The sequence below is a fragment of the Lissotriton vulgaris genome, chromosome 1_1 (assembly GCF_964263255.1).
Source record: "Lissotriton vulgaris chromosome 1_1, aLisVul1.2, whole genome shotgun sequence".
NCBI classification, from domain to species: domain Eukaryota; kingdom Metazoa; phylum Chordata; class Amphibia; order Caudata; family Salamandridae; genus Lissotriton; species Lissotriton vulgaris.
Genome location: NC_141685.1, coordinates 242213508 through 242285596, shown reverse-complemented (window position 1 = coordinate 242285596; position 72089 = coordinate 242213508). Strand labels below are relative to the sequence as shown.

Here is a 72089-nt window from a genome sequence, read left to right as displayed (position 1 = left end):
TGGAAGGATATGGCTTATAATTGCTTACAGGAATACAGGGAAGGGATGGGAATTAAAGGAAGGATTATACGTATCACAGCTTAACACAAATTGTTAAAATAAGCTACCTAATAATGTGGAACTATGAATGTAGGTGAGACATGGCTTGCAGACCATGATCTGCTGTGGTTGACGGGACACTGATGTTGTATGATGTGGTTTGGGTTGAAGGTTGGGACAGTTGAGGGAGTAAAAGTTGAACCCTGGGAGAATTATTGATAGGGAAGTAATGAAACCGACATATTGAAAGTAAGGCTTAATATATATGTAAGAATCAATAAAATAATGTTTAAAAAACAAAATCCCTAAGCTGGGTCATCCTGACCAGTTGGGCCTCATAGGAGAACTACGCTGAATATCAGATGCCTCTACTGCTGCCAGTGTAGACTGAGAGATCATACGGTTCTACTATCCCTCGACTCCACAAAAGCTTCCACCACTCTAAGGTGCTCAGCAAAACAGAAAGGGGCGAGATGGGGCGGAAGTTCTTGAGGTCCGTGGGGTCCGCGGTGGGTTTCTTCAGGAGGGCGCTGAGCTCGGCATGTTTCCAGCTCTCCGGGAAGGTGGTGGATGTGAAGGAGCTGTTAATGATGTCCCGGAGATGGGGTGCGATGATGGAGTCGGCTTTGTTGAAGATGTGGTGTGGATAAGGGTCAGTTGAGGAGCCGGAGTGGCTGGTGTTCATCATGCGGGTGGTGTCTTCGGTGCTGACCGGGGTCCAGGTGCAGGGGGTGGTGGTGGGGGGCACTGGTTCGGTGGTTGGGTGCGTGGTCTGTGCGCCAAAGCTGTTGTGTATGTCGGCGATCTTGCGGTGGAAGAACGAGGCGAGTGAGTTGCAGAGGTCTTGCGAGGGTTTGATGTCGTTGTGGCAGGCGCTGGGTTTGGAGAGCTCTTTGACGATGCTGAAGAGTTCCTTGCTGTTGTGGGTGTTGTTGTCTAGTCATTCTCTGAATGTTGTCCTTTTGGTGGTTTGGATCAGCTGGTGGTGTTTGCGGATTGCGTTCTTGAGGGCTGTCATGTTTTCTGTTGACTGGTCGTTGCGCCAGGATTTCTCGAGGGTACGGCAGGATTGCTTGGAGTTTGTGAGGTCGTTGGTGAACCATGAGGCTTTCTTGCTGGTGGGTCAGCTGGGAGGATTCTTCAGCGGTGCAAGGTCATTGGCGCAGTTGATGAGCCACTGTGTGAGGTTGCGGGCTGCTTTGTTGGTTTCCGTCGTGTTGGTGGGAGGGTTCTGGCTAAGGGAGGTGGTGAGCTGGTCTGTGGTTATCTTGCTCCACCTTCTTCGGGGAGCCTGTTGCCGGTGGTGGTGAGACGTGGTACTTCTGAAGTTGAAATGGACGCAGCTGTGATCTGTCCAGTGTAGTCAAGTGGAGTGGCAGAAGGAGATGTGCTTGCTGGAGGAGAAGACAGGGTCAAGCGTGTGGCCGGCGTAGTGGGTGGGGTGTTCACCAGTTGCTTAAGTCCGAGGTTGGCGAGGTTGTCCAGCAGGGTGGTGGTGTTGTTGTCGTTGTTGTTTTCCAGGTGGAATTTGAGGTCCCCAAGGAGGATGTAGTCTGAGGAGGTGAGGGCGTGCGGGCTCATGAAGTCTGCGATGGCTTCACTGAATTGTGTGCGTAGTCCCGGGGGTCTGTAGATGAGAGTGCCTCTGAGGGTAGTCTTGGGGTTGGTGTGTATCTGGAAGAGAAGGTGCTCGGCGGCTGTGAGGGTGTCTTCGGAGTTGGTCGTGATGAGGATAGTGTTTCTGTGGACGATGGCGATGCCTCCCCCGGTTTGGTTGATGCGGTCCCTCCGGGTGATCTTGTAGCCATCCAGGATGAATATGGCGATGTCGGGGGCTGGGGAGGCATTCATCCATGTTTCTGTGAGGAAGGCGACGTCTGGTGATGTTGTGTCGAGGAGGTTCCAGAGTTTGACGGCGTGCCTGTAGACGGAGCGGGTGTTGAGCAGGATGCACTTGAGGTGATTGTTGCTGGTGCCTGGCCTGGCGGGTGCCGTGCAGGTAGGGAGGCAGGTGAATTTGCAGAATTGGCAGGTGAAGGGTCCGTGGGTGTGTTCCGGGGTGGCTCAGTGGCAGGTGGGGTTCTGGCCGGTGTTGAGTGTGTGGAGGGTGGCAGCGTCGTAAGTCAGTCGGGTGGGCTGGTATCGTTCAGGGCCAGGGGTCCTGGCACTGGGCGCAGTCCAGGCGCGAGTGGGCGTAGTTGGGCTTGCCTTTGGCGCGCCTTCAGCAAGATATCGACGCGCTCGCTGCGCGCGGATGCTGCGCGTACGCGTGGACTCCGCCATAAATGGTGAAGTGGGAGGGAGGAGCAGCTGGGAGGCGGGAGCGGGGCGGCGAATGGGAAGGGGGTACAGAAGAAAATGGGGCAGGGACTCAGGGGTGCAGCGGCAGGGAGCGGGGGGGAGAACAGAGCGGGAAACGGAGGCGAGGGGGCAAGTTATGAATACAGAAAATACAGCGAAAAATACAGGCACAGAGAAACCAAAAACACAAGGGGGCAAGTCACGAATACAGTAAATGCAGCGACAAATACAGGCACAGAGAAACCAAAAACAAAGCCCAGAATACTCTGCTGCACGGCAGCGGCGAACTCGCGGCAGTAGGGGGAAGCCTGGGCACACTCACGGGGAGTCGCGTAGTGAGAGGAGCGACCAGCCCTGAAGCAGGGTCAAGGGTCACAGCTCAGCACTGCGTGGACTCCGCCATAAATGGCCAAGTGGGAGGGAGGGGCAGCTGGGAGGCGGGAGCGGGCCCTGAAGCAGGGTCAAGGGACACAGCTCAGCACTGCGTGGACTCCGCCATAAATGGCCAAGTGGGAGGGAGGGGCAGCTGGGAGGCGGGAGCGGGGCGGCGAATGGAAAGGGGGTACAGAAGAAAAAGGGGCGGGGCCACAGGGGAGCAGTGGCGGGGAGCGGGGGGAGAACAGAGGGGGAAACGGAGGTGAGGGGGCAAGTCATGAATACAGAAAATACAGTGACAAATACAGGCACAGAGAAACCAAAAACACGAGGGGGCAATTCACGAATATAGTAAATGCAGCGAAAAATACAGGCACAGAGAAACCAAAAACCAAGCCAAGAATACTGAGCTGCAGGGCAGCGGCGAACTCGTGGCAGTAGGGGGAAGCCTGGGCACACTCACGGGGAGTCACGCAGTGCGAGGAGCAACCGGCCCTGAGGCAGGGTCAAGGGTCACCACACCAATATAGAAAAATATCCAATATTTTTATAAATCCAAAACCAAGAACCAAGACAATAAAAATACACCATAGGCTTGATATTTAGTTCTTTAAAGTCAATAGCTCAGTCTGGGGCTATCATGGCGTCATGAACAACAAAAACAAACAGTTCTGGCTGATTGCGGCATCGCAGGCCAGCTACGGTGTCGGGAAGACCTGCAAAACAGTACCTCTAGAAATGTACGGCGTCAGCAACCGCTCGATGAGCCCCGAAAGGCCGGTGTCCGCAGGCATCGGTTCCAGAGGTTGGTGCAAGAGTCGTCGGGCCCTTGAAGTCACACATGTTGCAGATCAAACTCCTCGCAGTGGAAGTCGGGAGGGCCGGTGTCGGCAGGCGTCGGGCTGCAGTGTGAAGTGCAGCGGTGCGGTGTGCGGTGCCCTCAGGTTGCTGTGCAGGAAGTGGCTCGGTGCCGGTCATCCAGCGGCGTTGGTGAGACCAGGGCTGTGGTGCGAAGTAATACGGTGCTCGCTGCAGTGCTGGCAGGTCACATTGCAAGCAGTGGCGTCATTGCTGAAGCCCAGTCGTCAGCTGGCGAACTGGATTCGATGGTGCCGGCGTTGGTAGGCAGAGGCTGCGGTGCAGGATGAGGACGGTGCGTCATGTAATTTATGAGTGGTGCCCTCGAACCACAGTGCAAGTAGCGGCATCAATGTTAACGTGGAACAGCAGCATCGAGGACACCAAGGCAACGGCATGAAGTGAGGTGGTGCGAGTGTGGTGCCCACCGGTCATGGTGCAAGCAGCGGCCCGGTGGCGGCATCAGGGGGCGTCATCGGTGAGTTCAGGGTTGCCCTGCGGTGTAGCGGCAGTGCCCTCTGCAGTGCCGCCAGGAAACTAAGTCGGCAGCGTAGACAGAATCATGTTGCTTTTCTTCTGATGCATCACAAAACACACAGTCCCCAGTGCTGATGGCAGAAGAACTTGAAGGCTTTGCTGTTCCTGAGCCTTCTTGTTCAGGGGGCAAGCTCTACCTCAAGCCCTTGGTGAAACTCATAAAAAGGAATTTGAAGAAAGTTCAGTCCAGACCTTTCATTGCCCAAGACAGAAGCAGCCACTTTAGGCCAGCACAGCAAAGTGGTAGTCCCTTTTCACAGCTTCTCCGGGTCTTCTTGTTGCCAGTCTTCTTGGTTCCAAAAGAGTTCTAAAGTTTAGGAGTTTGGGCCCCACTGCTTATAGCCCAAAATTCTTTGTTCTCTGGAGGCAGAGATTGTCTGTACCCAGCCAGAACAAGTCTTATCCTTACTGGTGCAGCTTTCTGGCAGGAGGTTGAGAAAGCATTGTCAGAGGCAGACCAGGCCCATTCAGGTGAAAGTAAATCTCCTCCCCCTACTCTAAATGCAGCCCAGGTCTATTCAGCCCAGCCCTGACCCATCTGGATTCTCTGGAGCCATGGCACCCCCCCAGCCCCTGTCACTCCAGAGCTAGGCAGTCAATCCACAAACCAAGGAGAGGCACACTGGATGGCTAAGCAGGAAAACACCTACTTTCTAAAAGTGGTATTTTCAAACACAGAATGTAAAAATCACTCTCACTTAAAGATGCATTTTAACATTCTTAGTCCAGGCATACTAAACTTTATTTTCCTACCTTGTTCCCAGGGGTAGTTATGTTTATAAAATGTTATAAGCAAACTCTCCATTCTATCCTATGGGAACAGGTAGCCTTGCAATAGTGAAAAACGAATTGGCAGTATTTCACTATCAGGACATGCCACTCACATCAGGGCATGTCCTACCTTTCACATACACTGCACCCTGCCCACAGGGGTACCTTGTGCTTACCATTAGGGATGACTCCTGTGTAAGGAAAGGGAAGGTTAGGGCCTGGCAACTGGGTGCACTAGCCAAGTCAACATGGCAGTACTAGACTCCCCACAGATACTGCGGTGGCAGATCTGAGTTACCTTTGAAGGGCTGCTTGGGCGGGTGGCACAACCAGTGCTGCAAACCCACTAGCAGCACTTGATTTACCGGCCCTTGGGCACCGACAGTGCACTGTACTAGGGACTGAATAGTAAATCAAATACCCAATCAGGAACTCACCAATTCATAACAACAATTTACTACAGGAGCATTTGCACTTTAACACTAAACAGCAGTGAGAAAGTGCGCAGAGACACTAAACCAACAAAAACAGAGTCAAAACCGGGAGGTCAAAAAGCAAAAAGACTGGGGAAACATGGCAAAAGATGTCAAGTCTAACATATGTCCCCGCCAACTGAAAGTAGGGAGACCTACCCAACCTCCTGGGAGTTCTCTTCACTAAGGCAGAAGAACCTGGACAGACCATCTGCATTGGCGTGTTCTGTACCAGGGCGATGTTCCACTGTAAAGTCCATTCAGGGAGGGAGATGGAGCACCTCAACAGTTTTGGATTCTCACCCCTCATGTGCGTCAAACATCACAGGGGCCTGTGGTCTGTCTGAACTCAGAAGTGAGTCCAAAACTGGTAGGGTCTTAGCGTCTTCAATGCCCAGACCACAGCAAAAGCTTCTCTTTCGATAGCACTCCACCTCTGTTCCATGGTGAGTATTCTCCTGCTAATCAAGACAACAGGCTGGTCTAGCCCTCTTCATTCAGTTGTGAGAGTACCACTCCCACACCATGCTCTGAAGCGTCAGCCTGCACGAAACATTAATTGGAGAAGTCGGGTACCTTTAGCACATGGCTGCCTTCAAGGCATCAAAGCTTTCTGGGAGGACCTAGTTCAGATTACCTTCTTGGACTGCTTACTGGAAGTCAGCTCTGTTAAGGGAGCAACACTGGTGCCATAGCCCTTAACAAATCTCCTGAAGTAACCGGTGAGACCTAAAAAGGCTCTCACCTCTGTCTCGGTCTTGGGGGTTCCCAAGCCAGAATGGTGTCAATCTTGGGCTGTGGGTGCGTCACCTGGCCACTTCCTACCTGGTGTCCCAAATACACCACAGAACCCTGCCCGATCTGGCACTTACTGGCCTTGATCATGAGGCCTGCCCTCTGCAGAGCCTTCAACGCTTCCCAGAGGTGCTGCAAGTGTTCTTCCCAGCTGGAACTGAACACTGCAATGTCATCCAGGTATGCAGCACAGAAATCCTCCAGTCCAGCCAACACCTGGTTGACCACCCTCTGAAAGGTAGCAGGGGCATTCTTCAATCCAAAGGTCTTCCCCCGGAACTGGTAATATCCTTCTGGGTTTGAGAATGCTGACCTCTTCTTGAGTCTCATCAGTTAAGGCAATCTGCCAGTATACAGACATCAAATCAAACTTGCTGAGGAACTTGGCAGCCACCAACCGATAAATGAGCTCATCTGCTCTGGGGATGGGGTGTGCGTCAGTCCTGGTGATGGAATTGAGCACACGGTAGTCCACACAAAACCGCAGTTCGGGAGTGGCAATGACTGCAGCAGCCTTTGGGACCAAGATCACTGGGCTGGCCCAAGGACTGTTGGAGGGCTCTATCACCCCTAATGCCAACATCTTAGAGACCTTCTCTTTGATGCTGGCTCTGACCCGGTCAGTCAACTTGTAAATCTTGTGTTTTACAGGAGGGCTGTCACCAGTGTCCACATCATGGATACACCAGTGAGTAACACCTGTGTCAGAGAGAACAGTGTGGCAAACAATTCCAACAACTGGTGACAGTCACCCTGCTGCTCAAGGATCGGTGTAGGAGAGAGTATCACACCTTCCACTGACCCATCATGCTCCTTGGTGGACAGGAGGTCAGGGAGAGGTTCACTCTCCTCTTCCAGGCCATCATCTGTCACCAAGGGATGTATGACGTTAGCACGCATACTTTTACCACGCATACCATTACCACGCAATTTTTACAACGCAGGACCCTTTACAACGAATGCCTTTACAACGCATTACACTACAACGCAGATACTATTACAACGCGTACCATTACAACGTAAGTATAGGTAAGTATATAATATTTTAAAATAATGTAACTAAAAATTATTTAAATATTTTAATTAATTATATTAATTTTTAAATAAGAATTTGTAAATATATGTTAAAAATACACCTATACCCCAAAACCCAATCCCAGCCCTGAAACCTAAAAATACCCCTGTACCCCAAAACCCAAACCCAACCCTGAACCCTAAAAATACCCCTGTACCCCAAAACCCAAACCCAGCCCTGAAACCTAAAAATACCCCTGTACCCCAAAACCCAAACCCAGCCCTGAAACCTAAAAATACCCCTGTACCCCAAAACCCAAACCCAACCCTGAAACCTAAAAATTCCCCTGTACCCCAAAACCCAAACCCAGCCCTGAAACCTAAAAATACCCCTGTACCCCAAAACCCAAACCCAGCCTTGAAACCTAAAAATACCCCTGTACCCCAAAACCCAAACCCAACCCTGAAACCTAAAAATACCCTTGTACCCCAAAACCCAAACCCAACCATGAAACCTAAAAATACCCCTGTACCCCAAACCCCAAACCCAATACCCCTAATAAATGTTTTTTTAAAAAGATAAACTTACCTATACTTACGTTGTAATGGTATGCGTTGTAATAGTATCTGCGTTGTAGTGTACTGCGTTGTAAAGGTATTCGTTGTAAAGGGTCCTGCGTTGTAATAGTTTCGTTGTAACAGTATTTCGTGCTAAAAGATGTGTGGTAACAGTTACATACCGCCACCAAGAGCATGCTCTCTTCAGACCTCTCAAAGTGTGAAATCTATGAAAACCTTTAAAACCGTAACTAAATAACCAAAACGCTTTTACTTACCTGTTTACAGGAAATGTCCCAGGTATACTGCACTGGCTAAGAAAAGTAATCTGTAAAGCAATCTACTTGACATTCTACTAAAAAGCTTTTACAAAGAATATGTACAGTATATCAAAAGCATTGCATTACCAGTAACTCAACTGTAATCAAATCAAAGTGCCCATACAAATGCAATACAAACTGTTGACAAACTGCATTACTACTGTAAAGTATTTATTGCTTACTTGTGCCAGGCTTGCTTGGTTCTAGAAAAATAAAATAACTAAAAGAAAATGTTTATACAAAACCCATTGGTCTGAATTCAGTCTTTGAGTGTGTCATATTATTTGCTGATTGAGTGTGTACTAAGCATGGGCGGAAAATCCGTTCCGCTTGCGGATTTTCGGTAAATTCGCAATCCGCAAACGCTCGCGAATTTACCGAGCGGATTTTTTTTCTTGGTGATACAATTTTGCGGCGTGCGGTGTAAGTTCACAATTGCGAACATGTAGGTGCGGCGGGCAGCAACAATCTCGCACTCGCGAAATTACAAAAATTGCAATTCTGCACAAGAAATCTACTAGCAAGCAGCATAGACCTTCTGAAAATGATGATTTTTATTAGAATAACTCCTCAGGTTGACATTTGCCTGCACTTTTTTGGATTTGAGGCCTTTTGATTTTCTTTGGATAATTTTTGGATTAGAAATCAACTTTCTCATATAAGCTTGTTTGGGGCATTACAGTTGCTGTAATGCTGTTCTGCAGAAAAACGAGTTTTGCAAAAGTGAAAGCATTCAGCAGGTTCAAAAGTTCAAACTCATCATTAGTAACCATTCCCTGTAGTGCTTCCTGACAAGGGCCCCTCCAGAGTTCAGTTGCTAGTTGCAACAATTGTATGACCCTGCTCTGACCCTCACAGCAGGCTCATAGAATAGCTACAAGTAGGCCACAAAGGTCCTCGAAAAAAAAATTGCACTGCAACAGAAAGCAAATTACAGATAAGGAAGCAGGTGCCAGACTGGAATTTTAAAACAGTGACACATTAATAAATCAACCCCAAATTAATTCATGTCAGTTGAAGCAGGCAGGTGTGCTTGCTTTTCCCCCCCATAATCTACAGTGATGATGAACCAGAGGGTGGCATTGATGTACCAGAGGGTGGCATGGGTGAAACAGAGGGTGGCAGGGGTGAAAGAGAGGGTGCTGGGAACCTGTGATGATGAACCAGACGTAGAAACAACATAATCGTGACCGTTTCGAGCCGACATGTAAGTTTGCAATTGCGAACTGGTACAAAACCCTCGCGAACTGGCAGAAATCCTTGCGAACTGGCAGAAATCCTTGCAAACACAAAAAAAAAATCTGCACATTCGCGAGAATTCGCGGATTTGCGGATTGCGAGTTCGCAAATTCGCAAAATTCGCGAATGCCAGATTCGCAAAATTCGCCCATGCTTAGTGTGTACAACAAATGCTTAGCAATACCCTCAGATACAGCCTTACAGCTCGACCACACTACCACAAATAGTAAGGTGCTATCTATTTTTACCTCTGCCTACCTTTTGGGTTCCACTGGACTCTGTACACACTATACCTCACTTTGGTATAGTATATACAGAGCCAGCTTCCTACAGGCATTCTCTGAGGAAATCCTCAGGGAAATAGTGGATTACTTTTCACACAATGAGGGCTTGGTCTGGTCAGCCTCCATGCTCTGGGAGGCTTTCAAGGTAGCTTTAAGCAGGGTGTGTTACAAAGCAATCGGGTGTGCTTAAAGCAATCCAAGGGAGGCAGTCACAGCTTGAAAGCGACATTCTAGCTCTGGAAACCGTACACTTCCACTCTCATGATGAGGCCTTGTTGGTCTCCATTCACAGCACAGTAACCGATTTATGAGAAGGCTAATAGGGAAAGCTCCTTCTGTCATATGGTTATTACGTTTCCATAGATTGTGTTAAGTTAGCATGTGCTTATTAAATGTTTAAACGCCATATTTTCTTTCTGCTTCGGTTTGCACACGACACCTAATTGTTATTACAGCTTTTAACCTAGACGAAAGATGTGATTTATTTCAGAATAATATATTATTGTACTGGTATCAGTCGTGCCTGGAACACTTGGTACAACTGTCTGCACACTGAGAACTGCACACTCTAACACAAGGTTGCTGTAGGCCTGATCCTCGCACTACGTTAGTCATAACACAAATAATGTTTGTGCCAACTTTGGGCTTTACGTGAGTTCAAGATACAGTTACAGGGAATGAGAAAACACACTTGATGCTGGACATGCTGAGAGCTGGTAGCTGTTGATGTGATCTCCTCCTACTGAGAATTTGAGGTATGGTTTCGCCCAGCTAAAGCCCAGATGAGACCTTCTTAGATATAATATAATATGCTAATTAGGGTGCGCGAAATATAGGTGATACAGAATTCTATAGATTTTTGCATCATATTATGTTATCACAATTTGCTTACTATGGATTAGTGACTATGCTGCTGACTCTGGTTTTTATAATATGTATGTTGGTATTATACAAGATACTGCGTTTGAGAATGCTGCATTGAAAAAATAAACATTTCAAACTAGCACGTGTTTTCATTGCCTCCCAGTTTCGGTTTGTAATGATAATATAACGATAGAGTGTTCATGTGTTCCACGATACCTGAGGTATTCTAAGTTCATGTTCTGGATTGTCTAAGACATCGGGAAGTATTCACTGCCGATGAGATACTGTAGCTAGCCTGGTAAGGGGATTTCTGAAACTTAGGTGAGTTGTGGGTCACCCTGACTCACCCAGGTTCTAGGTCTCTGTGCACAGTTCTGTGAGAGAACGGAAACCCTGCGACACTTCCTCCCTGTGACGTGCAGGCCCGTGACTGTGGTAAGGGTTATCACCGGGGCAGGAAGCTTACGGGCCTGCTCCGCTCGCCGCAGGCGTCATCGTACGTGACGGAAGGTCTGGATAAAGAGTACAACCTTTTGTTCTCCCCCCTCCCCCTGCAAACTTTTCATGTGATTTCCTCTTTCTATTCCAAATTATGCTTCGCCACCCCTGTCCTAGGCCTGTCCGACCAGGCCGTTCAAAGTCCCACAACCTCCACACCATCTTTGGGGACATGCACCACCTTGAACCCCAAGTTACCACATTAGCTGCCCTGCTTGATGCCACTGAGACATTCGATACCCTGGAGCATTCACACCTTGGACTCAGTTAGCGTTTCATTTGCCACATTTAGCTCCTCTACACACTTTTGACCGAGTGAATTCGTCGGAACTGGCTGCTGTCAGTCCCTTTTCTGATCTCATGAGGTACACAACAGGTTGCCTGTCATTGACCGGCTTTTTAGGTCTTGTGACGTTAACCGCACGAAAGCGCGGTCTTGCTAGAGACCTATTGTCAATGACTCAGCTTCCCATGAGACAAGAGATGACCACGCGCATAATCGGATCGGAGCGGGCCGTGCGCACGTGTGCACATCTCGTGTCTCCTGGGAAGCTCTAAAATACACAGCCACACCTCCCCCTGCTTATGCATGCACACACACAGAGACACACACACAAGCGCACATACACGCACGCACATACAGAGACACCCCCCCGCCGCCGCACACATACACTCACGCTCACACACTCACACAAGCGCAAATTTTGATAGGAATCTGTCCCCTCTAATGTCTTACACAACCCCCTTCTAAAACCTCTGTCCCCTTCCTAGCGCCTCTAGGCTCTATACGAAGCCGCTCACCTGGGAATACCAGTGCCCGCCCGCTTCCCCTCGGAGATCTTCCTGCCCCCGGTGCCCCGTTCCAGTACCCGGCCCCAGCGTTCGAGGGGACGGGCTTTGCCGGAGCCGCGCGCACTCGCACTCCATCCAGTGCCTCATGCCCCCTTTGTTGTTCTGGAATCAGCATGGAGGGTGGGGCGCGCGGGTTCCTCGAGCAACACAAAGCGAACGCATGCAAGGCCGACCATGCCCACACCAGGGACCGTTGTCCGCCATTGGCTGGCGCTCCGCCCGTCTGCCAAGCGAAGCGCGCGGAGAACTGAGGCGGTTACCTTGGATTCAAACGGAGGAGTGCGCGCGCCTGGGGCATGTACAAAAATAAACGTATATGATTTATAACAGGGGCAGATATGGGGGCTGGAGGGTAAAGAGATAAATAGGTCGATCGGTACACCACAAAGTATTTGAGATGGCGAGACGCCGTACCTCGAGCAAATAACGATCCCATTCCCTTATCTACCTACCAAAAATGTAATTTAACACAAAAGCAACGACTATCCTTGCTGGAGGCCTTTCGGAGGATTAACACAGCAAAGGGATCCAAGTCAACCAACGGCAGTTCTTGCACATTTGCACAAGATGCCATTACAGGTACTAGAATCATACACACTTTCACAAAATAGTGGCTACCTCATTGTGGTCCCTTGCTGCCCTCTAATGGTTATCCCCACATTTACCTATTTTCTGTTACCGCCCCATAATCCACTCACACGATTAACCAGGGATCCACAATCCCTGCTGCTCCGCTCTGTCAGACTCGCCCTAGCTGCCCGGACCCAATAAGCGACAGACACCGGCACGTGTCAGCCCATTGTCCACCTCCATTGGCTAAAAGGAGCAGCGCGTGCCTCCTCGAGGGGGGCTCGAAACTGGGTGGAGCCAGCCGCCCCATCAACAAGTGACGCCTCAGTAGAATTTTGGGAAATGTAGTGCCCAACATGTGCAGCCAGGCCACAGCATTTCATGCAGAAGTTACTGTAACTGCTTTCTCCCGGGTGGGAGACTGCTTTCTGCTTTCTCATTGAGATCGTTTTGGGTTGATTATTACTTAAATCACAGTTGTGTCACTATTGATAGCCGAGTATCTGTTGGATAATGTTTATCATAAATATACGGGGGCTTCTTGCCTTACATGTATCCAGGTATTGCAGTTTATGCTGGCATATATTTATTTTTTGTGTTTTAAGGACTGTGAATTGTTAGATCTGTTTCTTCTCGGTGCATGTATGACGACTACAGTGCTAGTAAAATGTTGCATTGAACACAATATGAAGTGCGATTTGCTTTACATTACATTGAAACTGACGATTCAGTGAAAGGTGGGGTTGAAACATTTCTTTGAAAGCTTGTATTCGGTCATGCCCACGAAAATACTTCAGTTTTATCAATCAACATTGTTTCTTAGAAATAACGTGAAAAACTTAACCCTCCTCTAAACCCCACGCTTTGAGCATGGCCCTAATATTTAATCTTGCATAATTGCAAATTTAAAAATTTTTTTTACAATGCCAGTAACTCAAACTTTAATGCTGCGAGACCTATTGCATTGTAAATGCTTGTTTCCGATTGCAATGGAGCCTCTGGCGGTGAGACTTGGGCAACATCCCACAAATCGGGGTATTGACTTTACAGCTGGAGGCCTGGTAGTCTCGTTGTATGAGAATGATATCATTCTGTATGTCTGCGACTCCCAGAAAAACCTTGACTCCCTAACGTGTGAGGTGGTGCCTTTTGCCTGTTATCCTGGTATACAGATTAATTGGTCCAAATCTGTCACATTTCCTCTTATGGAAGCCACACCACAATTTCGCTCGAATTCCCTCTCAAATGGGTGACTGACATGGTGAGGTACCAGGGCATTTAACCCAGCTGGGATCCTGAAGAACTCTGACATGCCTACTACGACCGGACAGTTGCATAGTTTAAAGATAGACTTACGGTGTGGACCAAGTGGCCCCTGTCCCTAGCGGGATGCATAGCTATAGTGAAGATCTTCTTTCTCAACATACCTATTCCTCTCACGGTGCTGTTTGTCAGATGCTTCAAGACTGCCCTGGTTGTCCTAGTTTGGGCAGGTGAACAACCATGGGTGTCATGGGATCTCCTCACCTTACTGCTTGCCCAGGGGTTTTGGGGCTCCTGATATGCCAGTAAATGCCCTGTGTGCTCAAGCCCAATTTCTACACTATTGGATCAACCCCACTTCTTTCCAGCCCCACATCGCTGTAGAAATTGACCGGGCGGCTCTCTCGCCACTGACCACGGCACTCTATGTGCCTACATGGCTCCAAGGGCGGACATATAGAGAGTTGGGAGAGTATGATGGGCTTTGGAGGGACTGAGAAGGAGGCCAAAATTGTCCAGACGGCAATAACCCTAAAAAAACACTGTTGCTGGATACCGGTGCCAGGGAGAAGGCACGTGTCTGTAACCTCATAACCTAGTCTGACACTTTATCCCACCTTTTGAGTCCAGGACATCTCTGGTTCCCACCATGCTTGGCACTGTACTGTACTATCAACTCAGAGCCACCTGGCCCGTGTCCATGGCACAGGGGAGAGCCCAACATAGCAGAGCAACAGGGCCAGTGTCCATGGCACAGGTAAGACAGCAAGTACATGAGAGGCTACACAGGGTAGAGTACATCACAGCAAAGCAACAGGGCCAGTGTCCATGGCACAGGTGAGACAGCAAGCATGCACAATGTTTTTGTAAAGCACGCATAATGAACTCAGGTTTTAAAGGACACTATCATATGCGACAAAGAAGAGAAGAAAAGGGTCAGTGAAATAGAATATTTGCCTAGAATCACACAATTTGGTCAAGCAAGAGCATTGGGATGGGTCCCAGGTTTTCTGGTTTCACATCCAAGATGAATGCTTTGTGTTTAATAAGCAAATCTGGTGCGAGCTTTCAGTGGCACAGCATGAGAAGCTGACACAGACTCCCCCATAACTGATACTCAAAGGTCGTTGTCTGCAGTCAGCTGCAGTCACTCTCTCCAAACTACAGACTACATTTTATTAATTTTAACTTTTACACCACCTCTACTGCACTCCCTTACAGCTTGCCAAAATGGGTCTTAGTGCCGACTCCAGATGCTTTCGGTACTCCGCACCCCAGGCGTCCTTCATTCATCTTGCGTAGCATTGTCCCAAAATGGCAGCTTTTTGGACAAAAGTGTCCTCGACTTTCCGCACAGTCATGGGGCACTCAAACCCTGACATCCCCTTGGTGGCCTGCTGGTGTACGCCACCTCACCGCGGTGCTGCTCCTCCTGGCCAAGCAAAGGGTGACCAAACACTTGGGTTGTAAGCCAGCTCCCACTATAGAAATATGGCTCACGACATGGCGTATTGTCAGGAGCAGCTGTCTAATTTTTGGGAGTTGATGTCTTCCCGCTCCCGTCCCAAGGATATATGGGAACCTTTTCTCTTCTGCACGCGACAAAGGACCCCTTTCAATTCAGCCTCAGGAGACAACCAATCAGGAGTTAATCCTGACCATGAGGGTTTGCCAAGGTTCACCCCCTTTGCATGTACTGGTCTCTGCTGTGCCAGGCTGTGTCTTCAGCTATAAGCACTTCTAGTCACGTGGACCTGTCTGTCTATTGCTCCTATGTTAGGTCCTAGGTTGATATCCTCACTGGGGTTCAGGTAACACCTGGTGGCTTTGTATGTTTTTTGGGGTCTTCTATTCTGGTTTCCTATGTGGCGAATGTGGGATGTATGACGTTACAACGCATACTTTTACTCCGCATACCATTACAACGCGGTATTCACAACGCATACCATTACAACGCATAGCGCTTTGGGGTGCTGGATAGTGGTAAGTATAATTTACTATTCTAACTCCAGTCCCCGTGGACCCTAGGGAAGGTGTTGGATAGTAAATTAAACTTACCTCTTATCCTAGAGCGCCCCCCAGCGCAATGCGTTGTAATGGTATGCGTTGTAATGCCTGCGTTGTAGTGGTAGTGCGTTGTAAAAAATGCGTTGTAACAGGTGCATACCGCGAATGTGACATGCATATGCCTATTGTCATTCTCATGTTATGATTCATGTTATGATTAATCCTATGGCCTTCCCCTTTCATTCCCCACCCTTGCCCTGCTCCTCTCCAGCTTTTATATTCCTCCTTCCTGGTACTGTTATTGTTGGTTGTCTTAACTTACATATCTAAATGCCAATAAAAAAGATAATAAAAAAATAAATAAAGAACACACCCATAAACAGCTGGAGGAGCTTGAAGAGTTTGCACTGACAGGCTTGGAGAGTTGCAGAGTAATGTCAAAGAGCTGTTCTTACAATGCTTTGTGAAGGAGATATGATTCAAAGAAGAAGTATCAAAGTTAGAAAGACATTGAGGAACACAGCACATGCAGTAAGGCCTGTTCATTCCACATCTCCAGCTCGCAGCATCATGTCTGCGACACAACATGGCGGTGAAGAATTAGAGTAGAGTGTTCGATGTATTCACTAGATATATATGCAGCAGCCCTACAGCCACATTCGAAGGAAAGAAACTATGAAATGGACTCTCCTGGACTTCGATGGGGCGTGGCTAAGCGTGCAATGCAGCAAGACGTGTACGGGTAGAGCTCCGGCGTGAGCTCCCCTTCCCGGGGCATTTGTCCGACATTTGCCCCACACCAGCAGGCCACAGGCTCGGGGGCAGACACATGAACTTACGGACTCTCTCCCAGCCAAGAATCGAGCCGCTGAGAGTCACTGCACCGTAGCCGGAAATCTAGCTGGGGGCTGGCCGCGAACCAGTGCACCGGGCCGGCGAGGGAACCATACGTAAGGCCGAGGCCTGCGGCGGAAGTGCAGGCCCTGCGAAGGACAGCGACAGAGGGAGGAGACGGCGGACCCTGGACACAGTGCCGGTTCCTGGCGGATGGCCCGTGGATAGGGGTTCGCGCCAGACCAAGAGGACCACATCTGCCTGTTATGGGGTGTTCTGGGCGTTGGTCCCGTGCACCGCGGCTCACGCGGCGCTCGGCTGCAGGGGCGCCTGGTGCTCGCGTGCTCAGCACGTAGCACCTGGGGAGGCCAGTGTGCATCGGTGGAGGAGGAGCCCTAGCCTGTGAAAGTCATTTCCCAACCTGAGGCCGCAGCCACCAAGAGAACGACGCGGGCGCTGCAGGCCGCAGCCCTGACATCGGAGTACCACGAGGCCGGAGGCTCACTGGGGCGCCATCTTGGATTGGGCTGTGAGCGGGGAGCTGCGAGCCCCGCCGGCAGATGAGATTGTCCGCTGCGACCCTCGGGACTCAGACCTTGTGCACAACTGACTGACCGCCGAGGGCCCCTTCTGGGCGTGCCACAGTAGAGACCTCTGGGGCGCGGTCGCGGACCGACACAACGGACCCAGAGAGCGATTCGCAGCGGACAGAGCGGAGCACTGTGACGATGGTGCGGACAACGGGGCTCACGCCGCAACCGATACACAGACCTCCCTGGAGTGTGCCTAACACTGAGAGCGACGAACTGCCCAAGGTCACAGAGGCGCAGCCCAAAGCCCCGCGTGGCTAGCGACGTGGAGTCCACTTCCAGAGCCCCACCAGTGCTGCTGCCAATGAGGGACTTTTGGATGTTTGGTGTCTGAAGGAGGCGAGGGGAGCAGCCCTAACTGGACATATCGCTGGGCATTGGCCCTATAATTGCACTCAGCTGCCCATGTCTGGAGGAATCAAAATGCGCACAGGCGGGACGGGCGGGACGCAACCTCGAGACAGGATGAGCAAGCTCTTGAAGCAGGGGGAAGCTGACCTCGTGCCGGCCAAGCTGGACACCGTACTGGCGGCGATGGAAAGGATGGAGGAATCAATATTGTCCACACGCACATCCCTAGAAGCGAAAATAGACGGAGTCGCTATTGACCTCAAGCGTCTCAGAGCCGACCACAGGAAGCTTGCAGACCGCACCACCACCTTGGAGACCTCGATGTTGGACCTGGAGCCCTGAGTCACCCAATCTGAAAAACACGCGAAAGACCTCCTCAATAGGGTCGAGTTCCTGGAGGACCGGGCGGAGGAAGCGGAAGGACGGCCGAGGCGGAACAACATACGGATAGTGGGAGTGCCGGAGAGATGGGAGGGGAGAGACCCCACGATGCACATGGAAGACTGGCTGCGGACACTACTACCGGAGGGAGCGCTGTCACCCCACTTCGTAGTAGAGCGGGCACACCGCGTTCCAACACGGCCTCTCCCGACAGGCTCCAACCCCCGCCCGTTACTGCTCCGTATTTTGAACTATAGAGATCGTGACTCCATACTGAGGGAAACACGCAAGCTCCAAAATATTCAAATTGAAAACATCCAAGTCATCTTCTTCCCGGACTACACGGTCCAGGTACAGCGCCAGAGACACTCCTTTCTGGCGGTGAAGCGGCGCCTACGCCAACTTGGGCTTAAATACTCCCTTCTGTTCCCGGCAAAACTCCGTGTGGTGGCTCAGGACAAAACACATTTTTTTTCCAATACCGAAGAAGTAGAGTACTGGCTAGATAACGGCATGGATAAAGCCCCACCGAGACACACAGACGCCTCCCACAAGAAGCGTAACAGAGGCTCAAGACGGAGACGTAGAAACAAATCGCCACCGACTCCTGAGAACCGCCAACAGCCGGGCGCTGGCCCACCTGAGGAGGAAATGTATCGGGAGCAGCGTGACGCACTACAAGTGGTTGCAGAACTTACCAACTCGCCGGCCGCACGGTCTCCCCCGGCAGCGGGCCCCAGCGCCCTACAGAGTGACGACGAGGCAATTTATGGGATACCGGACTCGCAGCAATCCTCTGACCTTCCTGATATCACACCACAGACGGTAGACCTGTTTGGCCGAGGCTCTGATGCACTTCCACCTTCCTTCTACCTACTCCTGTCCCCCCCTCCTCCCCGTTGCTGGACCAGACACTGAACACTGAGAGCACGATGCTTGGTCTACCCGGGGCTGTGGACACTGGGGCTCCATGCCGCGGCTTGTCTGCTGGGGGGGACGGCTGCCAGCTGAGAGACACAGTGAGTATCATCCCCGATAATTGCAGGCAACTGGGCTGGCGGCTGGTTGCCGTGACAATGGTAAACGGCGAGGCCTGCCCTGCTGCCCCTCTTAGACTAAGAAGTGCCACACAAATACACATCCTTCACATGGCGGGCTGGCATGCACCGGTGGCGGGGTGCGCGGAGCAGACACATCCCTCTAACACCTAACTGGCCTACCATACAGCCTGCTGTGACTGGCAATTGCTTCCCCGGGTGGGAGACTGTATTTTCACGTTTGCTAACTGATGTTGATATTCTTGATTCACTAAGCAAAAAGCAACCCCCCTAGACTTGAATGTTGATTATCTCACTAGAGTGTTTGGACAGCTGCACGTTTGGCGGCCGCCCTTTTGGTATTCTACCCTATATTTGTTCCCCAAGTTCCACTGATATGGATACGCTCTTTACAGACATGTTGTGCCTTTATTCACTTAAAACAGGTGATTGTGTTTGTGTTTCAGAGGTGGGAGGCGGAGTGCTCCGGAGGCAGGTTTGGCGCTTTCGTTTAGCGGGTACAGCAGGGGACACTTAAGCTAATCTAATGACAGAGACCAAGATATTCATGTGGAACATGCGTGGCATGCACACACCCTCTCGACGATATCAGATTAACGCATATTTGAAAAGACACAAAGTCCAAATAGCGCTCCTGCAGGAGACCCACTTAAATGACACTCAGACACGCATGTTGAGGCGCAGATGGCGAGGGCAACTTTACGCCACAGGTTACTCATCATATGCCCAAGGTGCGCTCATATGGGTCCGACCAGGGACCCCCCTCGAAGTAGATCACTCCCATATTGATCGAGAAGGGCGACTGGTGATGATACAGGGTAGGCTGGATGGGCGCCCGCTTGTGTTGGCATCGATATATGCCCCTAATGTGGACCAGCAGAGGTTTCTCACAGAGCTCTCTGAGGTCCTGTCCCCTTGGCATGGCCTCCCCTGGGTCTTGGGCGGAGATTATAACTGCATCTTGGACGCCACGCTAGACCGCTCCTTCCCGCCTCTCCCGGGGGCACCTATACTAGGGGCCATGAAGGCATTTAAGTCCTGGGCAACCCAATGGGATCAACACAACGCTTGGCGCAGTCGGAACCCTGATACCGGCATATATTCCTTTTACTCGAGCGCACACGACCTACATGTACGATTGGACAGGTTCATGCTCACGACTGATTTGCTCCCTCAGGTGACAGACACACACTACATGGGTCGCACTCACTCAGACCACAACCCACACATCCTAAGTTTTGCGGGGGGAAACGCACACATCCACCCATCCCCACCTGGAGATTACAGCTAGACGCCCCGTTCCGAGACTCCCTGTTCACTCAGATAGGTCATTACTTCGAAGACAATACGGGCACGGCATCCACCCCCCAGGTGGAGTGGGATGTGTTCAAGGTAGTGATTCGGGGACACTGCCTGGGCACAGAGGTAAACCTACGGAGGCAGCTGTAGAGGGATTTAACGAGGATTGAGACAGAACTACTACGAAAGGAGCAAGCCGCGATTGAGGGTGGAGAGGGCGATGCACTAGAGTCCCGGGCAGCACATGAGCAGCTACTGGAGAGGTTACAATGGGTATGCACCTGTTACAACGCATTTTTTACAACGCACTACCACTACAACGCAGGCATTACAACGCATACCATTACAACGCATAGGATAAGAGGTAAGTTTAATTTACTATCCAACACCTTCCCTAGGGTCCATGGGGACTGGAGTTAGAATAGTAAATTATACTTACCACTATCCAGCACCCCAAAGCGCTATGCGTTGTAATGGTATGCGTTGTGAATACCGCGTTGTAATGGTATGCGGAGTAAAAGTATGCGTTGTAACGTCATACATCCGTTACAATGCCTTAATTATGCAGCTCATTCGGCGCGAACACACCACAGGGGTGACAAGCCAGGCAAGCTGTTAACCTGGTTGATTGGCAGGGAAGATCGGACACACCCGGTAACGGCAATACAGACTGACAGGGGCGACATGCATTACACACAACAGGAAATTCACAACGCCTTTACCGCCCACTATGGCGCGTTATATCATTCTTACCTGCAGGCCCCCACACAAGACATTGTCGATTACTTAGTGGCCATACAATTGCCGACACTGAGTGATGCACAACGCGAGGAATTGGCGGCACCAATCACGCGGAAGAGCTCCGAGAGATTATAGGCGCACTCTCCAATGGCAAATCCCCTGGCCCAGACGGCCTACCAGCGGATTTTTATAAGGCATTCTCGGCTCTGCTAATTCCAGAATTTATCCAGATGTACGAAACAGCAATAGAAGATTCAACACTCCCACCCACTCTCAATGAGGCTATCCTGATCTCCCTCCTAAATCCTGGCAGAGATGGAAAGAAGTTAGGGTTGTATCGGCCTCTAGCCCTCCTTAATACAGATTACAAAATCTTAGCGTCTACCCTGGCACAGAGACTGGCCCCTTTCACACCGGCCCTGGTGCACGCAGACCAAAACGGTTTTGTGCCCACACGCAGCACCTCTCATAACATCCGCCGGTTGTTTAGAGTACAGGAATACGCCACGACTCGCTGGCCGAGATCGGGGTGCTTGGTGCTTGACCTGGAGAAGGCCTTTGATTCCGTGGAATGGCCCTATCTCAGGGAGGCAATGCTGAAGTTCGGATTGGGAGAAGACTTCACGGACATGGTCAGTCTATTATACCAAGCGCCGACGGTTCGTGTCCGCACCGGGAGTTTGTTGTCCACGGCCATAAGAGTACGGAGGGGCACGTGACAGGGTTGCCCACTATCGCCGCTGCTTTTCTCCCTGGCAATAGAACCACTGGCGTAACTGCTGAGGAGTCAGGGTGAAGCATGAGGTATTCCATTGGCGGATGGGACCCATACGATTTCGCTATACGCGGATGACCTGCTACTATATATAAACGATCTCACACAGATACCGCCGGGACTCTCAGACATGCTACATGGCTTTGCAGCCCTCTCGGGACTTAAAGTCAACTGGGGCAAGTCCGGTGTGTACCCCTTCAGCCCTGACACGCGGGAATGTGAGGTACGGCTCGGTGGAGAGCGATTGGCTTGGCACGCCATTACCTTTCGCTACCTAGGGATACACATTTACCGAACCCCGGAAGATATACTGGAGGGCAACCTGGTCAGGGCCATCTCTTCCCTGCGGGCACAGATGGCTTTCTGGAGAAAACTCCCCCTGAATGTCCCGAGTCGGGTAACTCTGACAAAGATGATTGTGTTACCTCGATTCCTATACTACTATTCCTACATGCTGGTCTATGTTCCCAATCGCATTTTCCAGGAGCTGGAAACTATGGTTAGGGCACTCATCTGGAACACAGGACGGCCCAGAGTGGCATTGCGGAAGCTCTATGCCCCTACAAGGGCAGGGGGTTTGGCGGTCCCTGGCCAGGAGCTCTACTACCTAGCCGCACAGCTGCAGTGGGTGGTCGGTTGGCTAGCCGGAAGACACCTGGGGGATACGTCCTCAAATGCCCCAGCCCTGACACATACCCAAGCTCTCACATTGTTCCACCCCCTGACCAGGGCGCCTCGCCCGGCACAGCTGAATTTAGCAGTGGCGTATCGATGTTATAAGCGATGCTTGTGGCTCACGCGAGCGGTGACACCCTATGCTCCTGCCCTTCCACTGCTGGGAACCGCCAGTAATAGAAGGATCATCTCGGCATCTACGATAGAACACTGGGAACAGGATGGATAGTAAAGATGGCTGATCTATACGCAGATGATGCCCTGCTTCCGATTGATAGGCTACGGGCGGACACAGGCGTACCAGCAGGGCAGTTCTTGTTACACGCATCCATAGTACACACATACACGGCAGCTTGGGGAGACATGTCTGAAGAACGGCAGACACACCTCCTAATACAATACTTGCACATCATGGGAGGTGGAACACATGTGGTACACTGGCTAACTCAGGCATTGTTAACGTACACTGTTTGTACCCTCCAATCATTAAGAGATAAATGGGTGGCAGATAGAGGCAGGGACTGGTCAGATAAAGAATTGGAGAGAATCTTGGAGGGACCTAGCAACATCCCGCGTAACTCTCGCTTTAAGATCATTCAGCTCTACATTCCGCATAGAGAATATCTGTCGCCGGACAGAATAAACCAATATTTTGGCATCGGCACATCGGAGTGTCCACACTGCTCCCTGGTGGGTGCGGATATACTCCATATGCTCTGGGCCTATCCCAGGCTACACACTTATTGGACAGCAGTGGCGACACTACTGGCGAAGGGGGCCGGGGCGGAACTGCCACACATGTGGGAGGCCTGCCTGCTTGGGTTGTTCAGGAGGACAAAACACACCAAGGTCCACTCCAGGTTCTGGGATCTAGGCCTTATCACCGCCAAGCGACTAATCACCAAACGCTGGAAAAACAAAGATCCACCACAACTCCGACACTGGTACACCTCTTTTAACAACTGGGCGGTAGCGGAGGAGGTGACCCTGAGCAGGGAGGAAACAGCAGGCATGAGGGCCATACCAATAGCACAACTATGGGGGGATGTCTTGCAGACTTTCCGCCAGGCATACACCGACCAGGACACCACTCAGACACCGCCCTCACCTAGTGACATTAATATGACAGCATCACCATAAAGACGGACGCCTAGAGGGTATGACAGGACAAAGGGAGACACTGCCATTCCGCACACGCGATGCGACCAACGACCATCTTCCACTGCCCTCCTGAGTTGAAGCACCCCCCCCCCACACAAGCGCATAGCCAAGTAACGCTACCATACCATGCCCCGGCCCCGGAAAAGGCATTGACATGCAGCTGATATACATATGAGCTGGTGGGTCTACCTTTTATGTTTATTTTTCACGTCACCCGCTCGTTTTTGTTATGCACATCAATGCATCTAACTTAGCAGCACTCCCGCACTAACAGTTATCCTGATAAAACTGTTGAGGGTAAGAATTAGACAGCCACCTATCTCACTATAAAGAAAGTTAAAGGTTTCTGTTGCTTGCAATTTTGTTGTTTTCAATGTAATTTAAGGTTTGTTAAACTGTAGGACAGAGGGTCACACTCTTCGAGTCTCCCATTGTAACACTTGATATTGGATGAACAACGCCGGCCTTTTAGAATGCTTTCAAGCTACAAACCTCTTTTTTATGTAAGTTTGTTGTGTGGTTTTTCCACCAGCTGCCTCAGTAACACTAGAGTATCACTTTACAGCAGGAAACCAGAATCGACAAATCAGGAGGTGACCCTGCGCTCATAAAGATGTCTTTAAAAAAAGTGACATACAGGTTTCCTCCCAGTGCTGGGTGAACGTACAGGGGACTTGATTTGGTCACAAAACGTACAAGACAGTCCATGCCCACAAACAACGAATCTCAGGGCTAACATGCTAGTGAACCCGACATTTAAACTTTTCACCCCTTCCATTTCAGTTGCGGTCAATTCAACAACAGCACACCAAACACAAGTTCTATCGGAGCTTTATTTCAAGCTACCAACATTTACAAACTACTCTGTTTGAAATGCTTCATTAAAACGGCATGTCCCTTTGCAGCGCATAGAGCTAGCTAACCGGCATCTAGGCGCCCCAATGATTGGTACATATGGATCAAAAAACAAGAAGTCATTTGTTCAGGGTCACACGGAGTTGTCAAGTGAGGGAGTAAGAGTTGAACCCATGTGTTTCGGTTCTGCAATTTAGAAACGAAAACACACTCGAGACAGAGATATATGCACAATATTGGAGCCTGTTTGCTCTGATATATTTAAATTGCATTTATACAGCGCTTCCTATTTGACAGCATTTTTAAACTCTTGTTCAAGCTGATTCAAATGCCTTCGAGTGCCTTAAAACACTGCTAGCTGACAAGGCGCCATGCTACAATAGGTACGCTCAGTCAGACCTAAGGTACCTGTTACGCAGTTTATGTCTCTGATATATTTCGAAAAGGATGCTCGTTTCCTTGGAAACTTTGCTAGTTGGAACTAATAGAACCATGCATTCAGAACTGTGTAGGCAGCTCAGGAGAATAGTGTACCTGCTGCAGAATTCCGTTTGAAGACCCAAGCCTTCATGCTTCTGAGGTTGAAAAAAATGAGTGCCTCTGATTTTTAAAACGGAACTTCTCCCTTGGACAGCGGGCGCTGGAAGTCACAAGGCTAAGAGAACCGATGAATAAACGAACATGGCTATTTATTGTTAATCGCTGACGAATACCCCTTCGTGCATGAGTGTGTGTTAAAGGTGTGCACATTGTATGCCATAGTAAGACTCTGCGTTGGGAGGGGTTCCCTTCTGAGACCATCGTCAGCTTATCGTGATAAATTCGAGGCTTTGCCGTTATTGTGATCTATTTGAGGCTTTACGCCCTGGCTGAGAAGTGTTGTGTTTATATAAACTAGTATACTATTATGAAAGGATGGCTTTGGACTTGCTCGCTTCAACTTAAGGAGAGTAGGAGACATTTAGTAATGTAGCGGAAAGCACATATTTTGAAGGAAAATCCTCACAAACCTATAGGGCACCTCATTATGAACCCAGGCGCAAACTGAATAAGAGCTTCAAAAGGAGGAACCCCCAGCCACCAACCTTCCCACCCAAATTAGGGGTCACACATAAAAACACACAGTGGGAACAAATAACTTGTCACCATTTCTTTGTTTCTTTCTCTTAAATAATGTGTTTGTAACAGCATCAAGTGCAAGTACATACGAGTTCTGCTCATGTTGCCAGTGACTTATGATGTCATAAAATGGGCACGGTCAGTGCCTCGTTCCCCCACCACCACCAGGGCAATCCAAGCCTGTGCAGAAAATAGAGTTATGTATATATGTATTGAGAAGGACGCCTTTTAGACGAAGGCAACACCACCCTCTCTACACCCCTCTCTCTACACCCCTCTCTCTCTCTCTCTACACCCCTCTCTCTCTACACCCCTATCTCTCTTCACCCCTCTCTCTACACCCCCTCTCTCTACACCCCCTCTCTACTCCCCTCTGTCTACTCCCCTGTCTCTACTCCCCTCTCTCTACACCCCTCTCTCTCTACACCCCTCTCTCTGTACACCCCTCTCTCTGTACACCCCTCTCTCTGTACACCCCTCTCTCTACACCCCTCTCTCTACACCCCTCTCTCTCTACACCCCTTTCTCTCTACACCCCTTTCTCTCTACACCCCTCGCTCTACACCCCTCTCTCTACACCCCTCTCTCTCTCTACACACCCCTCTCTCTCTACACCTCTATCAATCGCCCTCACTTTATCTATCTATCTATCTATCTATCTATCTATCTATCTATCTATCTATCTATCTATCTATCTATCTATCTATCTATCTATCTATCTATCTATCTATCTATCTATCTATCTATCTATCTATCTATCTATCTATCTATCTATCTATCTATCTATCTATCTATCTATCTATCTATCCATCCATCCATCCATCCATCCATCCATCCATCCATCCATCTATCTATCTATCTATCTATCTATCTATCTATCTATCTATCTATCTATCTATCTATCTATCTATCTATCTATCTATCTATCTATCTATCTATCTATCTATCTATCTATCGCCCTCTATCTATCTATCGCCCTCTATCTATCTATCTATCTATCTATCTATCTATCTATCTATCTATCTATCTATCTATCTATCTATCTATCTCTCGCCCTCACTCTATCTATCTATCTATCTATCTATCTATCTATCTATCTATCTATCTATCTATCTATCTATCTATCTATCTATCTATCTATCTATCTATCTATCTATCTATCTATCTATCTATCTATCTATCTATCTATCTATCGCCCTCACTCTATCTATCTATCTATCTATCTATCTATCTATCTATCTATCTATCTATCTATCTATCTATCTATCTATCTATCTATCTATCTATCTATCTATCTATCTATCTATCTATCTATCTATCTATCTATCTATCTATCTATCTATCTATCTATCACCCTCACTCTATCTATCTGTCTATCGCCCTCACTCTATCTATCTATCTATCTATCTCCCTCACTCTATCTATCTATCTATCTATCTATCTATCGCATCACCACAGCATCACTCAAGGGCACCACAACATCACTATGCGCTACCACAGCATCACTGAACGCCACAGCATCCCTCGTCGCCACCACAACATCACTCGTCGCCACCACAATATCACTCGTCGCCACCACAACTTCACTCGTCGCCACCACAACATCACTCATCGCCATCACAACATCACTTGTCGCCACCACAACATCAATCGCCGCCACCACAACATCACTCAGTGCCACCACAACATCACTCAGCGCCACCACAGCATCACTCAGTGCCACCACAGCATCAATCTGTGCAACCATTCAACAACAACAGGTTCAAATATGTTCTCTTAATGTTTCAAGCTTTATTGCAAATGTCACAAAAAGATGTTCATATTTCACTTCTGTTCTTGGATTTTCGTCACAATAAAATACACTGAGCATAATCTTCACAAAAGTTATTTACAAAAGTTTAAGCTATTGCCATTATAAATTACAAGAACTTTTTTTTAAAGTAATAATAATTAAAAAAAATAAAAGCCATTGTTATTTGTAATATCAATACATCTAAGTCACGTAAATACAACACATATTGCATTACAAATGCTATAGGTGTCACATTGGTCAAAGTTAAAACTATTGGCATTGTAAATGACAAAGCTATTCATTTAGCTATTTTCAAAGCCAACACATAAATACAAAATTTGTCATTTACTATACCAATAGCTCAAACTTTCCTAATGCGAGACCTATTGCATTGCAAATGCTTGTTTCCCCTTTTGACTCGCTCGTTCCTAAACATGGCAGGGAGCCTTATCCCGGGTTTACTCCTATGTAATATTTCCCCCTCCCCCCCCCCATTTGTTCAGTTCTTAATCCTGATCCCCCTTTCCCGTTACCCTAGTTGGACGTTAAGTAGAGAATTGATATCGGGACACCTTAGCTACTCTGGTGACCAATGACTAAGACAAAGACACATGATGGCATTGTCAGTGACTGATAGCACACGCGCCAGAGACCGCGGGGGCACCCCATGCGCAGAATTCACTGGAACCATCTACAGAGATGATGTGAAGCGCGGCCTGCATGGCACGAGAAGCCTGCCTATATACGTAACCACATCGTGCCACGTTCCCGTTGTAGCTGGGAATGTATTTACTGCTCTTCTGTACCGCCAGATACGCCCAATCACCACACAATGGGGCATAGCTATGCAATAACTGTAATGAATCAGATAAGATGGAGGTATCAACCTCATTAAAACTGACACATCACTCAGTGGAGATAACAAGCATGAGCTCATATTGCAAAAATGAGGAATTACTGTGTGATTCTTGTGACCCCTTCCTTCCAGCACTGATACCCAGGGCATGAGACTAATACACTGTGTAATATTACTGTTATATGCGTTTAATGCAATGCCTTGAATGATGCTATCTCCAACTGTCTCGCTTGAATGGTTACTATGTGTGATATTTCACTGCTATATTCGCAATAAAACATATTCAAACAAAAAATGAAAAGAAAATAAAGACTCTCCTGGACTTCTTTAATGTTTCTTTTGTCCTGGCCGCCATTTTGCTGCTGCTCTCGGCCGCTTTTCTCTGGACCCTGACCCGCCATCATGCCCATTCCCTCGTTCTTTAACCCTTTTCCCTTGTTTCCCCCTTGACGATCCTCAAATGTTTCTTCCCTTTTCTAATTTGCCTTTTCTCCATACCCGTGTATCCCTCCCACCCTCCTTGGTGCTGTGACTGCATCCCCCTCCGAACCCACTTAATGGAACTCTGCTTTTCTGTATATAGAGATAACTCTAATCACTAGTATATGCAGTAGACCTTTGTACTCTCTACCATTCCTGTGCGTCTTTTAGAGTATATCCATTCGTATCCCTTCCCTATGTATATAGAGATAACTCTAATCACTACTATATGCAGTAGACCTTTGTACTCTCTACCATTCCTATGTAACTTTTAGAGTATATCCATTCGTATCTCTTCCTTGAGTGACTTTACTATTTGTACATTTCCAATTCTTCTTTCGGTGTGTATCTCTTCCTTGTGTGACTTTATATCTTGTTCATTTGCAATTTTTTCTGTTTGTATCTTTTATGTAACGCATGTAATCCTTAGTCCTTATGTTGTGCAACTGGTTCTTATGTAAAGCGCTCTGACAACTTCGGGTAAAGTTCGCGCTATAAAAAATCGCATTAAATAAAATAAATAAAAATTAATAAATGTGTATTTAATGAAAAACAAACCGTGACTAAGTTCCAGTTTACACTTTTCTGTTAATATACGTCAGTGTTCGGAAGATGCTCGTATGAAGTGAAGATGAAATCACAGCAGCAACCACAGGGAGGGCAGGACATGAAGAATGGAAATCCTCAAAGCTGCAAAATGTGCCTTGATGAGCAGTTTAGGATTCTATGTCAATCTTTACTAGAAGCTCACAGCAGCCAATGAAAATGCTTGCTTTTCATTCAAGTATAACGTTAAACTGCATATCCCATCATGCTTTACATATAACCACGCCCCCTTAGTCCATAAGAGGCCTCAGCCTGCCGCCATCTTCCTCTTTCTTTGCTGCTCACAGAGCTAAGTGCACCTTGTTTACTCCCTCTGTGATTGTTTGTGCTAAATTGTACATGTTATTGTGGAGTTATTCAAACTAAAAGGCACTGTATTACTTGTTGTATGCATTGAGTAGAACTGGTTACCTCTTTCGAGGGGAGTAGCGGTGCTTCGACGTGGCGCCTCTGCGCCTGTCGTCTTCAGTCATTGATTCCTCATTTGTGGCAGGAACGCGCTTCACTGGCGCGAGGGTAGCGTAACGGTCGTTGACCAGAGGCAGACGGACGCCTTTGTTTGCAGATTGAGCCTAGTTTTGAGTCCCGGTGTTTCTCCATAGTGTTCGCGCGTCTAGCACATGCGCAGCCGGCTTCCCTCATCGCCGCTGACGCCAGTACAGGCCGGGTGGCTCTCGGTCGCGACGTGCGCCCGAAACGCGCTGAATTGGGCTAGTTTTTGGTAGGATTCAGTAGCGTTTGGGCTGCACGTCGCGACGCGACCCGCGTTAACAGTTTCACTTGCGCTTTGGCAGTTGGAGTGTTAGGAAGGGTCCCTCTGCCTTAGTGATCGCCTGGTGAGGTTGAAAAATACTAAAAAAGGCCGTTTTAGAGCGCGCACACGCTCGAGGAATTGCAGTGGCCTGGGTCTCTGACCCACTTTGACTACAGCTTTGCTGAGGGGGTTGAAGGTTGAAAGTTGGTGTGCTGAGTGGGCTGACCCCCCCTGAACCTCCTTGTACCTGGTTTTGAGTAACCACAGCCTATAGGGTGGTTAGTTCCCAGTACAGCAGTATGTCTGAAGAGCAATATAATGAGGGGTACTATGAGGAGGAGGAATTTGAGACTAGGCAGACGGCTGCCTTGGAGGACAACCTTGTTAGTGCTTTGGACGCTTCGGTCCAGTCCTCCGTAAACAGGGCGATGGAGACTACTGTCCCACAGACAGTGCAACAGGCACTGGCTACGGCCCTTCGTCCCATACGACGACAACTAGAAGGTTTCGCCAAAAGACATGGCTTCACCAAACCTCAAAAGAAGAAGAGCGAGGCGTCCACCTCGGGTCCTCCTTCGGGGGACACTGCCACCTGGCCTCACACACAGGCCTTAGCTACCTTGCCGGACATGGCGGACCACTCTTACGCAGGGGGCAAAGCCACAGCTAAGCGTAGGGTCCACGATACGGACACGGACACGGATACCGGTACTAACACTGATACAGATACGGATACTTCCGAAGATCACAACCCTCCGAAGAGGGCAAAGGTGGCGCAGCCCAAGAGCCTCGCGCCGGCGCATACACCTTTCACCTTTGACCCATCGGATATAGTTCACCCCAGATCTCAAGACTGGGTGCCGCCGGCGGCGGTCACTGCTTATATTCACGAAAATCTACGTAAGGGCTTCCCTAGGGAGGTAAGAAACCATTTGCGCTCTGAGTGCCCTAGACCAGAAATCCCGAATCAGGTGGCGGAAATGCCGGAGATAGACCCCAACCTCCTCACCTTTCTGAAGAAATTCACTAAGGATCCGAAGAGGGGATTAGACAGAGCATGGAAGGGGTGTCAGGACAAGATGCTGGATGCCATCGGTCCCTTGGCAAAGATATTAGAGATGGCCTTTGTAGCCAAGGAGACCTCGGTCATTATGGATCCTGACGTGCTGGCTGGATGGGCCCAGAGGGCCATATGTTTTTTGGGCAACGCGAATTGTGCCGTCTCGGCAGAGAGAAGAACATCTTTGCTCATGAAGATGGACTCGAATCTAACGGAGCTAGCTGACGCGGAGCCGGGACCCCTTGCTGAGGGTCTTCTATTTGGTGACAAGTTCGTCAGGGACGTCTCCAAGTATGTCGGGACCTTTACGGCGTTGGACAAGGCCCAGTCGGGCATCAAACGCGCTCTCAGCCAGGGTGTTTTTCACAGGGCCGGACGAGGCGGGGGTCGCTCGTCAGGCCGAGGAGGTCCTCCTGGCCCCCACAGAGGCGACTTCGGAAGGGGCAGGAACGACTTTGACTCCACCAGGGGAGGGACCTTCTATCCCTCCCGTAAGAGGTTCAACAGAAACAGATACCAAGCTGGAAATAACAGGGGAAACTTCAAGCATCAACAGAGCTCAGGTGAGACTTTCAGATATTTCCCTTCTTCCGCTGGGGGGTCGCACACAACACTGCCTGGGGCGGTGGAAAAACCTTACGCAAGACGCTTGGGTCTTACAGACAGTTCAGGGCTTTCACTTGGAATTTTACTCTCGTCCTGTTCAGTCAAGAGTACCCCCTATTCTCCATTTTTCCCAACTAGAGGCCAGTTTTATAGACGAAGAGATTGCGGCCTTGCTGCAGAAACACGCGATAGCACCAAGTACTCGCAGCCCTCACGGTTTCTGCAGCAACATCTTTGTGATTCAGAAAAAAGGGGGTGGAAACAGACTAGTTTTAAATCTCAGAGACTTCAATCAATTCCTGACATACAACCATTTCAAGATGGAGGGTATCCATCTTTTAACGGATCTGTTGCAGGTGGGAGATTGGATGGTCCGGTTGGACCTCAAGGACGCGTATCTCTCTATTCCAATTTTTCCCCCGCATCGCCGGTTTCTTCAGTTCCAGTGGAGAGACCAATGGTACGAATATTTGGTTCTGCCTTTCGGGCTCTCCTCGGCTCCTTGGTGCTTCACCAAGGTGATAAAGCCGGTAATAGCGTATCTCCGAGAACGGGGTATTCGTCTGATCATATACCTCGACGATATACTGATAGTGGACGAGTGCCAGCAGCCCCTTTTGCGGCATCTCCAGCTGACCATGACTATTTTGCAGGATCTGGGTTTTGTTATAAACACCAAGAAGTCGGTCATGGTTCCCACACAGGTTATAGATTTTCTGGGTTTCACGGTGAATTCGGTGATAGCCCAGTTAAGCCTTCCGAAGGACAAGCTTCGGGATCTGAAAAAAGAGATCAGGAAACTGATAGGCAGCCAGTCGGTCTCCCTAAGAGCGCTGGCGAGAATGGTAGGTATCCTAGCCTCTTCGGTCCAAGCGATTTTCCCGGGCCCGCTTCACTACAGGGCCCTGCAACAGTTGAAGATCAGACATCTTCGGAAGGGTCTGTCGTATTCGGACAACATTCCCCTCACGCAGGAGGTGAGGACAGAGTTGCAATGGTGGTTGGTGTAGGAGAGTAGGGTCTGCAATCCTATGATCACCCAGATTTTTTGCTTTTGTTTCACTGGTTTACGACTTTCTCTGGCTGTGGGCCCGCTAATCAGACCCACAGCCTGGCTGTTCTCTTTCTAAATTACGATATGTACCCTAGGTGCATTTACCAATTGGTACTGGGCCACCTTATCAGACCCCGTAACGCAGGGCATAGGTGTACCCAGGGCCGCCAGGGGCTGAAGCATGTATTATGCCACCCCTGGCTGGCCTCCTAAATTTGACACAACTGGCTGCACGACAGCTGGGGCGAAGACGTGTAACCACCCTTCGCTTTAGGTATAGTAACTCTATATCTAACCATACAATGGACACCCGAGTTCCTATCAGTCACTCCTATGGCAGGCCTTAACAATCCTGAAGGCAGAGTGCGTGGGCTCGTGTGAGCTAGGCTCAGGCCCGAGCCGAGCCCGGTTGCAGCTTGCGGAATCAAGACCCAATAGCTGTTCCATGATAACGCGTACCATATCGGTAACTCCGGTGTCGCGTTATCAAGGCATGTCGAGTAAGGTGTCATACGAATCGGGGTGCTGCCCTCTCACCAACTCTGGCGATGAGGTTAGCATCCCACCCTTCTAGAGGGACACGACATGTACGTAACTGTGAACCCCGGTTAAAGTTAACTGAAGCCTCAGCTCCACAAAATGGATGCTGCCACCACAGACACAAGTCTGACCTCCTGCTGCTGGGAGTCCTTCCAGCGAGGAGCACTTGGACAAAGGGTTTCCTGTCGAGGGCGCTGTTCGCACCGTCCCAGACAGGGTTTGTGTATTCTGGGTAGGTAGGGCTTTGGCGAGAAGGTGACTGCGGAGTGGCACCCCGGTGCTCACTACGCATCTGCCGGTTAGAACCAGTTCCGGGGGCGACAGCCCTGGCCTGGGGAAAGTCCGGCAGGGGAGAGGGGCGTAACTACCCCCCTTCCTGGTCCCACCCTTAGGGCAGGACCTAGTCATGTACCCACCCCTTTCTTTAGGATAAAGACCGGAGCGGGAACCCTTCCAAATTAGATCATCTTTGAATCAAGAACTACTTTCTACGAAAGGACACTCAAGACTCTTCTCAAGATTTCTCCCTTGTGACTAAGGAGTAGTCACCCTGCATCAGCGGGCACCATCTAAGAACTCTGCGGTTTGCTGCAAGTCCTTCCTCAAGGATCCGACGGCCCAGCTCGACGAGAACCGGCTTCCCTGGCACCTCTGACCTCTACCCACGTCATCAGCTCAGCTGTGATCTGTGGGTGCGACGAGACCTCGAGGGACCGGCCATCATCAGAACCTGCACGCTCTTAAAAACCAGCACGACCATCGAGGTAACTCTCTGGTGAGTGCTCTGGGGTCCGAGAAGCCCCGACCCTGAGCCGCTCTAGTACCGAAGTGCAGTCTCCCAGCATCTCCACGATCTGCGTGGGGCCCTTCTGCTCGCTGCTCAGCACGTTGTCTGGTCACTCGCCGCTGGCTTGTGCCCTTCTGTGACGACATCCGAGAATCATCACTGCTGGTCTGGTTGCTCCAGACTGGCCCTTGCTTCCATCTTTGCGAGAAGCACCCCGGACCCTCCTGGTCCACTCACAGACGCCATCTTAGGCCCACCACGTGGCCCTGAGATCTGCCAAGGCTTGTTGCCCCATCCTGGGCCCAGCGACGCCGACAGCATCATCCTTCGTGGGACAGCTCGCACCTCCACCGTGGTCGCCGACAACGCCTCCTGGTCCGTGAGACTGCAGAGCCTAGCGTCGCCCACTCACCTAGTCGAGGTGACGGCCAACCGGTGCCCTCCTGGTACCCTCTGACTACTGGCTAGTAGTACGAACTTGGTCCCCTCTGCTTTCAGGTTTCATCAATCTCCGATCCAGGCTTGGATCTCTACGAACTATTCAGCACTGGTCGCCGGCCAGCAACTCCTTCCTTCCGGCTCCTGGCTCGTCAGCGAAGACCCCGACGCCTGTAAGACTTGTGCAGCCGCAGCCCTCGTGGCTAGGTAACTCGGCATTTCGGTGCCTGCATAGCCTCCTTACTCTAGGGTCCCGAGTCCCTCGCTTCCGACTTGCCTTATCGGGTCCGCCCGAGACCTTAAACCTTTCCGTGTCCTCGGACACTGGTTTTAATTGTGCACTTGAAGTATTTGCTAAAGAGATTTGGTTTGTGCTTAGTACCCTGTCCTCATAAAGAGTACAGGGCTGTTGTGATTCTTAATAAATATCCTGTTTATTTTCATAACACTTGTGTGGTGTCCTTTCACTGGGTGTTCAAGGGGTACATGTGTGGTAAACAGCTGGCTTAACGCGCCCTCTCGAGTCTTTAGCCTTAGACTGCTCGTATCCACGCTACTAGGATAGCTGGTCTATAGGTTGACTTACAACCAAACACCATAAGGGTCGTTGGAACGATACATAGCGGTCGCTAGAATAGCGAACGTTGCATATCGGGCCAACTTCTCACAGTTGGGACACGTCGACGCTTGGAATGGCCGAGCGATCTTCGGTTCCCTCCCGGAAGTCACGATAGAATCCGACGCCAGCCGGTGGGGCTGGGGCGCGCGTTGTGGAGACATCTCCACAGGAGGACGGTGGTCCCCGGAAGAGCTGTCTCTTCATATCAATTGCCTAGAGCTGCTTGGGGGGTCGTTCGCGGTGAGAACGCTTTCCCCAAAGCAGACTTCATGTTGTATCCTCCTGCGCCTGGACAATATTTCGGCGGTGAGGTACATCAACAAATTGGGAGGCACGAGGTCGCCCATGCTGGTGCAGATAGCCAAAGATTTTTGGCATTACTGCCTCCGGAACCAGATATCGTTCATTGCGGAATACCTGCCGGGGTAGTCCAATCAGGTAGCGGACTGGAACTCGAGGTACCTCAGGGACTTCAGCGACTGGTAGTTGCTCCCGAGGATATTCCAGTGGCTGATGAGCATTTGGGGTCCGTTCGAGACGGATTTATTTGCGTCGAGGCTGACCTTCCAGATTCCCCGATTCTTCAGCTGGAGACCGGATCCATTGGCTCGGGCGACGGACGCCTTTCTCCAAGACTGGTCAATGGGGGTGCATTATGCGTTCCCCCCCTTCTTACTGATCCCCAGAGCAATGTCTCAGGTGATCAGGCAGAAGGCGGAAGTGGTCATGGTGACGCCTTGGTGGACGTCCCAATCTTGGTTTCCCAAGCCGATGCAGTGGAGCTGCGACCTTCCCAGACTCCTACCAGAGTCGTCGATGCTATTGCTGGGCCCTCATCAGGAGAGACATCCTTTGATAGTGGAGTGCAGACTTCGGCTGATGGCCTGGAGGCTTTCAGGCAACAGTGGCAAGTGCCAGGGATTTCGAGCAGGGCTGCAGACTTCATCAAGCAGGCTTGGGCTCCTTCCACGAGAAAGCGATACTCCTCGGCCTGGAAAGGTTGGGTGGATTGGTGCGTGGAACGACATTTGGATCCCGTGGGGGCCGGCTTACCCCATGTGCTAAACTTCCTGACGGATAAGGCGTCACAGGGCCTCGCCTATAGGTCGGTCAACAATTTCAGATCTGCCATCTCAGCGGGCCATGCTCAGCTGGATGGTAGGCCGATTGGTATGCACCCTGTCGTGTGCAAACTGCTAAAAGGTATTAGAGTGGAAAATCCCCCCAAACCTAGGTATTCCGGTTTGTGGGATGTTAAACGGGTTCTAGACCTTTCTGACAAGTGGCCGGTTAACTCGTCTCTTTCCAGGAAACAGCTGTCGGCCAAGCTGGCCATGTTACTTTGCCTTTCAGCGTGCAGGAGGTCCTCGGACGTACGGGCGCTGGATTTAACAGGTAGAGTATTTACTCCGGAAGGAGTTTCTTTTCAGATTTTTAGACGTACTAAAACTTTGTCTACATAGGTATCTTATAATGCATTTCAGGAGAATGAAAAGTTGTGTGTGGTTCATTGTCTAAAGACTTACGAGGAATGTACTGCGGCAGTTAGGCCTCAGGGCTGTTCGCAGCTTTTGATAGCCTTACAAAGCCGTTCAAAGCAGTGGCTGCGGCCACAATTGCCAGATGGCTTCGCTTTATAATGGAGGAAGCAGGCATTGACATCACCATGTTTGGTGCACATTCTGTCAGGGGTGCTATGGCATCGAAATCGTTCATGTTGGGTTCCAGCATTCATGATATTATGCATTGTGCAGATTGGTCGTCTGAATCGACTTTTAAAACGTTTTATTATAAGCCGGTGGGGGATATTACCTCTGTTGTTTTTAATAAGCGTTAAACGTGCATAATCAGAAGCCTCCGGTCCTGACATAGAATCACAAATTTGCTAGCATTCGCGACAAGAATTTGAAATTCTATTAAGGACACGGAGGCGAGGATTATCCCACCCGGCATTGTATATGAAGTTATAAATGCTTGCCCACCCAGATGGTGATGGTGGTTACGGTCTCTTATCCTTTCTTTCAGGTTCTGATAAAAAGAGTGACTGAGCCTCAAAGAATGTCAGGATGATTCGCCTGGAGTTGTTTCTTCCCGTTGGAAGGGTTCTGGAGTTCCAAGGTTCTGTTGGAGCTGTTCGCCGCAAGAAAGAGGAAGATGGCGGCAGGCTGAGGCCTTTTATGGACTAAGGGGGCGTGGTTATATGTAAAGCATGATGGGATATGCAGTTTAACGTTATACTTGAATGAAAAGCAAGCATTTTCATTGGCTGCTGTGAGCTTCTAGTAAAGATTGAGAAGCATAATCCTCGCCTCCGTGTCCTTAATAGAATTGCAAATTCTTGTCGCGAATGCTAGCAAATTTGTGATTCACAGTGTGTGGAGTTAGAAGAATGCACGATGTAGGATTGTTGGCCATTTTATGACCCCAGGAAGAACCCCATTCGTCAATCCGTATAGTAGGACTGTGAATTTAAAAAACAACCATGTCGGGGGGCGTGGCTTGGATGGCAAGGAGGCAGCAGTCCTGAGTCCGGAGCTCCCGATCCCCCCAAGTTAAATAACGGCGAAGCAAAAGGACAAACGCAACTGGCAACGAAGTGAGCACACGGAGAGGTGTATGAACTGAAGGGGCACCCACCGCGACCCTTTACAACCCCACAAACCACGCCGGGCAGTCTCTGGAGGCAAAAAAGACCGCCGAGGGGAACGAGAGTGCAGAAGCGCAAGATGGCGGCGGACTCCTAAACCCTCGGAAAGCCTCAAGTAAGAACCACCGAGCGAACCAGCCTACTTACAGCGCACTCCCCCCCCTCTCCCAAAATCCCCCCCAACAGCCTTCGACCCCTAGAAGGGAGCGCCCAAACTAACGAACATCGGCGCAAGGGCGGAGGGAAGGGGCACCTGGACGGGGCGCAGGGGCGGCCATCTTGGTGCAACGCAAACAAAGAAGGGGAGACGACCAAGCGACCAAGCGGAGGAGGCATTACTAGCACATTACTAGCGCATCTCAACCACCCGACGGCGAGCACACCGACACCGGGGGCAGGCCGATGAGCACAGCGAAGGCATCAGGAAAGGAAGCATAGAGAGAAAAGATCCCACATTTGAACACCGAGGCGGCCATATCGGTAAAGCCCGGAGTCCGGAGCCACACTCCAGGTGCAGGCAGGCGCCGAAATAGAAAGGCAGTGCCACGCTCAGATCAGAGGCAGGAGGGCAGGAGCGCGCCCCCCCCCGAAAAGGAAACAGACGGAGGGGATGGGATGTAATCGGTGACGGGAAGCGAAGGAATTGAACAGCGGCGGCCATCTTAGGTGGGGCAGCAGCAGCGGAGTGACTAACCGAGCACAACAAGCCCAGAATCAATCAATAATAAGACCAAATAGGCCAACGGGCCAGGAGCCACATAGCTGCGCATAAACACTCTAAACCAAGGAACCAACCACCCGACGGCGTGCGCACCGGTATCGGCGATCGGAAACGGAAGGAAATCGATCAGCGGCGGCCATCTTAGGAGGGGCAGCAGCTGCGGAGCGGAGCGCCCACCCGTACACAACAAGTCCACAAACGAAATAAGACCAAACAAGGAAAATAACAAAAAAAAAAAAAAAAAACAGCACTGAAGCCAGACAGCCTCACAGAAACGCTGTGACCACGGGACAACCGGGCCCACTCCTGAGGCAACACAAGTTTCGGAGCTGCACCTGCGCGACATCGCAGCAAGAAATCCGGTGGCGGCAGGGGCAGCCATTCTGAGAAACGGTGGGAGAGAGGCGAGGCTGGGAAGTGAGGTGAGGAAGCAGCGCGGTCAGGCGCGGTCAGGCGCAGGCGCAGGCAGCCACTCACCGCAGATCGCGTGGTGATCAGGTGAAGATCGTGTGGAGACAAACAGCCACCAGCAAAACAACATTAACATTAACTCACAGGCACCACCACAATCAGGGCAACGCTAGCCCACCCCAATCCACGCATAACGCTGCCAAGTGTGCATGGAAGTAGAACGGGGGGTGCACCAACAGACAGGAAGCTAACAGAAGCACAACTACCAGAACGGGATTACAGGCATAGCAACAGAGCAACGAGCGAACACAGGGGGACCGACACATCAAGGAATAAAAAGGGCAAGATCGCAGGAGGCTGGCGGAGGCCAGGACCAAGACCAGAGTGGTCAAGTGGCCACCCCGATTCAGAGACTGCAACATAACAACGGGGCCGGTCCAAAGAAAAAAGGAGGACGAAAAGCAACAAAAAACACCCACGAAGCAGCAACCTCCAGAAGCTAAACCTAGAGCGCACCAGGTCAGGAGAGGTTTTGACACAATGGCAGAGAAAGAAGGCAACCTAGTGACAAACGCCCAGAAGAAGAACAAAAACGATCTCACTGCGTCGCCCGCGAAAGGTCGCGGAGACACGGGCGAAGAAACAACCACTCTGGACACACTACTGAAAAAGATAACGGAGGGTAACGACCTCGCAAAGGCGACAAAGAAGATAGTGGACAACATACAAATGGAACTAATAGCCATAAGAGCGGAGCAGAGCAGAGCCAATGGCAGAATAGACGAAGCGGAAAAAAGAGTTAGCAACCTGGAAGACCGGACCAATACAACACACAAAGATCTAGGGCTAGTCATAAAAAGAACATCAGCCCTACAAAGATCTATGGCCGAGCAGGACGATAGAAGCCGCAAGGGGAACATAAGGTTACTAGGAATACCCGAGGAGGAGAAGGACGCCCCGGGAGCATGCGCCCGTATGCTGGAGGACATTATCCCCCAAATAACAGGCCTCACTTTTGAAAGACCACTTGAGCTGGTCAAAGCGTACCGCATCCCAGCAAAGAAACAATCAAACAGCAACACCCCGAGACCAATCATATGCAAACCGCTACGAGAGGACCACACGGAGGCAATATTCGCGGTAGCAAGGAAAGGTAAACCAATGACAATCAACGGAAAAAAAGTGACTATCACACAAGACCTATCTAAGCTAACGGTGGAAGTAAGGAAGGGCTTCCTAGCTCAACGAGACACCCTGCGGAGAAACAACATCACCTTCTCTTTCGCAGGCCCTTCGAAACTGAGAATCACAGACAGGCACGGAAGCAAAATCTTCGAAGACCCCAACGAACTACACAGGTACCTACTAGGGCCACCTCCAGAAGAGATGGAACACCAGAACCCAGGGGCCAAGAGAAGAGCCTCGACGGACGAGACAGAAGAAGATGGCATATGACAAGAATGCAGCGCTGGCCAATATCCAACAAATAGCTCAAGCTCCGAACACACGAGACAAAGCTTAAGCTCACAACAAAAATGACAAACCTTGAACTGTAGACAACAAACCTACCTCGATAACGCACACACTGATCAACGAAGCTACCTCAAATCGCGAAAGATCAACGCTGCTACCTCAAGAACGCCGATGGCGATTGTAGAGACAATGAAGACCGATGACGCACATATCCTTTTGCCTTATGTCCGCAGAGACACTGCAAGACTTGGGGGGGAGGGGAGTGTGAGGAACCTTGCTGTCACACACCCGGTTTTCTACAGGCGGAGGGAGGGGGGAGGGGTGGGAGGGGGGCGGACAGATGGGGCGGGGGGCATGGGGGCATGAAGGCCAGTGTGACAACGGACAATGGTGCAATGTGTAGCTACTCTTTCTCCTTCTCTTCTTTCTATACTGATCTCTACATCCATTCCCTTACCCATCTCCCACCACACTCACTTCACCCCCGGGGGGAGGGATCAAAGCACTGGGGTGGAACAAAGGCAGGTACCTCAAAATCCAGCAATGGAAAGGACAGAACAACCCGCGACAATTACAAGCCCCCATGACAGAACAAACACCAGCAAACCTCTCCGCAAACCTAAAGGTTATCTCCATGAACGTCAAAGGCCTAAACCATCCGATCAAACGCAGGAAGATACTAGAGCACCTGGGGAAACTCAAGGGGGACATCTACACGCTACAGGAGACCAAACTCTCTGAGGAAGAGGCTAAACTACTGAAGGCAAGATGGATAGGAGACATCTTATGCTCACCTGCCAAGGGGAAGAAGCGAGGTGTGGTAACCATCCTAAGCAAGAAAGCCAACCTCACCATACATAAGACAAACACGGACGAAGATGGACGTCTGCTGATAGCAAGTGTCCAAAGAGGAACAGACAAGCTACATGTAGCAAACATCTATGGACCAAACACTGAAGACAGAGACTTTTGGCAAATGGTAGACGGCGAGCTCAGCAAGCTACCACAGGAGGACCTCCTGATTGTAGCCGGCGACCTGAACAAGACAATGGACCAGGCCACGGACAGACACCCAAGCAGGCCAAGCCACAACTCTCCAGGCAGCAACACCCTCAAAGACCTCTGTACCAAACACCACCTAGCAGACCCATGGAGGCTTCAACACCCGACAGCGCGAGAATACACCTTTTATTCGCACCCGCACAACTCGTACAGCAGAATTGACTATATATTGATATCCAGCGACCGCACGCACCTAATTGAGAACACAGAGATAGCCCCAATAACCATCTCCGACCACGCACATATTTCCCTCGCCCTCAACGGCAAACACAATGAAAGCATAACGAGAAGGTGGAGACTCAACGACGACATCCTACAGAACAGAGACAATGTAAAAGAAATAGAGGAAGCACTAAATAACTACCTGGAAGACAATGACAATGGCGAAGTGGAGAAGGACACCATCTGGGAAGCACTCAAGGCGACCTTAAGAGGCAAGTTGATAAACATCAAATCAAGAATGAACAGAAGCAGGAACAAGAAGATCTCAGAGATAGAAAAGGAAATAGAAGCACTGGAAAGAGGCCACTGCGCAAACATAACAGACAAGAACACACTCACCACGCTCACAAAAAAAAATACGAACTAAACAGGATCCTAAGCGAACGGGCTGGGTCGTGGCTAACAAAGTTCAAGTCGGTGAATCTATGCAGAGCGAACAAAGCAGGGAAACAGCTTGCATCCTACCTCAAAGGGAAGCAAAGACAGCACACAATAGCAGCAATAACAGACAAAAACAACAAATCACAAACAACAAACAAAGGCATACTGGAGGTATTCAGACAGTTCTATCAGGACCTATATTCCGAAGACAAGAACTTGAGCAAAGACGGGGGCTACTCCCTCCTCAAGGACATCAACCTACCGAAACTCAGGGAGGAGGAGAAAGCACCCTTAGAGGCGGACATAACGGAAGAGGAAATCGAAACCGCAATCAATCAGCTAAAACGGAACAAAGCCCCAGGACCAGACGGATACTCCACCATGTTCTACAAGACCTTCTGCCCAAACATCAGGAAAATACTATCGGAAGCTTATGCCGCCTGCATAAGGAAAGGGGAGATGACTAACACTATGCGAGAGGCAAACATCACAATAATACCCAAAGAAGGTAAAGACCACCAATACCCGCAAAACTACAGACCTATATCACTCATAAATGTGGACTGCAAAATTTATGCAAAGGTGCTTGCTAACAGACTTAACAGAATCCTACCCGACATCATACACAACTCACAAGTGGGCTACATCAAGCACAGGCTGTCGCAAGACAACACAAGGCTGCTGTGCCATCTGATCAACCACACAACACAGAGCAATGAACAGGCAGTCATGATAGCACTGGACGCGGAGAAGGCTTTCGACAGAGTCTCGTGGCCATTCCTCAGGAACTGCATGACAAAGTTTGGACTGGGGGAGAAGTACATAGCAATGATAATGGCCCTATACAACAAACCGAGAGCAAAAATAGTGGTCAACGGGAGCACATCTGACCCTCTCCTACTGGGAAGAGGAACCAGGCAAGGATGCCCATTGTCACCTGGTCTCTTCCTACTGGCACTTGAACCACTACTTGCAAAAATAAGAGACAATGAGGGAATAACGGGTGTCAAGATAGGAGAGAAGACAGTCAAACTCGCAGCATACGCGGACGACATCCTCATCACCACCACCAAGCCAGCAACGTCAATCACAGCACTAATGGAGGCAATAGGGGAATATGCAGAAGCATCCGGATACAAACTCAACAAGGACAAATCGGAATGCAAACCGATGAACATACACACCACCAAATTGGTACTAGGAGACTCCGGCCTAGCCTGGCAAACGAAACCACTCAAGTACCTTGGCCTACAGTTCGGAAGGGATCTAACATCAACAATACAGCACAACGAAGACTCACTGCTAAAAAAAGTCAAAGATAGACTAGAACTGTGGTCGCCCAAATACATCAGCTGGTGGGGGAGGATAGAAACGATAAAAATGATGATAACACCCGCAATAAACTACACGCTAAACATGCTACCGATCCAAATGACGGATAGCTTCCACAAAAAGCTAGACGGCATGATCAACACCTTCCTATGGAGAAATAAAAAACCACGAATTAGCCTACCCAAACTGAGACTAGCGAAGGAACTAGGCGGCCTCAACCTGGCAAACTTCAAAACCTACCAGACAGCCTGCCTAGCTAAACAAGGATTCGCATGGATCGACGAAACACAACAATACAGACCAGTCTGGCTGGAATTGGAAAGAGAGCTCCTAGGAGGCCTACACCCAACAGCGATTTTAACTGCAAACAAACACCCCCTGTGGTCCAACGTGATACTGAAGCACACCAGAGAAGCGCTGATGAGGGTAGACAGGCGAATGGCACAGAAGCTGAGAGGTACAACATGGGAATCCATCTGGTACAACACAAAAATATCATATCAAGGGGCGGCAATAAACTATGACACATGGATCAAAAAGGGGATAAGCCTTCCCAAACAAATAGAAACAAAGGGGAAGCAGCTAACCTTCTCAAACCTACAACAACTACACAACCTTCCCAACAAAGAGCTATACACATTTCTGAAAATAAGGACTGCCATAACCAGAGCAAACTTAACCCGAGAAGAACCGGGCATAGTTAAGTACGTGCTAATGCTGAACTCGGCGGGACACCAAACCGCCAAAATCTACAAACTGCTCGCCCCGACGACCCAATCTCTAAACAAGAAGACAACAAACTCATGGGCAACACTCCTAGGCAGACAGCTAAACGAAAAGGAACAGGCGCAAATGTGGGCCTCAGCTACAAAAAGCAAAATCACCCCGCAACTAGCACAAACAAAATACTGGCTACTCCACAGAGCCTACTGGACCCCATCCAGGCTCCATAAAAGCGGCATAGCAGAATCAGGCGACTGCTGGAACTGCCAGAAAGAAGAGGGCACACTTGAACACCTCATCTTTGGGTGCGTCAAAGTCAAGAAGTTCTGGGCCCAGATAAACGCCTTCATAAAGGACATGTTTAATACAAACTTAATGGTGAACTATGTGACACTGGCGACAGGGCACGTAACAGCGAACCTGAACAGCAAGGAAGAAAGAGACCTTCTAGACCTGCTCCTGACAGCAGCCCTGAAGATAATCTTAACAAACTGGAAGGACACGGGGAAAGCAAACTTCAAAACATGGATCAAGTGGGTCACCTTCCTAAGAGGAGCAGACAATATCACGGGCAACCTCTCGAAAGAACACAAGCCCCAAGAGCGCATGTGGGAACAACTCGATGAACATTTAAAGAAGCCTAACTGATCCCCCCCCCCTTTTTTCTTCTTCTCCTTTCGTCTCTCTCTTTTCTTTTGCTCTTCAGCACTGTTGTAAGACTGCCAATGTATATGCCACTTTATTTTTCAATAAAAAATATTTGAAATCAAAAAAAAAAAAAAAACAACCATGTCTGCGACATAATCCCAGGTGTTTCCTGCCACAAGAAGCCTATTTGTGTGAAACGTATTCACTAGCGGCCACTGGAGGGCACTCCTCCCATACTGCACATTTTAAGAACGGGAGAAGGTTTTCCTCTTCCGTGTCACTAGCGGGGGAGACAGCGCCAGTAGTAGATGATGACATCACTTCCGACCCACTCTGTGAGGAAGGACCCCTGTTTGTCTGTGCAATTATCTTCATCTAGACTCCCCTCCACCTCCCTCCCCGCCGCCTGAAGGCCCCAAAGGTGCACCCGAATCTCCACCGGAGGAGGAGAGAGTCTGGAAATGTCAGAACAGGTTTGTTCTGGGGGAGGGGGTGTGGAGGGGGTGGGTGTCTTTCGCTCCGGCCCTGGAGTGGTTATTATTTGTGTTGAAGAGGTGATCTTTGTGCACTATGTCTTACTGCACTATGTCCCCATAGAGTATGTGCGACTGCACTGCATGTTACTGCACTTTGAGAACTGTGTGCACACAGCACTGCTGTTTACTACACTAGGAGAAATGTGTGCACACAGCACTGCATCATTGCACTGAGAGAAATCTGTGCATGCTGCCTGCATCTTACTGCTCTATTAGGAATCTGCACACTACACTGCATCGTACTGCACTGAAAAGAAGCTGTGCATGCTGCACTGCTTATTACCACTACGAGTAATCTATGCACCGGATGGCATCTTACTGCCTTGTGAGAAATGTGTGCACTACTTTCTACTAATCTCTGTGAACCGTCTTTCAGAGAAAATCTGTGTATTGCATTAGTTTTTCCTACTCTGTGATGGCTGTTGACAGGAAAGCAAATGTGTGCACACTGGACTGTTTTCTACTACATTATGAGCAGGATTTAAAATAAAAGATGAAATCTGTGTAGACTCCTCTCTACCTTTGACTATTCTGCCAAGGGTGCTAAGAGCACATCTGTAGTCTACAAACTGAATCACTTTTTACAACACTTCGGGGGGCTGTTAAAAAAGAGTAAATCTGGCTGCACTGCTCTTTACTCTTCACTTTGAAAGATCCATCCATACTGCACAGCTTTTTACTACATTATGTGACTATGTGTGGCATGTTCATAAGAGATGAAGAGATGAGCTGTGCACATTGCATTGTTCTTTGCTACATAACGAGAGGTGTTTGCGAAAGAGGAAATCTGTCTGCTGCACAATTTTTTTTAAGCGGTGTTTACATCTACAGGAGTAAATCTATTTTACAACAGAATGAGGGGTGGTTAGATATTAGTTAATCTTCATACTCTGCACTGCTGATTATTTCATTACGAGAAGCATTTACAGAAGAGGAAATGTGCACTTTGCTACTTTTTAACTGAACTAGAAGCATCGTTTAAAGCTGTAGGAGGAAATCTATTCTACAACAAAATGAGGGGTGTATACAAAAGAGTAAATCTGTACACTCTACACTGCTGTTCACTGACACTATGAGGTGACTTTACAGAGAGAATCTGTATACACTGCTCTGCTTTTTAGGTCTCGTAGTGAAACACAGCGCGTCAGCGCTGTGTCTCGCTAGAGATCTATTGTTGGCGACTGTGCTTCCCAGGAGACAGTGCCGGCCGCGCGCATCGCCTTGGAGGCGATTTGAAACTGGAGCGCGCGCTGTGGCCAGGCGCGTCTCCTGGGAAGCTCAAGCACCACACACGCATGCGCATACACACAGACACACACACAAGCACCCATGCACGCCCGCACATACATACATACAGAGACACCCCCCCTCACACATACACACACGCGCGCACACACACACAAGTGCACCGAGGCCCCCCCTCCCCCGCCGTCACCGTCGCACACATACATACACACACGAGCATACACACACACACGTGCACCAAGTTCCCCCAGCCTTTTGGAACTTACCTGGCCAATGTCGGGGACTCTGCTGTCAGCACGCGGCGCCCAACCTCCTGCTAGCGCGGCCCCGGGGCTCTACACCGCTCACAGGAGCCGCGAGACGCATGGACTCCGCCTGCCTCCTCTTCCGGTCTGGACGTGGCTCCGCCCCCGTCACAGGCGACCGTGCCTGACTTTCGGGGCGGCCGCGGCGGGATTCCGGGGGCATTGATTGGTTTCAAACATTATTAAAACTAATGCTCTTCAAATAAACCGCACAATTAAATTGCGATGTTCAGGGTGGTTATAGTCCGCTAGATTGGACACAGTTCTGAGCTACATAAGGACAGGACGGTTATTCTTTTCTTTAGAATTTGATTCCACGATGCTTAGCCTTCCATCGACTAACACGTTCTTTCTCGTGTAGTATTTTTTCTATCCACCCTTCGGGGCTATGGTTAATTGAAGTATAGCACCGTAGTAAACTGCCAGCTGTATTGTTTAGAAGCACCCACACCTTGCGTGCCCGATTCCTGGTGCTCAGATGATGTCATCGCCCATGGGGAACAATAGCATACATCTGTTTGACTACACTCTTTAATTAGATGCTTAATGGTGGCTATTATGACGGGAAGAAATTTGCAATACTGGTCTCGTGAGTGTTATTTATTTATTTTGACACCACTTTATTGTCTTTATTGTACACAAGAGAGTTAAATCTCCTGTTAAAGGCCTACCACGTCTTTTTGTATTACACACGTCTGACACGTGGCTCACTCAGCCTCCTGCCGTTTCTCGCCATCTGTAAGTGAGATGACCAGCTTGACACCCGTCCACAAGGTTCTGCTTTACATTTGATTTCCTTAGACTTTTGCCATCCTTTCATCTAGAATCAGATTTCCAAATAAAAGCAAGTATTGGCAAAGCCAATGGGGCTGGATATTATGCGCTAATGGGTTATATGTAAGTTGCCACCTGACCCTTTGTCTTAATTATGACTGTAAGCCAGTCGTTGATTTTGCAACAACAACAATGAGCAGGGTGAGATTTGCAGTCCAATTGCTAAAATGAAACAAGCATTTGCAATGCAATAGGTCTCACATTTGCGAGAGTTGAACGTATTGGCACTGTAAATGACAATGCCTTTTATTTACGTTTTAAAAACCAACATATAAATAAAAGGCATTGCCATTTACAATGTCAGTGGCTCTAACTCTAACAACTGCGAGACCTATTGCATTGCAAATGCTTGTTCCTGTATTGTAACGGGCAGTAAAAGGAGGAAATCTCGGTACAGTGCATTGCTCTTTATTACATTATCAGGGAGATTTACAGAAGAAAACTGTGCTCACTGCACTGCCTTTTTACAACACAGGGAGGGTTTTTTACGAAAGAGGAAATCAGTGCACAAAGCCCTGTTTTTACTACATTATAAGGGGGGCTTATTGATCTGTAAGGTGCACTGATGTTTACTCACACTTAGAGAAGTGTTTATAGTAGAGAGTATCTACAAAGGGCATTTACGGAGGAATCCTTAATGAACTGCACCAATTATTACTAACACTGTGAGAGGTCTTAATTGAACAGGAATCTGTGCATATTGCACTGCATTTTTCTCACAAAGTAGTGCTAACAGAAGACAACATTTCTACTCAGCACTACTTTTTATTGTGCTTCAGTTTGAGGAGGCATTTGCAGTAGAAGTCATCTTTCCATCTAGTGCTGCTTTTTACTGTGACAGTGGAAGAGAGGTTAGGACATGGATAATCTCAGTTAGATATTGATTTGTTCCGCTATCCAATCTTTCTGTTACACAGACATACATCTCTCTGTTACCAAACTTCTAGCTTCTGTAGATTTACTTTGTATATTTCCCTTTTATAAACCCTAGGCTTGTTCTCTATAATCCAACTAAATGTTTCCAGAACCACAGGTGCTGCTTGCTTCAATCAGTGTCACACTGATCCTCGTTTATCTAGCTAATGTATGAGAGGAATAGGAAATTGTATTAGTCCCTACATGAGGGTGCGTCCTTGTAAATGTGGCCTGCTTCCCAAAGCAACCCCTGGTAGCTTCTCCGAGGAACCCTCTTGTTTAATAGATTTCTGGCATAGGGTGTGGAATAGACATTTAGCCTTCTGTAGCCTATTTCATCCCATTTGCCGTCACATCTGAGCAGAAAGCCTGACAGAGATGAACCAAAAATATCCTATATTCTTGTTGACAACTGCTCCAAATTACACAAAAAAGCTGCCTTGTCGATTGGAGACTGGTTTGAAAGGCAATTTCAAAATATGTATTCTGGTTTAGCTTATTGTAGAATCCTGCCTGTTTCACAGAGGTGATTGCGGCGGACGAATGTGTGACAGACATCTTTTCACAGAAGAGCTCAGATCTGGAATTTCAGTGCTTGATATCCAAAGAACCCATTTGGGCCCTGAGCAGTGGCATCCTTTTTTACCTGTTTATATATCTGCCCATTGAACCAGTGCCAAGTCTCACACAATGCCATCACAATAGAGTCCTTAAGACCAACAGTCTACTGGGGCAGACAACGTGTTGGCTTAAACTATGCAGATATACCATGACTTGGTGTGAATCTATTCTTTACCTTTGATATACAGAGCTAGCCTCTGCACTTTATATTACATTGTTTGCATCAGATTCTCTTAGTACCTGACCTATGTTATTGCATCGTCTGCCTCAGATTCTCCTAGTACCTGACCCCTGTTATTTTATTGCGTGCTCTGTGTTCATTATGTTACTATTCTAATAGGTGCAGATTTTCTAACGAACGTGCTACCTTTTATCCAGGATTGGACTGCCAAGTTCTGTGAAATAGATTGGTAATCTGTGGAGGGTGTGCAGTTGGTCTGTGTTGGCACGGCTGTCCAGGGGTGTAAGAAAAGAACAGAAATTTGTGAAGGGCCCTGTTTTGGGTGAGAACTACCCGACTTCACTCAACACGATATGAGGGTGTGTGTCTGGGCTGGAATCTGATAGCAAAATAGAGCACCTTGTCCAAAGAGGATAGATGTTAGCAGGGATTACTGTCTTCAGGTATGACGGATAGAGAAAGTCTATTAACCTCGAAGTTCCTGAAAAGCTTTCTGCAATGTGCTGTTACAGGCAGGACCTTTATTCTCTAGTTGCCATTTCCCAGGATCTATTCAGATACAGAGGTAGAATTGTACCTTGGAGCAGTACTTGTAGTGTCAACGTCTTGAGTCTTGTAGTAAATGGTGGATGCGATAGGGCTGTCTCAATGTCCCACAGAGCTCAGAAAATCCATATTCCCCTTCATCTCACAGCTTGAGCTCTGTGGCATGACCAGTTGAATTCCAACAAAGAAGACACCCTAGACCAGTTCTGCCTCACCTGACCTTTGAACTGACATTGAGGAAAGAAGCCCATCCCATGAAGAAAGATCTGCACAAGGCACAGCTTACAGAAGTCCTGCCTGGAAGGGAGATTTGCACAAGGCACAGCTAACAAGTCCTTCATGGTGGTGGCCTTAAAGAGGTGAGAGACCCACAAACCACAAGATCATTTAAGCCCAGAAAACCACACTGGACACAGGGTACACCAAGGGACCAATTTGGATTTCAGCGAATGGTTTATTCCGTCACAGAAGTGACAGACATCCTGTCCGCCTTATTTAAAGTGCATGATGTCCTTGTGAAAAGGCAGTCAGGACACATGTCTTGTTTTGAGGCAATAACTTGTCCAGCCAACTCTAAACCAGGACCTTTGTCTGCAACAAGAGTTGTAGAAGCAGCTAGAACCATGGCCACCAATACCACACACCCCCACTCACCTGGCTCTTTCCGCGTGTCACTCTCCCTCCGCAGCAGGTCAGTCTCGGCATCGGCATCAGGCTCCATGTCTTCTCCGGCGATCCTCCCCTGCTTACGTGCACGCTCACGGCGGCGTCTCGAGCTCTCCAACCTCGTGCACTACTCACGCCTGAACCTGGGGAACGGGATCGTTTTTGCGGTGTCTCGCGCTGGTGTGCGTGCAGCAGTTCGTTTCATTCTTGTTTTAGTTAGGTGATGTGGCTGACTTTAGTGTTTTTTTGTTCTCGGCCTCCGCATCTACTAAAAAAATGATATTAGTCCCACTGGCGTAGCTAGGGGGGGGCGGGTGGGGCGGTCTGCCCCAGGCGGCACCATTCTTGAGGCGGCCGTGGCCGCGCGGCACTGGATGCCCGTTTTGCGGCCGCGGCTGTCTTTATTATTTATTTGGAAGTGGGCAGTGGCCGGCCGGTTTCACAGTGTGTGTCCCCCAAATAAAATAAAATATTAAGGCGGCGGCGGCATCACCGGGCTTCCAGTGCCGCCCAGTCACAGAGGTGGCAGTCAATGAGTGTGGCCACTGAGTGCAGTGCAAAATTAGTGCAGGGCGTGCGCCTAAGTCCCGCCGCCGTGTTAGTATACCCTGCTCCTGCCTCGCCTCGCTCCGACCGTTGTTGGCGCCCCCACCCCCTCGCCCAGGGCCGTCAATCAGTTGAAGCGTGCCGTGCGGGGTCTGCACGAGGGCTACCAATGACGTCCCTGTATGGGAGATTCAGGCCAGCCCTCGCCGAGTCACGAGCAGAAGAACGTAACAAAGATGATGCGTTACGCGCTCACTGCTACGCTCTCGTTGTCAGTGGTAGTGTGTGACTCGTGTGCAGCCTGCAGGTGTCGGTTTAAGTAATTCTGGCCTGGGGGCGCAGGCGGGCACTGGGCAGTGCAGCGCTTTATTCAGGCAAAGAGTGACATTGATTGGCAGCTAGAGACAGACGACTGAAGAGGTGAGTGAGAGTCAGACATCTAGAGATTATTATCGTTCATCTGCAATGGCATTGGTATTGGTTGTATTTCAAGCTTGGATCGGATGCATTGCTTGCTCTTAAGCGACCTTACAGGTGCAAATGTTAAAAATTCCCGCATGACATGACTGTAATACGGCCCCACCAGTCCCTCTCACTCGTGAAGCTTCTACACAGACAGTGCTTAACATGTAAAAAACGAAGTACCAGGGCCGTAGTCAGGTGGCCATAGCAGCCAGCATTGCCCATTACCCTTGCCAGCCAGCGCTGCTAATGACTGTACCAGCACTACCACTATCCATCTCACGCCTAAATATCTGCAGCAAAGACTATTCCAGGCCACTAAAAGCTACAGGAATGCCTCAGGCAGCAGGTATTTGTAATTTGTAATTAATATTACATTATTAAATAACTGTTGTTGTGCTCATTTCAAAAGTAACAAACAGCACCCCCATGTGTCTGACTGCCATAAGAGCCGGTGTTGACTTTTGAGGGCAGGTGCTGAGCACCGGAAACCTCTAGCACAAATTAAGCACCACTTTTACACCTCTGGGAGCAACGTCTGTGGTACATCTTTTAAGCTGCAGGACTCTACACTGTACCGGGTGCACGTTTATGTTGGTGTGATCCATCTTTACTGTGGGCCTATTTGAGTGCTGGTATTTCATGTAGATGGGCAGGCTAAGGTAGGCACGACTCGAGACAGGCTCGAGACTTTGAGTATGGAGATTTTGGCCAGCCCTCGCGAGTCAAGGGCAGAAGAACGTAGCAGTGATGACGCGTTACTCGTTCACTGATACGCTCTCGTCGTGGTTGTGTGACTTGTGTCTGAGGGTAGTTTAATTAATTCTGGCCTGGGGGTGGCGGGCACTGGGCAGTGCTTTATTCAGGCAGAGCAGAGAGTGGCATTGGCAGCTAGAGACAGACTAGACTAATTGAAGAGGTGAGTCATGTATGTGCATGTAACTTGCATGATCGAGGTAACTATTAGCAGCATACTACGTGTCTCTCGGACATTTTTCAAGCGCCACAAGCGCTAGCTACGCCCCTGATTAGTCCGGTTGAGCTTATTATTGTTGGCGTCCGACAAGCTGGGGGGTAGAAATGCGTTACAGGGAAGAAATTTGCTTGCTTTATTACCTGAAGCAATGGCTAGTCGTTTCTGAGATCACTGAGCCTAAGTAAACAATTTTTTTTGTATCAGCATGACAGCTGGTAACAAAAATAAAAACATTATTGCATAATAAAGTTGTTCAGAGCGCCTTTAAAACTCGCAGATCTTTGTCTATTCTCTTGCATCCACTGCCTTTATGGATTTCCATCATACAACTTGTCACGTATTCTCTGGGCATCGTGCACGACTAAATCCATTTTGCTACAAGCATTTACATACATGTTTACATATTTCCAGTCTAAAAGTCATAGAGATTAAAATCTTCAGATGCTAGTACTAGAGTAAACACAGAATTTAGGGTGTTTTTAAATTTGAGGCTGCAAACGCATTACGTGCTAAAAAAACAGAATGTCATGTTGTTAGACAAAAATCAATCCTAAAATTATTCCAATTTCTGTGCGGCTGCCGGTGACCGCTCAGCGTGAAAGGAATCCACTGTGCCAGCGATCTGATGTAATTCGCTGGTTACAGGTTTGACTCCCAACAGGCCAATCTGGAGTTTATTTTAACACTCCCAGTAATGTTCAAGAGGGGGGTCGGGAGAGGGTGGGGGTAATGGCAACACATTTACAGGTGAAGTTTAACCTTCCTGCGCAATACAAATCTTTCTAAAAATTATCAGGCGCTGTGACGGTAATGCTGCACGAATGAATCGCTCTGACTTCAAAGAAATGACAATCGCGTCTCCAGCTGGACTCTTTTTTCAATAGTAGGTAATTATTTCTGCCGATTATTGCTCAAAATCTTTGTACAGGTTTAAAATACTGGGGGAATGACTCGGGTGATAATACTGGACAGAGAATTCTTGAGAAATGTTAAAGCAGATTCGTGGCCTTCCACCTTCTGAGATCTCTAAACTTCATATGGTGGACATGGGAAACAATAACATCAGGAAGTGCCAAGACACACTTGAGCAACGGTGTACAGGTCACAACAGGTCAATGTTACTGCTGTTCTACACAAACTCACAATTTGGTTTCATGATGATAGCTCATCCAACTCTGGAGCGTTGCCAGCAGCATCTTTTTAACGGCACTCAAACGTATAGGCCCCAGAACTGCCAACATAACAAATAAAACAAGGATTTGCAATGCAATAGGTCTCACAATTAGGCGAGTTTGAGCTATTGGCATTCTAAAAAACAATGCCTTCTTATTTTGTTTTGCTTTTTAAAAACCTAAATAAAAGGCATTGTTATTTACAATGCCAATAGCTTAAACTCTCATAAATGCGAGACCTATTGCATTGCAACAGGTCTCGCATTTACCCGAGTTTGAGCTATTGGCCTTGTAAATAACAATGCCTTTTATTTATGTTTTTGTTTTTGAAACATAAATGAAACGCATTGTCATTTACAATGCTAATAGGTTAAACTTGTCTCATATAGAAATCATTGTTTTCACGTTAGAGCAAGAGAAGTGAACTAGAATTACAGTCCCCAGAATGCACAGTAAAATCCAGGACTAAAGCACTGCGTTCTTGGTGACATGTAGTTTCCTGCTGATCTTCTCAGGCTGCCTCTACAGCACGCCACTTCGCTCTCTAAGCTCATGTTCACATTAGCTGTTCACAACTCAGGAACGCACCCTTTTTCTGCTTTCGAGTAAGGGCAGACTTGTGTTTTAGGCTGTGTGAAAAGTAAGCAAAGACCCTCGAAGAGCATCTGCGCTCGCTGCTGAAAAATGAGGCGACACACTACTTTAGTACACTGCGCCCACACACTACTTTAGGCCACACACACTGCGCCCACACACTAATTTAGGCCACAAACACTATGCCCACACACTACTTTATGCCACACACACTGCGCCCACACACTACTTTAGGCCACACACACTGCGCTCACACACTACTTTAGGCCACGCACACTGCGCCGACACACTACTTTAGGCCACTCACACTGTGCCCACACTACTTTAGGCCACACACACTGCGCCCACACACTACTTTATGCCACACACACTGCGCCCCACACTACTTTAGGCCACACACACTGTGCCCACACCCTACTTTAGGCCACACACACTGCAGCCACACACTACTTTAGGCCACACACCCTGCGCCCACACAATGCAGCCACACACACTGCGCCCACCCACTACTTTAGGCCACTCACACTGCGCCCACACACTACTTTAGGCCACGCACAATGTGCCCACACACTACCTTAGGCCACACACACTGCGCCTACACACTACTTTAGGCCACACACACTGCGCCTACACACTACTTTAGGCCATGCACACTGCGCCCACACACTACTTTGGGCACACACACTGTGCCCACACACTACTTTAGGCCACACACTCTGCCCCCTCACACACTTTGCACCCTCACACACTCTGCACCCTCAATGCAACATACACTCCAACTACCACTCAGTGCCACATAATTGCATGCCTCGTAATTACACTGCGCTCAATGCAACATACACTCCAAATACCACTCAGTGCCACATAATTGCACACCAAATAATAACTCTATCCATCTATCTAGCACCCTCACTCTATCTATCGCCCTCACTCTATCTATACCCTCACTCTATCAATCTATTGCCCCTCACTATCAATCTATCTTATCTATCGCCCTCACTCTATCTATCGCTCTCCCTTTATCGCCCTCTATCTATCAATCGATCACCTTCACTCTATCGCCCTCACTCTATCTGTCTATCTATCGCACTCACTCTATCTATCGCCCTCACTCTATCTGTCTGTCTATCGCCCTCACTCTATCTATCTATCACCCTCACTTTATCTATCACCCTCCCTCTATCTATCACCCTCCCTCTATCTATCTCCCTCACTCTATCTATTGCCCTCTACCTATCACCCTCCCTCTATCTATCGCCCTCATTCTATCTATCGCCCTCTATCTATCACCCTCCACCTATCACGCTGCCTCTATCTATCGCCCTCACTCTATCTATCGCCAGCCCTCTATCTATCGCCCGCACTCTATTTATCGCCCTCATTCTATTTATCGCACTCACTCTATCTATCTATCTATCTATCGCATCAACTCAGCATCACTCAGGGGCACCACAGCATCACTCAGGGGCACCCCAGCATCACTTAGGGGCACCACAGCATCACTATGCGCTACCACAGCATCAATCTGTGCAACCATTCAACAACAACTGGTTCAAATATGTTCTATCAATGTTTCAAGCTTTATTACAAATGTCACAAAAAAATGTTAATTTTTCACTTCTTTTCTTGGATTTTCGTCATAATAAAATACACTGAACATAATCTTTACAAAAGGTATTTACAAAAGTTTACATTATTGCCATTATAAATTACACTAACTTTTATTTAAGTATTAATTATTTAAAAAAAATAAAAACCATTGTTATTTGTAATATCAATACATCTAAGTCACGTAAATACAACACATATTGCACTACAAATGCTATAGGTGTCACATTTGCCAAAGTTATAACTATTGGCATTGTAAATGACAAAGCTATTAATTTCGCTATTTTCAAAACCAACCCATAAATACAAATATTGTCATTTACAATACCAATAGCTCAAACTTTCCTAATGCGAGACCTATTGCATTGCAAATGCTTGTTAACTAAGTTTCTCTGTGAACACTAGTAAATCACCTCCTTTTCTGAAGTTAATGCGATGTGACATGATCCACAGAACTTTTAGTTGAATATCTATGTATGTTGAAATATTCCATGCTAAGTTTCAAAGATGATAAAGGGATGTCTTTTACAATCAGTTAAACATTGTGAACTCATGTCCCATTATGTTTACATTTAGTAATTCTAAATATATTTACATCCAACAGAAAACCTTGAATGCATGAAATGATTATGAATAAAGAAGCTAATGCTGTAACTCTGTAAACATAGCAGAAACAACGAGTTCCAGTATTCAGGAAAACATCGATGCAGTTGGCGACAGATGAACCTGCACATAAACTGACAGATCCTTGAAAAAGCAGTCAATGGCAGTTCATTGGATGTAAGAGTCAGAGCTGCGCCCCTCCACACCACAAGATTAAGAAATGACATCCAGAACATTTAGACAAGAAAACTGGCAAACCACCTCCTATATAAACTGTTGTCCAACACCAGTCTTGACCATGGGATCCATATGATGCGGTTACCACAGTACTCCATTTTCTAAAGCAATAGCAGACCATCATTAAGTGGTCTAGGTGTACTGTAAACTCTTTCTGGCTAACCCTCAGCAACCAGAGAAACTGAGTGGAGCCAGACAACCTAAGGGCTACAAAAAGAAGAGTTCTGCTATCTACAATTAATGGACTGTACCAATTTGCCCAGACCAGAAGGAAGATAAATCTTTACCCTTAAGCATGCATAACTATAGTCAAGTCTAAAGGCACAATCACCTACAAAGAAACCTTATACATATTATGAGTGTGGTAAGTATTTGGTGACTATGGCACCTTATTGTTAAATCTGAACTCAAACGTGCAAAATACCACACACACACAGGGAGTGTGAGAATAACACAAGTGCTTTATCAGCCATGTTGGCCCTTCAGGGAACACAGTCTTTGGATGTAGACAAATATATACCCGACCCACAGATGCTAACCAAGGAGGAAGAGTCCTACACATGCAGCGAGAGCTTTAGTTTGTCATCACTAATAAAGCTTCATCAGCAAAAGCACACAGGAGAAAAACCATTCAAGTGCAGTGAATGTGTTAAGAGATTTAGTCGGTTATCAGAACTACAAAGACATCAGCGAACACACACAGGGGAAAAATCACACAATTGCAATGAATGTGGAAGTAGTTTTAGTGATTCCTCAAGTCTTAGGATTCATCAGCGAACACACACAGGAGAAAAACCATTTAAGTGCAGTGAATGTGCAAAGTGCTTTAGTCAGTCATCACAGCTCCAAAGCCACCAGCGAACCCACACAGGGGTAAAACCATTCAAGTGCAGTGAATGTGGAAGTAGCTTTAGGTATTCATCAAACCTGCAGAGTCATCAGCGAACACACACAGGAGAAAAGCCATTTAAGTGCAGTGAATGTGCGAAGTCCTTTAGTCGATTAGCAAACCTACAAGTACACCATCAAACACATAATGGGGAAAAACCATACAATTGCAATGAATGTGGAAGTAGTTTTAGTCGTTCCTCAACATTAAGGAATCATCAGCGAACACACACAGGGGAAAAACCATTCAAGTGCACTGAATGTCCAAAGTACTTTAGACAGGTATCGCAGCTACAAATACATCAGCGAACACACACAGGGGAAAACCCATTCAAGTGCAGTGAATGTACAAAGAGCTTTAGTCAATTTTCACACCTACAAAAACATCAGCAAACACACACCGGAGAAAAGCCCTACCATTGCAGTGAATGTGCAAAGTGCTTTAGTCAGTCATCACAGCTCCAAAGCCACCAGCGAACCCACACAGGGGTAAAACCATTCAAGTGCAGTGAATGTGGAAGTAGCTTTAGGTATTCATCAAACCTGCAGAGTCATCAGCGAACACACACAGGAGAAAAGCCATTTAAGTGCAGTGAGTGTGTGAAGACCTTTAGTCGATTAGCAAACCTACAAGTACATCATCAAACACATAATGGGGAAAAACCATACAATTGCAATGAATGTGGAAGTAGTTTTAGTCGTTCCTCAACATTAAGGAATCATCAGCGAACACACACAGGGGAAAAACCATTCAAGTGCACTGAATGTCCAAAGTACTTTAGACAGGTATCGCAGCTACAAATACATCAGCGAACACACACAGGGGAAAAACCATTCAAGTGCAGTGAATGTACAAAGAGCTTTAGTCAATTTTCACACCTACAAAAACATCAGCAAACACACACCGGAGAAAAGCCCTACCATTGCAGTGAATGTGGCAGCGCTTTTATTGACTCATCATCATTAAGGATTCATCAGCGAACACACACAGGGGAAAAGCCATTCAAGTGCAGTGAATGTATGAAGAGCTTTAGTCACTTATCAAACCTACAAAGACATCAGCAAACACACACGGGGGAAAAACCATATTATTGCAGTGAATGTGGCAGTGCTTTTATTGACTCTTCATCATTAAGGATTCATCAGCGAGCACACACAGGGGAAAAACCGTTCAAGTGTAGTGAATGTATGAAGAGCTTTATTCACTCAGGACACCTAAAAGTGCATCAGCGAACACACACACGAGAAAAGCCATTTAGATGCAGTGAATGTGTGAAGAGCTTTAGTCACTTATCAGCCCTAAAGAAACATCAGCGCAAACACACTGGGGTAAACCCCTACCATTGTTGTGAATGTGACAGTAGTTTTAGTGACTGTTCAGCATTAAGAAATCATCAGCGAACGCACACAGGAGAAAAAGATTCAATTGCACTGAATGTGTGAAGAGCATTAGTCACTTATCAGGCGAACAAAGACATCAAGAAATACACACAAGGGGCAAAAACATTAAGGTGCAGTGAATGTGTGAAGAGGTTTTGTTGATTTATCAAATCCAGAAAGAAATCAGTGAATGCACACAGGGGTTAACCCATACCATTACAATGAATGTGCAGGTAGGTTTAGTGACTTGTCAACATTAATGATTCATCAGCGATCACACAGGAAAAGCCTTTCAGGTGCAGTAAATGTGTGAATTTCTTTTATCAGTTATTAAACCTATGGATACATCAGCGAATAAACACAGAGGAAAAACTATATATTTGCAATCAAATCATCAGTGAACACACAGGGGGAATACATAGACGTACACTGAAAGTGTGAAGAGCTTTTGCACATTTTTGATCCCTCACAGCCCTCAGCGAGCACACACCTTCATTTAACTCACACAGAAATAATCCTAGATTTGCTGCGAATCCAGACAGAACTTAAGAACATTAACAATAATATTGAACCATCTGTGGACATAGACAGGAGCAACATCTGCAGTTATTGTGACATGAAGGAGTTGCAGAAGAATATATAATTACAATTCTTTTGGACATTCAAATACCAAATGATAGAAGGCCCAAAGCGCATCCTCCCTATAATTAACACTGCTACTTTAGCAATTCATTTAAATGCGTTCTTGATCAGCTCCCACAATATGGCTTATGGATATCCGAGTCCCACAAGTAAGTTCTTTGTTCTTAAACATGGTATCTCACCTGGTTGGAGAATACTGTTTGGCCTCAAATAGAAATAATAACATACATACAGCTTTGACTTACATCTTTTAGATTTATTCATCCAAGAACTCAATAGGATTGTTTTCCCTTCCCCCTCAGGAGGGCAGGTAATTACTTCAGTTGTAATATATATATTCACATCTTGTCAGAGGGTTTGAGGTTCACCTTTTTGGTAAACTATCGTATTACCCCTTTTTTCCTGTAGAAATTCCAGTCAACTCCCTGAAGAGATTCCCTTAAACGAATCAGGGTTTCGAATTGCGTCGGCAGGCATCACACACTACGGGCAACTTTGAAATTGATTTATTTTGCCTCTGTAGAAAACTATTCAAAACTATTGTTCTACTTATCACAACTGTGTTTTCCCCTGTGACTAGAAGCACTTTGATTTGTAGAAAAATGTGTGTCCAGTGCTGCTATTGTTGTGTAATCATGACTGGTTTTCCGTATAAATGTTCAAACTGATTTTCTTTGCTCACAACTTATTCTTTTTCTTAACTACGCTGTTTATTTACGTGCTTATGTTATGTCTGAATGTTTTTATGATGTATACCAATTGTTTTATGTATCACCGTGTTGTTTATGCGTGAAAATAACAAATACATGAAATTATATGGTGAATCGATATCTTGGGTCCAGTTAATTTGGCTAATGGACCTGAGTCTGTTAAATAAATTTAACAGATCTTGAATCGTGCCGGCTGGGCCTTTTTCTCTTTTCAAATACCAATAAACAGGGCACAGGTTCTAAGGAAAATAGTGAGGGGCCAGTTTTCACATGCAAATCACAATCACATCAAATGTAGTGATGGCAGGCCCCTATAATAATTCTCACTTAAATGGTCAACTGCCAATTTTATATAAAAATAATAAGAAACATAAAATAACATTAAACATTTTTTTTATTTTATGTTTTATACCTGGTGTTTTTCTCCCTATCAATTTGTAACTAATCTTGGAAATTGTTGAAAGTGTAAATAGTTTTAAATAGATATGTGGAACTTGGAAATTACATTTTAAAACATTTTTTTGCGAATAAATAAAATGTGCTGTTAATTTGCGTTTGTTTCCTGACATTGTTCTTTATACTGCCCCAAAGTGTTTCACATTTACAATGCATAAGTAATAGAAAGGTTAATTTTGTCAAGTTCACTGTACTTTTCTTGTGCCATTCACACATATAAAGGGGACACTGCTGTGAGACGGATAGTTACAAACACGCAGAGGCCAGTGTTTACAGATGCAAGAAACTGCAGTGCTGGGGCACAAAGTAATACATCTTACACATGCTTAATGACAAAGTGGAACTGAGTCCCTTTTCTGAAAAATAGTGGGGGGTACCCTATTAAACTGGGTCTACCCCCGACTTGTGCCATGCTGATAAATCAATAGTGAATTTGAGTAATGTAGAGACATTGAATTGAGAGAAAGAGAGAGAGATGCAGGATATATTACGGAAGAAAAAAAGTATAAAAGAGACCTGAGACAAGGAGGAAGTAGCAAGGAAGAGAAACGAGAAGGAGCACTGTGGGAGGAATTGTAGTTAAAGGCAGAGAGATGGTAAAATAAGCAGTAGACTTGTTAATAACCTGCCTTTTGTTAACATTAACCAGTGCTTTCTTTGTGACCGTGATGGGGCCTAACTTTTTGATGAGAGGACCGCAGTCGACACTACTGAGTATCGGGGTGCTGAATACCAGCACTGCATAGTCTTGAGTCCACCTGATGCCTCTTTAATCTACCACCAGACACACTCTGCTCCTTTATCTCACCCTAGCAGTTTTCTGCTTCCACCTTTGTCATGTTTCCTGTGTTTTCTCAGCTTTTTCCTTACCCTACCCTGTATGTCGTTCACTGTTTTGATGTGGGGCAGAGGATAATGAGGAAAAATTAGTTCTGTTCGAACAAAAATTAGTAGGATGGGCCTTACCTGTAACCACTGGCTCAAATTAAGCACTAAGTACAACCTGTGCATTCAGGGTGTGATAATTAACGCGTGAAACCTACTAGATGAAACACATGCTACACGGGGCAAAAGCATATAGTTTTGAAATGTGTTGCAGTGACTGGGACTTGTCCGCAGCTGAGCAGAGTGGAACACAGCTCTGTCCACAGATTATAGAGTGGGACACAGCTCTGTCTACAGGTTATAGAGTGGGACACAGGTCAGTCCGCAGAGATTAGAGTGGGATACAGCTCTTGTCTACAGAGAGTAGAGTGGGACACAGCTCAGTCCGCAAAGAGTATAGTGGGACACAGCTCTGTCCGCAAAGAGTATAGTGGGACATGTCTCTGTCCTCGGAGAGTAGAGTGGGACACAGCTCTGTCCTAAAAGTGTAGAGTGGGACACAGCTTTGCCCTCAGAGAGTAGAGTGGGAAACAGCTCTGTCCGCAGAGAGTAGAGTGGGACACAGCTCTGTCTGCAGAGAGTAGAGTGCGACACAGCTCTGTCCGCAGAAAGTAGAGTGTGACACAGCTCTGTCCACAGGTTATAGAGTGGGACACAGCTCTGCCCTCAGAGAGTAGAGTGGGACACAGCGCTGTCTACAGCGAGTAGAATGGGAAACAGCTCTGTCTGCAGAGAGTAGAGTGGGGCACATCTCTGTCTGCAGAGAGTAAAGTGGAAGACCGCTCTGTCTGTAGAGAGTAAAGTGGGACATATCTCTGCCTGCATAGAGTCGAGTTGGACACAGCTCTGTCCACAGAAAGTAGAGTGGGACGCAGCTCTGTCTGCAGAGAGTAGAGTGGGACACAGCTCTGTCTGCAGAGAGTAGAGTGGGATACAGTTCTGTCCACAGAGAGTAGAGTGGGAAGCAGCCCTGTCTGCAGAGAGGAAAGTGGGGGACAGCTCTACCCGCAGAGAGCAGAGTGGGACACAGCTAAGTCTGCAGTAGAGTGGGACACAGCTCACCTGGGCCTCAGAACACAAAGACCTTTGGCTCAGCTAGAACGGCAGGTAAGAGGATGTGTTGAAACTCATTTTGCCTTGAGACGTTCTCAAGGCAAAAGGCTGTTGGTAGTATCCTAAGTCTCTCTGTCTAAGGCTTTTCTGATTATTTTTTTGTTGCCTAGCTAAGATATACTTTGGACACTTAATGTGGACGCAAGAGGGGACACTTGAGTAATTTAGGCTACACAGAACATAGGAAGTCTATCCCCGCCCTGTACCTTATGCTGGGGCCTCTTTGGCTTTAATTCATTGACAAGATATCACTTTGTGGTTATCAATCCCACTTCCTGAAGCGACCCGAAACACTTTGTGGTTATCAATCTGTAACCTTTAGGGTTGACAAGGAGGGAAGGAGCCAATAGTCATGAAGTGCGTATTCGGGTACAGTATGCAGTCAAAAACAGTCTTGATTTAGTCCGGTGCTTTGGTCTGGTCATTCTGCTCTCTTACCTGCTCTTCCGTGTAGTATAGCTCGTCCCCGGCTCAGCTCAAAAGAAAGGAAAAGGAGAGGTGGCATTTAGATAACAGATCTAAACTACTGAGGCTATGGGGCAGGGTGTGAGGGTAACTTTGTGAGGAGGGAAGTAACCATCACCATTGTCATACAAAATAATCCTGTTTTTAACGCAGCGGCGCTTCACCCTTAGTTTGTGAAGTGAACGTGCACAGAGTAAACTTGAACGTTTCCCTTTTAACACTGAGGATCCCTCCCCGCCTCCTCGTTACCCGTCCCCCCCCTTCTTAACGAGAGAAGACCTCTGAGCCGGCCCGTACCTTGCTGAGCCACGCGTCTTCCTGAGCGTGGCTGGGCGAAGAGTGGTGACGGTGGCCTCCTGGCTTCTCCTTTGTCGCGTCTTCTTCGTCTGGTGCTCTCGCTGGGTCTTTAGACGTCCTCAGCTGCCTCGACTCCTCTTCCCGGTGTGGAACCTCTTCGGGGTCTTTCGGCGTCCTCTCCTCGGGTCGGCTTCTTCCTCTCCCGGCTCCGCCGCGGTGTTCTTCCGGGACCGCCTTTTCATCGTAAACCGTGGACACTGATAGGCCCACGAAATCCGACGTCACGGAGGGGGAGGTTGCCTCAGGAAAGTCCAGGCTTTCATTAAAGGGCCCGGTCCAATTCTGTGGAATAGAGTGAAAACCAGTCACAGGGGATACTGGGATCGAACCCGTGATCCCGTGACAAATTTCCCCCCCCAGCTTTTCCCGTTCGGGGTAAAGAGGATAACGGGACAAGAAGTCGGCGTTTGTCTGATTTATCCCTTTTCTATGGCGGACTTCAAAGTCATACGGTTGGAGTGAGAGAAACCATCGTAATATCCGATCATTCCGACCCTTGTTCCGTTGCAGCCATGTCAGAGGTGCATGGTCGGTGAAGAGAGTGAAATGACGGCCCTCCATGTAATAACGGAGTTTGTCAATACTCCATTTGACCGCGAGGCATTCATTTTCAATTGTAGGATACGCTGCTTCCATCGGGAATAACTTTCTGCTTAGATACAAGATGGGTCTTTCCCTGCCGTCCTCATCCTGTTGTGATAATACCGCCCCCAACCCTACTCCTGAAGCATCAGTTTGCAAGAAGAATGGCTTCTCAAAGTCTGGGGCTGTTAAGACTGGGGCGGAGGAAAGAATGTCCTTAAGCTGTTGGAAGGACATACACGCCTGAGGAGAGGGTTTTTTTAATTGCGGGGAAGTTGCTGTCTTCTTTAGCAGGTCAGTTATGGGGGCAGAGACCGTAGCAAAGTGAGGAATGAAGCGGCAGTAGTAACCCACCAGTCCAAGGAATGCCCTAAGATCTCTCCTGGTGGATGGGGAAGTTCTGTGACTGGATGGCTCGAACCTTTTCATGCTGGGGAAACAGGTGTCCCTCTCCCAGGACATACCCCAAATATTTGACCTGGGTGAATGCAACTCCGGATTTCTTAGCATTTACGTGTAACCCAGCCTCTCGCAATGCCCCTAAGATCTGTTCCAGGTGGTCCTCCCAGGTAGGACTATGGACGACGATGTCGTCCAAGTAGGCGGCCGCAAATTTAGTATATGGGGCAAGGATAGTATCCATAAGGCTTTGGAAGGTCCCCGGGGCCCCATGCAGGCCAAAGGGGAGGACGGTAAAATGGAACAGGCCCTCGGGTGTTGAAAATGCATTTTTTCCCGGTCTTGGGGAAGAAAGGGTACTTGCCAGTACCCCTTGGTAAGGTCAATAGTTGTATAGTTGTTATATATTGAGCCTCCCCAAGGCGCTCAATAAGCTCGTCCACCCTCGGTAGTGGATACCCGTCTTGTTTAGAGACTTTGTTGACAGCACGGAAGTCTATACAAAATCTAGTACTTCCGTCCGGTTTAGGTACTAGAACGACCGGGGAAGACCAGCTGCTTTTAGAGGGTACGATAATCACTGCTTCTAGCGTTTTGTCTACCTCCAATTTCAGCAACTTTCGTCGTGCTTCTGGTACTCGATAGGCTTTTTGTTTTACCGTTATCCCATTAGGGGTTGGAATGGAGTGGGTCGCTAGGGAGGTCCTACCGGGTTGATCTGAGAAGATCGTCTTATGGTTCAAAAGAATGTCTAGAACTTCTTTTTTCTTTTGTTCAGTGAGGTCAGGGTTTATGACTGTTTGGTCTACTGTATGCGCCACTGTGGTAATGGTAGACACAGAGCAGGGTGAATGAGGTGGGGGACCCAACCATTTTTTAAGGATGTTGATATGGTAGATTTGGGTTTTGGCGGGGGAAATCTTCAAGGCATAAGTGGTTTTTCCTATTTTTCTGAGTCAAGTCAAGTCAAGTCAGATAATTTATATAGCGCGCTACATACCCAGAGGGTCTCAAGGCGCTTGAAGAAGGGTGGGGAATTACTGGTCGAAAATCCAAGTTTTAAGTTGCTTTCTAAATGCTAGGTGGTTCTGAGTGAGGCGAAGGTGAGTGGGAAGTGAGTTCCAGGTTTTAGCTGCCAGGTAGGAGAAGGATCTTCCTCCCATGGTGGTTTTGTTGATGCGAGATACAGCAGCAAGGGCTTGGTTGGAGGAGCGTAGCTGGCGGGAGGGGGTGTAGAAGGAAAGTCGTGTGTTGAGGCATTCGGGTCCAAGTTCGTAAGGTGCTTTGTGAGCGTGGGTTAGGAGGCGGAATGTTACCCTCTTATTAACGGGGAACCAGTGGAGGTTTTTAAGGTGACTAGAAATGTGGTCTTTACGCGGGATGTCTAGTATGAGTCTGGCTGATGCGTTCTGGATGCGTTGGAGTTTTTTCTGAAGTTTTGCGGTGGTACCGGCGTAAAGGGTGTTTCCGTAGTCCAGGCGACTCGTGATCAGTGCGTGGGTGACCGTTTTTCTAGTTTCGATGGGAATCCAGCGAAATGTTTTTTTGAGCATGCGAAGAATGTTGAAGCAAGATGATGAAACGGCGTTGACTTGACTGTTCATCGAGAGTGAGGAGTCCAGGATGGCGCCCAGGTTCCGTGCGTGGTCCGTCGGGATGGGTGCTTTTCCAAGGGCCTCTGGCCACCAAGAGTCATCCCAGGCGGAGGGGGAGGTACCTAAGATAAGGACTTCTGTTTTGTCTGAGTTCAGTTTCAGACGGCTATGCTTCATCCACTCGGCTACTTCTTTCATTCCTTCATGTAGGTTGGTTTTGGCTGTGCTCGGGTCTTTGGTGAGTGAGAGGATCAGTTGAGTGTCATCAGCGTAGGAGATGATGTTGAGGTTGTGTTGGCGTGCGATGGTCGCGAGGGGGCTCATGTATACGTTGAAGAGGGTGGGGCTGAGTGAAGATCCTTGTGGCACGCCGCATATGACTTCAGTGGCCTCTGATTTGAATGGTGGAAGGCGGACTCTCTGAGTTCTTCCGGTAAGGAACGAGGTGATCCATTACAGTGCTTTTCCTTGGATTCCGATGTTTCTGAGGCGTTGTAACAGGGTGCTATGACAGACTGTGTCGAAGGCTGCGGAGAGGTCAAGGAGGATGAGGGCGACTGTGTCTCCATTATCCAGTAGAGTTTGAATGTCGTCGGTAGCTGCGATGAGTGCGGTCTCAGTGCTGTGTTTTGCTCGGAATCCGGACTGTGAGGAGTCGAGGGATTTGTTGGTTTCGAGAAAGGCGGCGAGCTGGTTGTTGACAGCTTTCTCGATGACTTTGGCCGGGAAAGGAAGGAGCGAGATGGGGCGGTAGTTTTTGAGTTCGGTGGGGTCAGCTGTGGGTTTTTTCAGAAGGGCGCTGAGTTCGGCGTGTTTCCAGCTTTCCGGGAAGGTGGCGGAGTTTAGGGAGCAGTTGATGACGTCTCGGAGGTGTGGTGCAATGATGGGGTCTGCTTTGTTGAAGATGTGGTGAGGGCATGGGTCTGTGGGGGATCCTGAGTGGATGGAGTTCATCAGGCGGATGGTGTCCTCAGTGGAGATTGGGTTCCAGTCATTAAGGATGTTCAAGGGGGGTGAAGGTACGGCAGAAGGTTGGGTGGGTTAGTCTCCGGGTTGGTTGTTGAAGCTGTTGTGGATGTCTGCGATTTTGTTGTGGAAGAACGAAGCTAGGGAGTCGCAAAGGGTTTGAGAGGGAGTGATGTCGTTGGAGTTGGCTGAGGGGTTGGTAAATTCTTTGACGATGTTGAATAGTTCCTTGCTGTTGTGGGCGTTGTTGTCTAGTCGGTCTTTGAATGCGGCTTTCTTGGCAGTCCGGATCAGTTGGTGGTTTATGCGGGTGGCGTTTTTGAAGGCGTCCCTGGTGCTGGTGTTTGGGTATTTTTTCCAGGCCTTCTCAAGGGAGCGACAGAGTTTCTTGGATTTCTTAAGATCATCGTTGAACCAGGGAGCGTTTTTGCTGCCTAGTTTGATTTGACGTTTTTTCAAAGGTGCTAGGTTGTCGGCGCTGTTGGTTAGCCATTGAGTGAGGTTAGTGGCTGCTTGGTTGGGGTTCGCAGAGTGGGCCGGGGGGTTTTGAAGAAGCGATGAGGAAATCTGGTCAATGGTGAGTTTGTTCCAGTTTCTTCGCAGAGTAGGTTGAGGATGGTTGTGGCGTGGAGGTGGGTAAAAGCACAAGGGCCCAGTCACCAACCGCCAATTCTCTCCACTTTTTTCCTTTGTCTTAAAAGGTTTTTTGTTTGAATTGTGCCCTTTCAAGAGTCTCATAAGAGAGCGTTCTTAGCTTATGTACTTGGACTGGAGCTGTTGGGAATATTCCAATAGCTCTTGGGCATCCTGAGCCCCTTTTCTTTCCCAGCTGTCTCGGGTGATCTCAAGTAAGGTGCGGGGTTTCCTTCCGAATAGGAGTTCAAAGGGTGAGCAGCCTAGGCTGCTCTGAACTTGGCTGCGTAATACAAACACAGCCAACGGGAGCAACTGGTCCCAGTGATTTTTAGAAGGCAGTTGTACCGTTCCACCAACCCATCGGTTTGTGGGTGGTAAACCGAAGTGCGAAGACGTTTGAAACAGTAAAAGAGAGCATACTTGCTTTATCATAACTGAAACAAATGGAGTGCCTTGGTCCGTTATCAGTTCTTTCGGGAACCCCATTCTGGAGAACAGCTCTACCAAACTTTTGTGCAATGGCTGCCGATGTCGCTGCTCGCAAAGGAAATGCTTCCGGGTAACGGGTAGCGTAATCCACAACCATCATTACGTATTGGTACCCCAGGGTCGATTTAAGAAGAGGGCCCACTATGTCAACCCCGACCCGGTCAAACGGCTTCCCTATTATTGGAAGAGGAACTAAAGGTACTTTTGGTGGAATGTAGGTGTTACGTTTTTGGCAGATGTGACATTCCTGACAATAACGTTTTACTTGTGCAAAAACCCCAGGCCAAAAGAAATGTTGAATAATGGAGTCAGTGGTTTTTTCGGCACCTGAATGTCCTGCCAGGTGATGTGCATGGGCGTAAAACATGACTTGGTCACGAAAATCGGTTGATACTATCAGTTGGGGAGAAGCATGTTCGGTTCCTAGTCTATACAAGAGACACTTTTTTTAGACAAAACAGGGATAGACAAGTTTTCCCCGATTTTTGATCTCTTGGGCATTCTGCCATGCCTGAGCAAGAGTAGAATCGTTTAGTTGGGCGGTTCGGAAGTTAGAATCTATTGCCCACGGTTCAGAGATTAGTAGACCATGCATGTTTGTACCTTGTAACTTATTCTTGTGTAGGGCCTCTGCCATCAGTGTGGAAAAACATGTGTTGTCTGTACCTATAATGAGGGGTTCGGGTAATTCTGGAAGTACCTCTAATTCGCACTGTAGTTGGGTCCCTACTTCAGTTTTAATGGTTACCCTTGCTAAGAGATAAGTTTGAATGTTCCCATGTACAGATTTTATTCGAACTGTGCGGCCTGAAAGGACATGAGAGGCAGGGATTAGGCTTTTCCTTACTACTGAGTGATGACATCCTGAATCTAATTAAGCTTGGGTTTGCTGTTGGTTGAGTAACACAGTTACATAAAACGTGGGACCGGTTTCCTGAGCATAGATGATGGCATGGGGCAGGTAGCCGACTTCCATGGGTTCTTCTTCTTCCTTTTCTTTCTTTTTGTGACAATACCTGTGTGATCGTGGGGTGTACGCGGACCGGAATAACAGGCGTGGCGGCCGTATATAGTGGGCTATCTCTGGGCCGTTTTTTATTGTCAGTATACAGAGTTACTAATACTTCGGGAGGGGAGAGGAAGAGAGCAGCGCCAGGCAGAGAAGAAAGGGTCTTTGATGCAATGCTTGGCCAGACGTCGAGACAATGGTTCCTCAAGGAGGGGTGATTCTTGGCCGGACGTCGGGTTGGGGCTTTGTCCACCGGGTCTGGTCTGATGGTCCCTCGGAGGATGGGAAGGAGAGAGAGAGAGGGCCGTTAATCCGACTAGCTAGGATGCATCGGTACCGTATACCTTCACCAGGGGTGCGGGATTTGAACGGAACGTGAGGAAGGTAGGGGACGGGTCAAGAGGGGGAAAGAGGAAGAATAGGAGGGCAGAAGGGTGATGGAGTGATGGGCAAGTGCGGGGTATTATATGCAGTTGTGCTCGTGACTGAAAACAGGTACTATACACTATATACAGTGCTGGGTGCAAGGTGAGGGCGTGACTATTTACGTTACTACCATTTACACTCTTAATATACAAAGGGGTCGTTACACACCTGCCCCGCCGCAACACTCCCGCGAGTTGTGGCCGCTCTCCTGCTCCTCCACCGGACTCCACCAGTCCTCGGTCCAGACTTCCTCGTCTTCTTCCACTGCACCGTTCTTCTCATCAGGTTCACTGCAAGCTGTCTCCTACCACGAGTCCAACTCCTTGAACGAACTGCTGTCTTCGGTTCCTTCTTTTCCGTATTCCGCCTCCAGGTTGGGGGAGGGACTTCCGGGGTTACTGAGGAGTCCTTCCGGCTTTCCGCTCGTCGTGATTGGTTCCTGCAAAGAGGGAGAGAAGGGTGGAGTCCGGGTTGCTAGGGACGCCACAGGATTGGAAGGCGAGGTCCGGGACCTTGAGAGAAGAGGCGGCTTTGGCGAGGTAGGGGACGTGGCCCGTTCGCAACCTGGCAATATGTCCCCATTCACCACATTCATAACATTGTGGTCCAGTCATAACAGGGGGTTCGGGGATTACTGGGCCGGACTCGAAAAGGGGGTTCTGTCATGGTTTTGAGTGGTTTCTCTTCCTGCTTAAGCGGAATCATGCTTTTGTTGGTTCTTTCTGTTTCACGAAGGTTGGGACGTGATTGAGCCCTGGCATACGAATTGGCCATCTCTATGGCTGTTCCAGTGTTAGTCGGGCGTGCTGCCTAAGCCAACGTTGCGTGCCATATGGTAGAGCTTCCAGAAATTGTTTGAGATATATTTTACTCATGACGTCCTCTACTGTGGAGTCCTGAGGTTTCAACCATCTATCGGCTGCATCCTTTAACTTGTAAAACAAGATTTTAGGTGCATCAGTCGGGAGTCCTCTTTCTTGTTGAAACCTCAGTCTATGGCTTTCATCATCAACTCCCAGTCTATCTAAAACAAACTGTTTTACATGTCCATATGTTGCAGTCCCATCTTTGTTGGCCAACTGATACACCGCTTGGGCTTCCCCAGACAAAAGAGGCGCCAAATAGAATGGCCATCATTCTCCCGGCCAGGCGCTGGCTCTAGCCGCCCTTTCGAAGTTTAAGAAAAACGAGACTGGGTCATCCCCGGCCACATATTTTTGAAGGGGAACAACAGCTCCTGGAGGAGTGGCAGCGCGGGTTTGCCCTATGATGCCTAGGAGCTGGGTTTGTCCTTCCGCTACTTTTGTTAGATTCTCTGCTTGCTGTTGCATTGCGGCCGTGAAAGTTGCCCTGTCATGGTCGGCCTGGTCAGTGGACTGTCCTATGGCCTATTCTAGTTTGGCTTGTCCCTCCCTCATTTGTTCTATTAAGGCCTCCTTCTTAGCAGACGGACAGCTCCTATCTGGCTCGCCACTTGTAACCTTTAGGGTTGACAAGGAGGGAAGGAGCCAATAGTCATGAAGTGCGTTTTGAAAGAAGGTTTATTCGGGTACAGTATGCAGGCAAAAACAGTCTTGGTTTAGTCCGGTGCTTTGGTCTGGTCCTTCTGCTCTCGTCCCTGCTCTTCCGTGTAGTATAGCTCGTCCCCGGCTCAGCTCAAAAGAAAGGAAAAGGAGAGGTGGCATTTAGATCACAGCTCTAAACTACCGAGGCTATGGGGTAGGGTGTGAGGGTAACGTTGTGAGGAGGGAAGTAACCATCACCATTGTCATACAAAATTAATCCTGTTGGTAACGCAGCGACGCTTCACCCTGAGTTTGTGAAGTGAACGTGCACAGAGTAAACGTGAGCGTTTCCCTTTTTACACTGAGGATCCCTCCCCGCCTCCTCGTTACCAATCCCCCCCTGTAGGAGAGTAGGGTCTGCTTTCCTATGATCACCCCATTTTTTGCTTTTTGCTTCACTGGTTTTCGACTTAATGTGGCTGTGGGCCTGCTAATCAGACCCACAGCCTGCTGTTCTATTCGGGTACAGTATGCAGGCAAAAACAGTCTTGGTTTAGTCCGGTGCTTTGGTCTGGTCCTTCTGCTCTCGTCCCTGCTCTTCCGTGTAGTATAGCTCGTCCCCGGCTCAGCTCAAAAGAAAGGAAAAGGAGAGGTGGCATTTAGATCACAGCTCTAAACTACCGAGGCTATGGGGTAGGGTGTGAGGGTAACGTTGTGAGGAGGGAAGTAACCATCACCATTGTCATACAAAATTAATCCTGTTGGTAACGCAGCGACGCTTCACCCTGAGTTTGTGAAGTGAACGTGCACAGAGTAAACATGAGCGTTTCCCTTTTTACACTGAGGATCCCTCCCCGCCTCCTCGTTACC

General features: G+C 48.3%; 1 protein-coding gene across 1 annotated transcript; it reads left to right on the top strand.

The window, feature by feature from the left end:
- Window positions 1-44996: 44996 nt before the first annotated feature.
- On the top strand, window positions 44997-60882 carry LOC147745357 (uncharacterized). The gene is made up of 3 exons (XM_086952262.1): window positions 44997-45142; window positions 56481-59186; window positions 59222-60882. Exon 2 carries the CDS (start codon window positions 57188-57190, stop codon window positions 59045-59047), a length of 1860 nt encoding a protein of 619 aa, XP_086808388.1. The 5' UTR covers window positions 44997-45142; window positions 56481-57187; the 3' UTR covers window positions 59048-59186; window positions 59222-60882.
- Window positions 60883-72089: the final 11207 nt, after the last annotated feature.

Excerpts from the sequence above, each read along its gene's own strand:
- LOC147745357 (XM_086952262.1), top strand. The coding sequence starts at position 57,188 with ATGTTGGCCCTTCAGGGAACACAGTCTTTGGATGTAGACAAATATATA.